We start from the raw sequence: 72,089 nt of genomic DNA, 5'->3' as shown, positions 1-72,089 counted from the left end.
AAGATATGGCATTGATGTATTCCTGTAGCAGTTAGTCACGCTGTGTAATGCACTTGCAAATTAACAGGGCAGCTTACAGTTGTTGACATATGACATTCATTTGGGAAGGTTGGTGGGATAGGGGTGTGGTAACTTGAGGAGGTGGAGGAAGTCCTGCTGTGAAGCACACCAGCAGGAGGTAAGCCTGCCGGGGACAGCAGCAGGTCAGTGAAGGGATGAGAGGGGGTTACCTCCATAGAAGGGACGTGGGTAGAAAAAGCTGTATTCCCTGATTAGTTCAACAACATCATCATCATGTTTATCACGTCCACTTCAATACTGACTATGGCCACTTTGCAGGCAAGCACTGTTACCTGGAAATGTCTTAAAGCACCCACATAATTAGTGGTGTAGCACCCACATAATTAGTGGTGTAGCTTTTGCCAAATTGCTCAAATGCCGTACAATAAGGTAACTAACAAATAATTGGTATCATCAGTGGCGGCCGGTCCATAGGGGCGCTAGGGGCGCCGCCCCACCTCTTCCCATATTAAAAAATAAAAATAAAAATAAAAATAAAAAATATATTTAAAAAAAAAAATATATTTTTATTTTTATTTTTAATGAACAAGGTAAATATTATATAATTGGTATCAGTAAAATGTATAATCTACAATAAAATCTCGTTTAAAATTGTGTTACGATGTCTAAAGTTACTGATAAGTCACATGTTTCCTGCCTGGCCTTGCCCGGGTACCTTCTCTCGTCTGGGCGCTAAGAGAGGAGCCCTCAACCAGTGCAGCAGCAGCCACTAGCAGCTGACTGTTGCTATCTGTAACGTGTAAACTATGCCGCGAAAACATAATTTCAGCCAATCAGCGTCGTCAAATATGATGGTCACAGGGCTCCTACGTGAGCGCCCGGTGCAGTCTGTGAGTTGTTTGGACTCGTATCCAAGGAGACAAAACAGGAAGCTGTCATACACTCTGGAAGCTACCATTAGCAGCTAATGAAAACTCCGTTTTTGACATAAAAATGGAATTATGGATCATCAATCATTTTTCAAAGTGACAGACACATTGGATTAACCTATGGATTAACCTTCAGCTGCGTTTTTCTCGTTTTTGATCAGAATTGTTATTCTGCAAAAGGTGAGCATATCTCCATGTTTTGCTACCGAAAGCTACGTCGTGTGATGTCTGGATTTGCTTCCCCTGTCGCGAGTTCTGATCGCTCAGTGATGATACTTATATTTCTAGAATATGTGGAATCTCAGCTTGTAAGCTTGTTTGTGCATATCCGATAAGTATATCGATTGATTTATACTTAGAGTGCGTTAGCATTATTTCGCTCAGGGCTCATTTAGACGCTTCTTGTGAGACTTGTGTTTTGTTTCGGTAAACATGGTTCATATCATCAGTTAGATGCGTTTCCTCTGAGTAGGACACATGAATAGTTTATTACAGTTTCGTGAGAAAAAAAACGGGGGAAAAAAGCCCCTTAACAGGTTAAATGGGAATTAAATCAGTGTTCCCAAAGCCCCGGTGTTCTGCAGTTTGTGTGGGCCTACTGTACTGTTGCACAGTTTATGCTGTAGAAACTATGTCCAGGACAAGGTGTTTGGAAGTTTTGGAAGATTCATAGCTAACCACACTGAAGTTATGGAGGTATTGATCAGTCTTCTCATATTTTTAAGCCTCAAATTGTCCTTCTCCCCCCCTCTAACATCACCAGAAGTCATGATTTAAGGGGTCTTTTCTCAAAGAAATTTACCGGGGGAGCATCCCCCCGGACCCCTCTAGTATTGTTTGATCACCATTTCCACAGCCCCACCTAAAATATTTTCCACCAGCCGCCACTGCGGTATCATGCACCTAAACCTCACACACCACATACTGTACGACCCAGTGAGTCACCAGCAATGCCAGCACGCACGCACGCACGCACGCACGCACGCACGCACACACACACACACACACACACAAGAAAAGGGAGTTTTATTGGTAGTGACAGATTACTGTTTGCTGTTTGTCCCCTCTGTAGTGATGCCAGATGACATCTGATTGAAAGCAAAAACCAGTGTGCGATTCTCAAAAAGGGAATCAATAGTTTAATATAATTTAGTTTCAGTAAAGCACAACAAAGTGATCACATTTTAGTCAGGAGCAATTATACCAAATCAACCACACCTGTGGGTGCAACGGACTCACTTTATATTTGTCATACAACCACACACCCGTTTTCTATCGTCCCGGTTTGTTGGAGTTCATACCAGTTTGTCCCTTCACAACTTTTGTTTGCAAATGATTGCACTGTCTAGCTTTGGGGCTATTGTTTGACTCTGAAGACTGACAGTCGTCTCTGGTGGTAGTTGTTTGTCTGTCTGCATCTTTCATAGTGAACCGCTTGTCAATGAGTGATCGGTACACTGGAGTTTAGTTCCAACCTGCACTTTCACAGGGGTTTCGGGAAACAGAAAAATGGATGAATCCCATTCTCGTCATCAAGGTTTATGCCGATTGGGTAAGTGTGCAACACAGTGTCCGTCTCCAAAAGGGGTGAGACATAATATTATCTTTATTTTATTGCATTATATGACTTTTTCCCAAACACACCAACTGGTTCCGCTCAAATCTGAATTTGTGGTGCCTCACGGCGATCCCCATATGACTTTTTGCAAGTCATATGGGCCGGCGAATTGGTTCATCATCATGCACTGCCTGTTAACTGTCACTGAAAATATTGCGCGGGTGCTTCACTTGTTCCTCTGCAGCACATCAGTCCTTAAGCTATCTGGATGAGCTGTTTTTTGCTCTATCAAAGCCTGGCAATCAGCCCTGTAGATGCTTTTTTTGGCACACCCAGCTTTCATTAGCCGCGTTCACACCAAGTACTTTCCTGTACTTAGTTCCGGCACTAAGAGCCCTGGCGCTTTTAACCCCAGGGCACTTAGTACAGATCGCGTTCACACCGGAGTACTTTTCCCTGAGGGAAGATTACAAGTACAGTAGGTGGCGGTAAGCACCTTAAAGTTGTTTGCAATCCGCTACAAAACAAGAGAAGAAGAAAAACTTCCCGCGTATACTGTCTGTTGTTTACCTTCCGACCTCAGACATGATGGAGATGGAGTCGACTGGAGTTGTGCTGTTTGTGCTCATGTTATACAGCTTTGTAACTTCGTTATTGCGACCAGAGCCTGAGCCTATTAGGCGTCCGACAAAAATCCGGAGCCGCCACACGTCGAATGCTATAATCGCAAAGTTTCTTCAGCATCAAAGGCAGTTCAAAAGCTTTAGGAAAAGGATTGGCCGACGGAAAGCACACATGACTGCCATGTTTCACCGTAGGATGGCTGATACAGGATCTGTTTAATCGCCATGTCGGTTTTCTTTATTGCACTCTCAAGACATAACATTAAATAGAAATATTTTAAATGTAACTAAAGTGTCAGTTGTACATGTCAGTAAACATTGTCAATATAAAATAAAGTGTCAGTTGTACTATATAATAACAGTAATAATAATATAAAATAAACTGTCCCAGCTGTAGGGAGTCTCAGCAGCAAACCCACCTTTATTATATATCTTCCTGAGACCCACTGCATCCGTCTGCCATAAACACTATGCAAACATACATGTTAGTTTTGGCCCATAGTGGACTCCATGTTGTGTTGTGTGAAATGGGGGGGAATTAAAAGTTTAGGTCAAATAATATTTAAAATGATATAAATTATCATATTTGTGTATGTGCCCCTGCCATTCCCCCACAAGGTTGCAACATTGATGATAAATAAATGACAAATAAAGCTTTGCCAGTTTATAACCGATGAAACATGACGGTATCAGAATAATCACTTACATGTGATGTATAGGATGCTACACAGGTCACAAAAGATAAAGTGTCAGGAGAAATAAGCTTAATCGCCATGTCGGTTTTCTTTATTGCACTCTCAAGACATAACATTAAATAGAACAATTTTAAATGTAAATAAAGTGTCAGTTGTACATGTCAGTAAACATTATATATAAAATAAAGTCATAACAGTAATAACAATATAAAATAAACTGTCCCAGGTGTAGGGATATTCTCAGCAGCATACACACCTTAGTGCAACGTTGTGTGTCGTGTGTCAGTATTTACATTTACAAAAACTATACCAAATAAACTGTTATTAAATGCAGTTTGTCGCTCATCCTGCCGCTGCGCCGACGCTTCCTCATGGCGCAGCGCCCACACTTCATCCTGGTGCTGCTGGCACTCCATCTGCTGCTTGAACACTTCTGCCTGGCGCTCCATCGAGGTGAGCATCTTGTCCTCCGTTTCCTGGGCCTTGGTGAACAGCACCATCTGATCTCCACGCAGCGACTCATTCACCATGGCACGCCGGTCCTCCAACGCCTGGGCGGTGTCAAAGAAATTCGCATCCCGTGTCCGCTTTCCTAAGAGGGGAAAATAAGCAAGATACAAGATACTAGGAATGTTTTTTTTTTGTATTTTCACAAGTAGAATTAAGGTTTCACAAATCTGAAACTGTGTTCTAAAGAATCTTTTGACTCTCTGGGATAATCCAGTCCAGATTTGATGAGTCTAGGTATAGTGGTTTTAGATCAGGACCTGGTCTAATGTGGTCTAATGTGGTCTACATGTAAAAAAAGCACTGAAATCTCCCTTTTTTGTATTTTCACAAATAGAATTAAGGTTTCACAAATCTGAAACTGTGTTATAAAGAATGTTTGGCCTCTCTGGGATAATCCAGTCCAAATAAATCGGCTATGCAGCGATTTAAGAGGTTCAAACACGGAGGATTGTTCCTTTTTGAAGAGTGCTTCATGTATGCTTGAACTTTGTTTAATGTTGTTGAGGCAAGTTAAACATAAAATATGATGAATATTATGAAATAAACATGATTGTGAACATCAGTTCGATGCGTAACGTTCTTTCAAGACAAAGTTACAGTGTGTGTACCTTTGCGTTTGGTTGCTGGTAAGGAGGACGAGCTAGCGCTGTGATCTAGAATGCAAAGCTCGCTTGTTTCCAATCCCGAGAGTTGTCCATCCTCGCCTGAAACACACGATTAGTGCCATGAGTTAGTGAAGCAAATTACAGAAACACTGCACAGTTATTCACAAGTCAAAACGTTTTCAGAGCGGCCGAGAATATCTAGCTAACTAGATGTAGCTAGCTCGGAGCCTAGCATGGCTAGCTTGATCTACTGAGCAAATAAAAGTACATCTGAGACCATTATTGTGCAGATTAAAACCCCAGTGCATGTAGTTGATTTTACCTTCGTCGTGGTAGTCATCGTTGGCCACTGAATCCGCCGTTTGTAGTCCTGAGTTTCTTTATTTTTAGCCGGTGGGGCTGTGCACAATTCCCAGGTTGAGTGAAAGCTACCGAACTGGCTTCAGTAGCATTCCCTGGGTCGCCTCCTCGGCGTAGATCTCCAGAAGCGCCGACACCTCCTCATCATTTCTTGATGCTTGCCATAACTGCTTTCAAAAACAAACACAACGCACGGAGCGTTGTGTTTTTGTAGCGAGGAAAAACAATGGCGTCTCCACACAACATTTTCAGAGTTGTACGGGCGTGGTTTGCAATTCGCCCAGCCAATCAGCACTGGGGCACTTTTGGAGCACTTTTCACCCACAGAAAAGTACGCTCTCTGAGCTGGCTCTAAAAATGGGGGTAAAAGTACCCGAGATTAAGTACGATTGTTGGTGTGAACGCGACATAAGGGGTACTCACGGAACTAAAACGCGAAAAGTACGGTGAAAGTACTCCGGTGTGAACGCGGCTATTGAAGGGCGTTTCAGAGCAATAAAGAACTGTCTGACCCCTGCTATGAAAGGCGACAGTTTTACGAAGGTTAGCGATCATGGAGAGCATACCCTGCTGTTTTCAAACAAAACAATGGTGGTTACATACCAGAGGATTTGTGCTGTCTTTGTGGCAGCCGCAGGGGGTCTGTCTGTGAATTTAGCAAGTTTCAGGTTTGGGGATTGGAGAAAGGGAGGTTTGACTCCAACCAAGCCCAGCTCCAGGCTTCTGGTATTGGAATATTTCTAAATACGAAACTCCTTCGTTGACACTTGTGGACCATATTGAGTCCTTCCCAGACCGACTTATTGTTTCATATGGCGAACAATTATAGGGAAGGCATATTTAAAAGCAGTGTCTGGCGCACTGTGTAGTGGATTGGATCACCATTGCTTTATGTGCAGGTGCAAGTGGATCCTCTACTAAGGGTTGTGGTACACTTTGGACATCCTTGTCAACTTTCACCAGGTTTTATGGGTTGAACCTGGCTGCTTCCGCATTCCCTTTAATTGTTTGATCTGGTAAAATTGCTCTTAACCCATGGACAAGTCACATTTTAGTCATAAAACTGTGTTTACATATATCAGTTTTTGCAAAGCGATTGCTTATTCAGTCCCCTAAAATGCATTCCTCTGCAGATTAAATGTCACTAATCTCTCAATGATGGATGGTATTTATGTTACTCCTCCTAATCCTTTTGTATGTTATGTGTCATATTGTTATTGCCAGTCAATTCTGACTCATCATCATTAACTCACCTGAGCTAAAAAAAAAAAATCAGTTTCTAGCCTCAGGTGCTTGAAGTGAACTGTAGCTGCCTTTTTCAGCAGCTGCTCTGTTGTACTGACTGGTAACTCTACAGTGTCACAGCTGCACGTAAGAAAACATTAAGAGAATGTATGTGTTTGACTGCAGCAGTGTCAAATAAGGACACATCTGAGAAAGATCAGAAAACCCTGAAAAGAAAACATACACATTCTTATATATAATGTATTGCAAACCATTCTTGCGTGTTTCAAAAGACGTACTGCAATTTGGTTTAAAGTATGTTTTGGTAAGGATAGTAATGACGTCAAACAATATGAATAATGCTAATGTTTGAAATTAACACAGAATGGCATCAGTCTGTTGACGTCACTGTTGAAGCCTTGATGTCTACATTTGGTTTAAAGACAACATTTCTTGAGATAAAAATGTAATAAATCCGCCCAGTCTAGATTTCAGAGTGTTTTTGTGACCTGTTCAATTTTGTTTGTGTTCCTTTATGTCCAATAGGCCAAACTAGATCTGTGTTTAACTATCCATGCCTTCTTTAATGCCCTTAGAATTTATAACTTTCAAAACAGACTGGGGCTCATTCATCTTTAGAGAACTTTTATGCTCCATTCATTCCAAAACCACAATGCTACTAAACTGCGTTGACTGAATTTCTTGTGGGCTACCAGAAATCTCTTATAAGTATGGAAATACTTTGAATGATATTAAAGTATAACACACTCCTGCGAAAGGAGAACAAGTAGAAGCCAGCATGTGCAGGTCCATGTGAAACTGTATCTTAATTTGAATTATTCAGTGTCATTCTGTGTTACGCTTTGGTTTAGCAGGGAAGAATATGGAACTTTTTCAGATGTTCAGCATAACATGACTCCAAAATAATTATTTTAAAAGTATGAGAATTACATTTTCCTGTTAGATGCCGTCATATTGGTTGAAATGCTGCAAGACTCCTCCTTTCTGCTCTTCTTCTTACAGTATTTAACTAATATTCTACATTTAATGTGCATCACTTTGTAATAAAGCCATCAAACGGCACATTGAAATGCTTTTGATTGTTTTGGATCCTTGTTTGTCCTGTCTGCTTCGTCAGTCAGACGTGAAAAGATGCAAGCATGCATGCAAACCCCGAGGTCTGGACTTATATCTAAGAATACATATTGAAACATTTTGAGGAATTTGTTTGGGAGGGAACATGTGAGGAGGGCGAGTCTATAAAAAGTGATTTTAATCAATCACTGCTTTCATTCCAGTATCAAAAGAGTTGAACTTTTGACACTGGATCTTATCAATATTTTATAAATGCTTCATTATTTTCACATGACATATTGATGAAAGGTTAAGATTGTAAAGGAAATCATTACTATCAACATTGACGGCGAGTTTGTAAAAGACACATTTTTGTTTAAATAAAAGCTAAAAAACCTCCATCTCTTATCCTTGTTTTCTGTGCTTCCCTGTTTGTCACATTTGTCCACAGTGTTAAGTTTATGTGATAATGTTTTTGTTCCAGATTCAACATGCATTTTGGCAAGGCTAGCAGCTGACCTTTAGATGTAAGACATTGGCTCTAACGACCAGTGAGGTCTGACAGAAAGTTCCTCTATCTGATGTATGGAGCAGCAATTTCAAACCAAAACCAATTTCAAATCAAGATTCAGTTAAATTGCAAAAATGCAGTGAATTCCCATTTTTTTCCCAACAACTTAATATATAAAAAGCTTGTTAAGTTTGCATGTGATATTCATAAGTGCTGCAAAAACATCATCAACATGCTGCAGCTGCAAAGGCCAAAACACACAAACCCAATAGCTTTGCTTTTGTTAGTGTCTTAAAGCCCAACGGCATTTCGGCCTCAGTTCAGTAGTGATACAGACACAGGGTTCATGATTAGTCACATGGCGCTAAACTCAGGGCGTGATGCACCACAAACTTGCTTACCCCTTTCTACGTGTTACTTCCTGTCGAATCTAGTGAAGGATGTTGTCCACTAGCAGCTCTTAATTAATCTCTCTAAAGAACATTCTGCCAATGCTCAGGAGGATCATCATGTGCTTTTTGGCCAACATTAGACAAGTGTGCATGTATTTTTATCAGGGAGCTCAGGGAGATTCTTGCCTTGATACTCTGACATGAATACCAATTTTCCCAAAGGTCCTCTCTGGTTGGAGAATCATAAATACTTAGCTGTAGCCATGGAGATGATCCTGCAAATCCAAGGATAATATTTAATTTGTCTTTACAATATCCCGCTCATCCATAAAATGTATTCTTATGTGTGCAACAGTTCCTGTACTAGACCCCATGCAGTGTATTTTTATACAGTGTTTTATTTTTGTCTTACAAATCAACAGGTACAACAATTAGCATTTGATGTGTGGCTTACTTATTTTGTACGGGATGAAGTCAATCTGATGATGAACGAAGACTGTAAATAAGAAGAGGAGGCAGCCTACGGGACATGATTTTTTACCCAGAAGTTGCACGAGAGAGCGGCGCTAACTACAACCGAATGCCGGACAAGACTTTTATGAAACCAAAATGCTGCAATAAATTTAACTTTTTATGAACTGAAAACACAAACTGTGAAAGGGTCAAAATTCTATGACGAAAAACAGACAAATATCAAACCAGACAACACCATGTTAACGACATGTTATGAAAAACCATACCCTGCTTTTTTGTCTATTTACATTTCAAGGAGGAACCATCATTTACAAAAGTAACATCTCACAGTTTCAAAGATGACTTGAAACCAACGAATGAGAAACATAAAATAATTAGGACAATGTTTACTGAGGTGATAAATCAAGTGAGACGTAGAGTCATTTTCTCCTAGACTTGTATGCAATTAGGTATGAATAAGAATCGCCGTTTTTCTTTGTTTTTTGCTGACAATCTTGGCATTTGTGGACCTACATTTTTTTTTGTCTTGTGCCTTCACTCATTATAGAAGTTGGACATACTGTATATTACGTTCTTGACGTTAGCATCTCCAAGCCAGACAGCCAGATGATGTTCTTATCTACAGTATTCATTACCATTTTTTGTTCCACTTCTGAGAAAGAACAGGTGTCTTTCATGTCATAATACTAAAAAGAGGGAGGTAGCTTTGTTTGCATTTTTTGTCAGTTAGCTTTCAGTATTATCATGTTACCCCTTTGAAATTAGTCAAAAGAAGAGACTGAATAGGGAAGCGGCTTGTTATTCAAGTCTAGATAATATGGCAACACCCATCTAACTCCTTTTGTAGATGCATTTGCAAATAAAGTGCCTCGTGGGACACATTTGGTTTTTGGCAGAAATATTTAATACTTCAAAAGTTTGGACACTATAAAAACAGGCATTCTTGCATTTGGGGTTATTCAACTGTCTTCAAGAACGTTTCAAAGAACAGAAAGGGCAATGATTGTCTTGTAACTTATCGCAAAATGCCTCAAGAGCCTTGTATGGAAGAAAGTGCGAGTGCATATGTCTTCCTGATCCGATATACAGAGATGGCAAAAGTAAACACATCCTTTCCTCAAGTAGAAGTACAGATACTCGTGTTTAAATATACTCTGGTAAAAGTAGAAGTACTGACTAAACTTCTTAAGTAAAAGTAAAGAAGTATGGGCTTTGAAATGTACTTAAGTAAAAAGTACCCATAACTAGCAGCTGTTTTAAAGAGTACCTGGCCTCCCTTTATATTAATAGAACAATAATGTCATTGTTAGCTAATGAATGTTTCCATGCTGAACAACGGCAACATGACAACGTTTTCATTGGTCCCTCTTCTTTAGAGAAGACCAGGAAATGATGGATACACGGATCGTGTTCAAATCAATAGGCACGCAATGACTCTAAATAATAATAATCACGCCACCAAACACACATTCAAACTAAAGGAACCAGCCTGTTTGGGAAATGTAAGAAGTAGAAAGTACAGGTATTTGTGTTCAACATGTAAGAAGTAGAAAGTACAGGTATTTGTGTTCAAAATGTAAGAAGTAGAAAGTTCAGGTATTTGTGTTCAACATGTAAGAAGTAGAAAGTACAGGTATTTGTGTTCAAAATGTAAGAAGTAGAAAGTACAGGTATTTGTGTTCAAAATGTAAGAAGTAGAAAGTACAGGTATTTGTGTTCAAAATGTAAGAAGTAGAAAGTACAGGTATTTGTGTTCAAAATGTAAGAAGTAGAAAGTACAGTTATTTGTGTTCAAAATGTAAGAAGTAGAAAGTACAGGTATTTGTGTTCAAAATGCAAGAAGTCAAAGTAAAAAGTCATCAGAAAAATAAGTAGTGGAGTAAAGTACTGATACCAAAAAAATGTACTTAAGTACAGTAACAAAGCATTTGTACTCCACTACTTCCCACCTCTGGCGATCTACTGAAGATAAGAAAAGCCAGTGGAAAGCATATTGTGTATAACGGTATGGAAGCTTCTGTGTGCTTCTCTTATCCCACTCTTGATTAAATTAACAGCTCAGCAGATGGTTTGATCAACCCTCGTGTGGGGGCGAGGCGCTGACCAATGTTCCCTTCGGAGAGGAGACTGTGGCTGCATGGAAACGGGATCCTCTCCAGAAATAAAAGGCTGATGTTAAGTGATTCATCCTCAAGTAGAGCTGAACAGGCCTGAAAGCAGCATTCAGGAGCCACTGAGTCACACTGTGGAGGGGCTGACCTTAGCTCGGATGACGGGGGCTGAAACAGTCGCGCACTCTCACTCCGCAGCGAGGTGACACCGAACAAGAGCTCTCAAGGCCCCTCTTGTCTCCTTGTCTGGCCGATTCATCCTCACTCCTCCCCCCCCTCCTCCCCTCTTCCTCCCACACAGGTGATCCATCTTCCTCTATCACTGTCCGTCTGTCTCTACAGCGTTTTGTTCGGCTCCCATGCACTTTAAGCATTTCATTCAACGTGGTGACAACTGTAATACGTTTGGGACTTTATTATTCACTTTTATGTTCAGGACTATGAGCTAATGCTGGGCTATGTGTCAGGGATCAATATCCTTGTTTCAAGATTCAAGATTCAAGGCTTTTATTGTCATTTGAACATAGCTACAGTGTAGTTATGTAGATGAAAATCTTAGGTCACAGGCTCCTCCAACAGTGCAACACAGATAAAACAGTGAAAGTAAATATAAATAAAATATAAATAGTGCAATAAGAGTCTATATACAAGTCTGTATTAACGATAAGGTGTTTCCAATATCCATGTGTTCTAAAAGATGAGAAATGAAGTCACAATGTACAGACAGAATAAGTGGTGTCAATGTTGTACGCTTGTTTCCACTGTGAATGAAATACAAACTATTATTTTCTGTACAACTTAAGTTTTTAGGATCATAATGTCACAATACGATTCAACTTAAAGATGATATCACAAAAAAAACTTGCCTTGAGTATCCAAGTACATTGTTTGACCTTAGTATGTGTGGCAGAACATAGGATACAGACTGTGAAATGTGCGAAAAAAGGGTTGGAAAAGCTAGTAAATAGATCTAAAATAAATCATAAATTCCAATTTTGGCAAGACATAAATATTACACAATGATGAGCAAGTTCTAAACTCACATGGAATGACAAACAAAAAAAAGCTATTACATTTCGAAGAAGGCGAACTGTCTGCAGCATATTCTTTCCAGGAAAGTAGGAATATATGATGCAAATAGATCACTACTTTATTATGATATACATGTTCCTTTCACAATGAAAGATGAATGACACCATCAGTGTTTATGTTGGATCCATACATTGTTGGATGGGTTCCTTTTTCTCTTTTACATTTAAAAAACCCAAACACATACCATCTGACTACCAGAGATCATTTTGTTAAGATGCAACTTAACAAAAATAATTGATAATCCAACAAAAAAGCAGATACACACGGTAGAAGCCCCTAATAGGTCATTGACAAAAGAACAAAGAAAAAAAATATTCTAGTGCGCACAAGATAGTATTTTGCGAGAACGTTTCGAGTTTGCAAGAGACAACCTATTTTTATTTAATTTTCCGTACGGAGGTGCTGCAACAACTGGCGTTATATTTCATCTTGAAAACTACTTGCAGAGGTGTGAAGTAGTGGAGTACAAATACTTCGTTACTGTACTTAAGTACATTTTTCTATCAGTACTTTACTCCACTACTTTTTTTTCTGACGACTTTTTACTTTGACTTCTTACATTTTGAACACAAATACCTGAACTTTCTACTATTAAAGTTCACTTTTCATTCAGGAAGTATGACGCTGCGCTGTCAGTACGCTTGTCCATGTTTGAGATTGGTCGAATGCTCCAAATACCACCCCTCTCATGTGAACGCGCACCTAACTAGATAGGACACGGCTGGCTTGAGTGATCCACTTGATAACCGGCGTCGTAGGACCGCTTAGCGAGAGCGCGTATGTTTTGGATTGGGCCAACCGGCTAACTCAAACATATCCAGGTTAGGTTGAATCAGCTTCGTAGTACAGGCCTCTGGTCTTCTCTAAAGAAGAGGGACCAATGAAAACGTTGTCATGTTGCCGTTGTTCAGCATGGAAACATTCATTAGCTAACAATGACATTATTGTTCTATTCATATAAAGGGAGGTCAGGTACTCTTTAAAACAGCTGCTAGTTATGGGTACTTTTTACTGAAGTACATTTCAAAGCCCATACTTCTTTACTTCAACTTGAGTAAATGATGTGTGTACTTTTGCCATCTCTGCCTGCTTGCTAGTGAGCTTAGCTGAGAGAGAAGGAAAAGAAGGGGAGGAAGGAGAGCAATACAAAAAAACTTTCTCAAGTAAGTTGCAAAACCTGTTTACTTATTAACACGACCAGGAGTTTTACGAGGCCTTTATCAAAGCACTGATTGTGGGGTGTGTAGGTTTTAGGATTGTTATGGTTGTTTCTTGCTGCTTGATGCACAGTAACCTTAGCTAGGCTGAGCTAACATAAGCAATTTTGCTATTGCAATATGAATAAGTACTATGAAATTCAACGGATCGAAAAATGTATTTTCAATTTGTTATGTTTTGGAAACAGATGCAGTGTGTCCTGTGTTAATGCTGTTCCTAGTACTCTGTTTCTTTGCAAATTTGCTGACGCCACATGAAGCTCTTGCCAATACAAAGACAAATTAAATACGGCATTGTGCACAGTAATCCGTAGGATTACCACAACAAAATGAGAAATAACATGATCTATGAGTCATAACAAATTAAACACACTCTCACTCAATACACTTTACAACTGAAGGGTGTTTGACTATTGGACTTTTTGACTAAATTTGATGATATTACTGAGTCGGTTTAACAGTTGTCTTGTTGTGCTACTGTTGAAATATGTTTAAGCAGGGACGTGCACAGGTACGGGCTAATGTTGCCCGGGCAACGGCCCGTTTTCCCTTTTTGGCTGACCTGCTCCTCTGGAGAGAGCGAGAGTTTTTTTTTTCTTTCTGTTGTGGTCGAATCAACATGATAAGCCCACAATTAGTATTGTAGTGTCTCGCTGCGGGAAACACACCAGCTTCATTCTTCTTCTACTACTTCTTTTACTTCTTCTTCTTCTCCTTCTTCTTACATGTAATTGCCCGCGAAATTTTGAATGAAGAACTCGTTTCAGTGTGAACCATAGACTGTATATAAAGGGTGTCAACTCATTCCACAGTATGACCACAAAAGTGTTTTAAACCAGGTAGGCCTACATTTTTATTATTTATGTTCTATATCGCTAAGTGTGTGATTACACATGTTACGTATTATAAATATAATATTTATTATAGGCTACTGTATTGGTGCCGGTGCGTTAAGACCACCTCTAGTGTCGGATTTTGGAAAATGGATTTTGAGTTTTCTCATGGCAGGGACTTTACTTCCTCTTGACACCATCGGTTATTTACAAAAAAACACCTACATATGCTTGTTATTGTGCTTCTGTCTTTCTGTGTCTTTTCATCTGCTCCGTAAACTCCTATTACATCCATGGTAAACTCCCTCAACGCGCTGCTCGCTCTCTTTTCTTGATCGCCCTCTCTCAGGAGAACACTTCACTGTCCCGCTTCATTGTAGGATTTCTGCCAGGTCTTTAATTTGACCATCTCTGTTATTAAGTTATGGAATACTAAATAAATAAGTTATTAGATAGCTTACCGTTACTGGGCTCATAAAGAATGATAAGAATAAGAATAATAAGTATTGAACTGGTTTAATTAATTAGTGAGTTTATTTAAGGTAATTATAGAAGCCCTATTGTATCAGTATGTCTGCACAGCAGTTGCAATGGTCAAACTACATTGAATTGTCCCCATTTTTTCTTTAATAGTTAGTAACATTAGATATTTTAATGAGATATGGACCGCAAAACAAAAAATTGCACTGGTTTTCATTTTAAAAATCAAGTCACCGAATGCAAGTAGTTGCCTTAGCTTATTTTGTTATGAGATGATGATGTGAATTACTGTTCAAATTAGTTAATGTAGCCTAATAATCGTTTGGGTCTTATATTTTTTTTCGGGGGGAGGCCCTTTTTCCAGTTTAGAGCAATAGCCCCTCCAAAAGTCTGTGCACGTCCCTGTGTTTAAGCATATCACAAGGCAAGGCAAGGCAAGTTTATTTATATAGTACCTTTCAACACAAGGCAATTCAAAGTGCTTTACAAAAATGAAAGACATTATGAAAATGGCATTTAAAAACAGTCATTCAAAAGCAAAGATAATAGAATAAACATTAAAAGAAAAAAATACACTGATAAAAGTTACAGTGCAGTTTAAGATGTGAATAGTTCAATTAAAAGCAGCGGCAAAAATAAAAGTCTTCAGCCTGGATTTAAAAGTAGTCAGAGTTGCAGCGGACCTGCAGGTTTCTGGGAGTTTGTTCCAGATATTTGGAGCATAATAACTGAACTTCTCCATGTTTAGTTCTGACTCTGGGGACAGAAAGCTGACCAGAAGACCCGAGAGATCTGGATGGTTCATAATTTAGCAGGAGATCAGAAATGTATTTTGGGCCTAAACCATTCAGTGCTTTATAAACCAGCAGCAGTATTTTGAAATCAATTCTTTGACACACAGGAAGCCAGTGTAAAGACTTCAGAACAGGAGTGATGTGATCCACTTTCTTAGTGTTAGTGAGGACCCGAGCAGCGGCGTTCTGAATCAGCTGCAGCTTTCTAATAGATTTTTTAGTGAGACCTGTGAAGACACCATTACAGTAGTCCAGTCTACTGAAGATAAAAGCATGGACAAGTTTTTTCCAAATCCTGCTGTGACATTAGTATTTTAATCCTAGATATATTCTTTAGGTGATAGTAGGCTGATTTAGTAACTGTTTTAATGTGACTGTTGAAACTCAGGTCAGAGTCCATGACTACACCTAGATTTCTGGCTTCATCTGTTGTTTTGAACATTGCAGACTGAAGCTCAGTGCTAACTTTTATACGTTCTGCCTTGGCTCCAAAAACCATTACCTCAGTTTTATCTTTGTTTAATTGGAGAAAGTTCTGACACATCCAGTCATTGATTTGTTCAACGCACTTACTCAGTGTTTGAATTGGAGCATATCTCCTGGTGAAATGGTTACGTACATTTGTGTGTCTTCCGCATAGCTATGGTAAGTTATTTTGTTGTTTTTCATTATCTGAGCCAGTGGTAGCATGTAGATGTTAAAGAGAAGAGGCCCCAAGATGGAGCCTTGAGGAACCCCACATGTCATATTTGTCAACTCAGATGTGTATTTACCTATAGAAACAAAGCTTTTTCTGTCCTGTAGGATTCAAACCAATTTAGAACTGTTGCCGAAAGTCCCACCCAGTTTTCTAGTCAGTCTAGTAATATGTTGTGGTCAACAGTGTCAAACGCAGCACTGAGATCTAATAATACTAACACTGAAGTTCTGCCACTGTCTGTGTTTAAGTGGATGTCATTGAAGACCTTTACAAGAGCAGTCTCAGTGCTGTGGTTTGGACGAAAGCCTGACTGGAACACATCCAAACAGTTATTTAACACTAGAACCGCCAATCGGGTCAATTTGACCCAGAGCTGTTTTTTATTGTGTGTAACTTTTTTTCAATAAAATATTAAAGTCTTCCAGTCCGTGACTTTTCCTGAAAGTGTGTTATGTAGCACCCTATGTTGTTAAAAATTGTCAATATGAAGTCAGATTGAAGAAATCGCCCAAAAAATTGCCATTTATACCTATTTCCGCCAAGCAGGTCATATTGACCCCACCCCTTTTCATATAAACATGACGTGTTGCTATAGCAACGCCTTTTGTCTACTGCGGTTCCTTATAGATTGAGAGATAGATTGAGAGAGAGAGAGATAGATGGATAGATATATTGATAGATAGTTATAGATAGAGAGATAGAGAGAGATAGAGACAGTCTGTAGTGAAGGAGTGCGCTCCCGCTCACTGAAGCAAACAGCTGTGGGGTGAGTTGAAAGTACGTTATGCTGGCCGCGGTGTCTAAATAATGCTTCCGGCCCAGCGGGCCATTTATAATGTCGAGCCCTGAGAGTCCACAGATTATATTGGTATACGTTTCATCCCTGTGCGATCAAAACTCACTGTTCAATAAAAGAACATTTTACCTTGAAAATCAATGCATTCTAATAGCGGGTCAATTTGACCCAGGTGGCGGTTTTAGGTATAAAAAATCTCTGGCGGTTCTAGTGTTAAATGCAAGAAATTACTCAACTGTTGACAACTCAATGATTTTACCTAGAAATGGCAGGTTTGATATGGGCCTGTAATTGTTCATTACTGAAGCATCTAGATTATTCTTTTTTAAGAGCGGTTTAATGACTGCAGTTTTCAGGGCCTGTGGAAAAACACCTGAGTGAAGAGACTTGTTTACTATGTGAAGTAGATCTGAGGCCATTCAATGAAAAACATTTTTGAAAAATCCTGTTGGAATAATATCAAGGCAGCAGGAGGAGGATTTCAGAAGTTGTATAATGTCCTCTAGGTTTTATCATTAATCTGATGGAATTGTGTCATGGTGTTTGAATTGATTTTAAGTGGACAGAGACAAAACATTTGCTGTACCTGATGCAGAGGCACTGACTGCTTGTCTGACTTTCTGAATGTTGTCAGTGAAGAAGGAGGCAAAGTCATTGCACGCCCTGGTGGATAGAAATTCAGAGGCTACTGACACTGGGGGGTTAGTTAGTCTGTCGACGGTAGCAAACAAGGCACGTGCGTTGTTTTTGTTCTTGGTAATGATGTCAGAGAAGAAAGACTGTCGTGCATTTTTCAATTCCAGATTATAAAGGCCAAGTCTCTCTTTATAGATTTCAAAGTGAACCTGGAGATTTGTTTTTCTCCACCTGCGTTCAGCTTTTCGACACTCTCTTTTTTCTGTTCTCACGGTCATGGCCTTTCTCCATGGAGATATTTTCTTGCCAATCACTTCCTTTACCTTAGTTGGAGCAATGGCATCTATAACATTTTTTATTTTTGAATTAAAATGATGTACTAGCTCATTTACTGAGATGTTAGTAGGGGCAAGTGTGGAAAAAAGATTCTGAGTAAACATTTCCCTAGTATTTTCAGTTAAATATCGCTTTGTGGTTACCTCTTTTTTAACATTTTTGTGAACAGAAATAGAGCTCCCAAAGAAAACACAGGAATGATCAGAGAGTGCAACATCAGTCACCTCAACCTCAGAGATATTCAGACCCTTTAAGATAATTAAGTCCAGAGTGTGCCCCTAAAGGCCGCTACACACCCACCTGAGACCAAAGAACGCGTACCGAAGGCGTCCCGACTTTTACGTCAGCTACGTCGCCTGCGTCGGCTACGCCGCCCGCTACGCCGCCCGCCTACGAACACACCGCAAATACTTCAGGCGACGAGTGGCAATAACTGTCCTTACCAGCAGGCAGCGGTAGTGTGAACAGCCAATCAGAGTGATTGCTTGGGCCGACTTTCTCTGACCTCCATGTTGAATCGGCCGCGGGAGGCATCGGGAGGTGTGAAAAGGTGCCGTAAAGAGACAACGGTGCGGGGACACACCAACCTGAGTAGGGCGCCGCGAATGCCCGACGGCCTCTGACGGCCTCTGACTCCCAAAAACGGGTTGGTGTGTAGCCAGCTTACTGTGCGTGGGCTCAGTCACATGCTGAGTCAGTCCATAGTTATCAAGAACACAAAACAGTTCTTTAGCCCCTCTGTCCTGGGGGTTGTCAACATGGATGTTAAAATCACCAACAATGACTAGACGGTCAAAGTCAATACACACTATAGACAGCAGTTCAGTAAAGTCATCCAAAAAGCTTGCACATTATTTGGGTGGTCTATAGATATTTAGGAACAGAGCTCGAAAGGAGCATTTCAGCTGAAGGGCCACATATTCAAAAGAAGCAAAGTTTCCATACGTAGTCTGCTTGCATTGAAGGGAATCATTGAACAAAATAGCAACTCCACCTCCTTTCTTATGCATTATTTCCTGACTCATAAAACTAAAGTTGGGAGGGCTTGATTCGATTAGAACAGCTGCACTGTTACAGATAAATGTTAGAGTAATAAACAAATTGTAAACAAACCTTACCTCACCAGTAAATGCACGTTTTTTGTCTTCTGTTTTTAGTTTTCCACTCGTTCTCGGTTGGGTTGCCTAATGATGATGTGTGAGTGCGGTTGTTCTACATTGGTCACATGTGGTCACAGCTGCTTTTGGTCAGCCAAGGTAATGCATCAATCTATAGTCAAATAAAAATAAAATTGGTACAGATGCATGGTTTACAATCAATTTGCAATGGGCTGTTTTGACAGGGAAACATTTTCATAAAGATTTGTCACAAACTGAGGTTAACATCACTGTCAATCATCATCTTTTCTCTGTCTGGTATAAAAAGTAATTTACAGCTTGTCAAAGAAGATCGCTCCATTTGCAAAATCCTAGATTATAAAACGTGATAAAAAGGGATTTAACCGATGACAGCATACTGCACTATTTCACTTTGTATTGCTTGCAATATACAGTATGCATGCACTGTATATCTGTTGGTCATGAATTGAAACGACTGGATACTGTCAGGTAATATTTTGCTGACTATTTTACTTATGGTAATAATCCAAGGATACCAAAGGTCAGTCCATTATTGAAAGCACAATGTGGAGTATAAAGTGAATTCAGACCACACCAGCAGTAACAGGATTACCTTGTTTTTATTTATAGGCAACAAGTGATGAAACAAATTGCTTTGTTTTTGGCTACAAACTGAAAGTAGTCTGTTAGCTACAAAAAACAAATCAGTGGTGACCGGGTTATGCAAGTGTTTTTGTTTTGTTTTTTGTTAACAGTCAGGAATCATGAGTGCACGTAGCTCATCTCCAGGCTTTGGGACTAACAGACAAATAATTACAGGATTACATCATCAGGATATAAACAATTACCTTTATTCTCTTAAAGGTAGGGTAGGTACATTTGAGAAACCGGCTCGAGATCGCTAGAATTTGAAAATACACAACCGGAGAAAATCTGCCACTTACTTACAGAGCCCCTCCTCCAACACACACGAACGTGCACATGACCAATGAGGGCACGAGATAAGTTTGTGCACAGATGGAAGGCTGACAGGCAGGTAGGCCATCCAGTTATTTTAGCCGGGCCGGCTAAAATGATTGGTCGTGCTTTTTACAGTACTACGGCTTCCACAGATGACATTTTTTTATGGATTTTTTGTCAAAGCACTTAAGATATTCATTGCTATCGGGATGTTAAGAGCATTCCATGGAATATAACAAAAAGTGTATCTCGAGCCGGTTTCTCAAACTTACCTACCCTACCTTTAAAGCTACTTAAAAAAGATGTAATCAGTTTACCTATACATTAAAAACATGGGGATTTCTAGGAAAATACAATGTTGCAATACATTTAAAAATAAAGGCACACATTTACAAGTCTCACAACACCAAGAGAAATCATTCTCAAGTGTGAAGGCTAATCTACCGGTTAAAAATAAACACATCTTATTGATATTTCTTTCGAATATTTGCAGAGCCTTTGATATTAAGGCTTGGAGATAAGGTTACTGATCACATTTGTATTTGTGTTGCTAATTTGTAATTGGAACAGAACACTTTAAAGTAACTGTCCCAACCCTGCTCATCTCTTAGGCTTACTGTCTGTCCCTCTCACTCTCTCCCCCTCCTCCCTCCTAAACTTCTATCTCTACCTGTCTCCTCCTCCTCCTCCTCTTCTTCCTCCTCCTCCTCCTCCTCCTCCTCCTCCTCCTCCTCCTCCTCCTCCTCAGCTCCACTGCTTCTGAGGGGGGCCTTCTCGATTTCCCTCCTGCCCAGAAAAATCAATATTGGGAGGCGGCCTGAAAGCCCTTTCACAGGAGTATTACAGCCCAGCCCGGCGCTCCGATAAGCCTCCTGTTACGATCTCTCGGGACGGGGCTGGCCAGGCCCGCGCTCCCCACCTGGGGGGGAAGCATTCTCCTCTGGCCGCAGGGAAGAGCGCCATAAAGGGCAAGACGTAGATCACAAGTCTATTGGTGTGGGCTATTAGTAACCTTAGAGCCCCTGACCTGTGACTAGGGTCCTGTGCTGATTCCCACACACACACTCATAGACAGAGTGGGAGGGGACACACACAAAAAAAGACAGTTTATGACGATAAAGAGCTTTGTCATGCACTGAAGAGAGTGGAGAATGTGGGGTTTTCTGTTGTTAATGTATGTGCTAACACAGTAGAGCAGTGATCATTCAACTCGCCTGACGCCTTTTCCTGTCTTTACCTTTGATACCTGCCCTTCCTCAAAACAGTAACATATCTGTAAACACTCTCTGACGCACCCGGTAAAAATTCACACCCACAGTTTTCACTAGCGTGATAAACCGTGACACAAATGTGAGAAAAATGTGTACAAACCATACAGCCAAATATTCAAATTATGACACATGCTGACACATGTTGATGCGGTCGCTGAATGAGATTAAAAGTGTTTCAATTACATGTCGGCAGTTATACAAGTCCAATTTACTCATATTATCTTCTGGCATCCAATATTAATTCACCCAAAATAAGCTCAACTTTTACTAAATTACCCTGTTTTAGACTACATTTTAATCAGTGGATTTTGAGCAAGAGGTAATCATGTCAGATACTTTGAATTGTGGTTTCTTATTCAGGAAGAGGACCAATATTTATATGGTTGTGCAGTTCACTTCACAAATCAGCTCAGTACTTTTAACATAGTGAGAAAAAAGACAAAAACACTCTCATGTGAATTAACTCCATCTGCTCTAACTTAAATAGTGTGTTTATAGGTCCATAAGCTGTTAAGAAATAATGCTTTGTATACACTTCATCTCTTTCAGCCAGGTTTAGGTCAAACCAAGCTATTTGCAGGACAAAAAAAATCACAAGTATTGACACATATTGGGCCACATGCCCCAAAGTTTTGTGCAGTTTTTATACAAAACAACTGCTTCATAAGATATTTCTGTTTTATATATGAGTGTTTGGGGAAAAGATACAAAGCCCTACGTGAGCAGTATGACGTTCTCTCATTGTGTTAAGTATCCATTTGCTCATAATGTTGGCAGTGAAAGCCTTCAAGCCGTTGGCTATCACTATTCAGATGCACGCGTTGTTATTTCTGGACATGACGAACAGTTTAATCCCTTTCCACTGACTCCACTTGAACTGCTGTTTGTCAGTCAATTGTTCTTCATTGTTTCTCTGAGCTGTTATCTAAACTAGAACTTGTTGAAGTAACATGAGGCAAAAAAATAATTCTGTCTAAGACAAAGCACAAACACATTTTTAAAAAAAAGAAGAAAAAACAAAACCCCTTTTTGAACACATATCCAAGTAGCATTCATGGGTACATAAGGGACAGATCCATCAAGTGCATTCACACAAAGAGCCAAAACACTGTGGTCCAAGTTCAGTTGGCGCACAGTCACGAAAACAATAAAATGCTAAATGATTTTCCTTCATCAGTCTGTGCAGCTGGGAGCCGTCTGAGGGGAGGAATGGGAAAATAGAAGCTCCTGGCTGTGAGGTATTATCCACATTCCCAAATCCATGGGGTCTTGTCTGCTGTGCTGGAAACCCACAGATCCACAAACTCAGCGAGAAGGGAAAGATCCAGCAGTTCAAGCATTTTCCTGCCATCAATGTTTCTACAACTGCACTGACACACCTTACTAATAAATCATTTGGTCTATTTTGTTTTACATTTTTGTCACATATTCTGCTGATATAATCTGCGGTATTATCACTCAAAGCTGAAGTTGTTTTGATTTTTGCTTCTATGGTTTACTTGCCATTTTCCTCGTTCTGTTTCGTTGCCCTCCTGAACTCCATGAGAATCCGTAATCAGCTTACTCTTATAGCACGAGGGACAAAACTAAAGTCATGAAGCTGCGGTCGCTGCAAGGATGTAATTATTAAAGTGCAATTGAATGACTCATGGTCATGGGAGTGCCCTTTTAACCAATCATTTGTTCTGAGAGAGTCTTTAAACTGGAACGGCATGATGGAGGCGACCTGTGTGACCCTTGGAAACAGCTGATCCACATTTCGTCCTTATACTGTACATGTCGATGGGTGAGGTCAGTCGACTTCATCACGTCACACACGGCACTAAATGCATGCTTCAGTTCACAAAGATGCAATTACACATTCATTGTAACATGTCTATGAACAATGGACCTTTCAGTGCTTTCCTGTTGTTTCCTGATAGCAAAGGCCAAATCATAACATTGGTCAGTTTGACGTATGTCCTCCGCGTCCACTAAACAGTTGATAAACCAATTACATGGAAATCCCACAGCACTTGCAAAGTGATGAGATATATTGTGCCAAATAAGAAATTCTTACAACTTTGCCTTTAGCTGTATAAGAAAAGAAACTGTGGCAGAAATGTTTTCCAAACAAAAACTTGGAGCAATGTATATCAAAATAGTTTGCAAAGTCAATACAGTGGTAATAATAAACAAGTTTATCCTGACCAAAACTGCAATGTTTTTCTAAAGAATGTGAGAGTCACAGGGTTAAGGAATTCAGGATACAAATGCAGTAAAAAGAAGAAGAAAGGGAAACAGGTTTATAACAAAAAGTGAGCTTTATTAAAGCGGATAAACATGAAACTAATGGAAGCAAGTAAGGTGAAGCATAACAGACAACAGCAAAACAAAACGGGGAAAAAAGGGCAAGACGAGTGTGTAATTGTTGCCAAAATGTATGTTTAATTCAACAAAATACATAGGCTCAAGAAGTGAGCCTTGTGGTACACCACACTTTTTGTTGTCAAAGAGATATGTACACTATTTGTACAGTAAGTGAAAAAACACAATAATCAGTCTGGAAATGTCTTTAGAATAGTACAAATAAAAAAACAAAACATTAAAGTGTTTTCAAAATGCTACTTTTCAGGGGAAAAACCCACTTAGAAAGGCCAATCAATAGGCCAATCAGCTCTTTATAAGAGTCCTCTTTAAATTGGCTGCTACCATAAAACTAAGCCGCTTTGTTTATAATCGATGGAACACGGGTATAGCAGAACCAGGAGGGCAGACAAGGAAAATCAAGAATCAGAGACAGGAAAATGATGACAGATGGAATTCTAACCGGGGGAAACATTGACAAACCAACAGAAAACACAACGGTACACATATATGCACACAGGACTAAGCATAGAGACAAGACTCAGCTCCATAACAACCCTATTGCAAGTCTACAACTGTACTGTATTAGCAGGTAGGGTTAGGGTTAGGGTTTGCTATACAGAGGATGTAATTGTTGCGACAATGTATGTTTAATTCAACAAAATACATAGGCTCAAGAACTGAGCCTTGTGGTACACCACACTTTTTGACAATGATGTTAAAGAGAAATGTAACATATTTGAAAGTGAAACACAATAATCAGTCTGGAAATGTCCTTATCATACTTAAAGTGTTTCCAAAATGCTACATTTCAGGGAAAAAAAACAATAAGCATGGTGATTGATGGTCCATCAATAGGCCCATCAGCTCTTTATGAGTCCTATTTAGATTGGCTGCTTCCATAAAACAAAGCCGTTTTCTTTATGACCTCAAACTTTTCGAAGAACAGGGTTAAAACATTTCACTTTCACGACACCTGCAGTGTAGCCTCCCAGAGCCAGACAACTGGCAGAAAGTTCAGAGGGATTGGAAACGTTTTATCAAAACACAAGCTATATTTTCCCCCAAATGCCTGTGAGAGTAAATCTGCGTGAAATGTTTCCCGAGAAGTCTTTATAGCTCAAGATATATATTATAAATAAGCGATAAACCAAGCCATTTGACATTTTTACTTAAAGTTAAATGCAGCTCTTTTAAAGCAACAAATTCCATATTAATAAAGAGATATTGAGGATAGACCGTAAAAGAAACAGGAACCATTATCACAGAAGAAAAATAAAAGATTGATTGTATTGAAATTGGACCGGAACTCACAATCAGAGATCAGAACATTTTAGCACTTTAGAACATGAGGGATGTGTTATTCATTCTTTCATGACAGAAAAAAAGAAATCAGTTAATCAAAACGAAGTAAGGCTTGATACTGAACGTACAAAATGTTGCATGAAGCCAATAACACACTCAACTAAACAGAGAGATATTGGTGTGAATTGGCCATGCCAAGCATTCCCTAATATATTGCTTTATTAAAGGATGGTCCTGAAGGACCTAAAAACACTTACAATGTGTGTTTATACACTTCTTGGAGAGTTGAAACCTTCAGGGTGAGCAGCGAAGGTGAAAGTGATTTATTGATGTGCAGGAGAGGAAATGTTTTCTTCTTTATCTTTGTAACAAAACACAAGATTATATGTCGTTTTTTCAAGCGGACAGAAGACCTTAAAAAGTATATTGTTGAGCATTGACATACCTTTTTCTCGATCCTCTAACTAATGTTATGTGAGTTAAGAAGACATTTTTTTTTATTCTATACTAAATACATATACTGAACAACCCTTTTCTTCCTACAGCACTTTAGATGTATAATGTTATTTAGAAAATTACAAATCCTTTTAATTAAGTCCTACCATTACTACATGTTAAAAAAAAGAACTTCCTTTTGAAATCAGGACAGCACTGGATCAACTAGTTTTGTATTTAAATGGCTACAAACAAGTAGTTGTAAACTTGTAAATCTCTTTCCAAGAGGCATGTCGGGCAGTCAGTACCTTTAGCCATTTTGCCTAAAGAAATGTTTAGTTCATGAAACCGTGTGTGTGCGGTTCTCCGCCAAACAAACATAACAACACAACAATAAATAATAGTTGGATACGTGTACTTTATTCATATCTCATATATGTTTCTTTACATTTATACAAAAATACAGAAAACAGTAGAGTTTTCACCCAGAATACCAACCGGGCAATAATTACATTTTGCTTTTTGGCACCCAGACTAATTTCCTGCCTAAAGCCATTTGATTCCCCCACTGAAGTGGGATGGATTGGATCACTCAAGCCTGAAAGCACTGTTCAGGATGCAGCTCTGCTCACTCTCAGACCACACGACTACCCACACAAGAACAGTATTTAAGGGCAGTCCTTCTCTCAGCTAATGCATGTAATTGCTGTGTTTCTGACTTCCATGCAATAGACATATGGACTATTTGTAGACAGGAAAATGGGAGACCATGTTTTGTTTTTTGTTCACAGCTTAGACCTGTTGCAGCTCATGATATTCATAGACTATGTAAAAAAAGCAACTTTTGACAGACTATACCTTGTTTGTTAGTTTGGTTGTGGCGAGACCAACCTGTGTCTCTGTCAGAATACTGGGGACTGCATGTCATATAAAAGATAATTGTTGTAAAAGCCTCAGGTCTAGACTGCCATACATAAAATGCTTGAATATGGATCAAAAATGCATTTTTGTATAGTTGGATTTGAGATTAAAAAATAAACAGTATTTTACCGCACCACTGATTTGAGTGATTCTTTCTAAAAGTATTGTTTGGAAAGGTATTGTACGAGAACCAATGTGGTGTACTTTTTCTAACACAGAGTTCGATCTAAACTGCCATAGAGAATATGGCACAACAATGCTAATAGACTTTTTTCAAAAATGCATTTTTGAATGAATACAAATGTCTTGCAGTTCAAAATAACAAACAATAGTCTATCACACCAAAGATATCCAGCTATTGATGACGGAAGGTACTGAATTGTATGAACACCAATGTGGTATACTTTTTTTCAAACACAGATTTAATTTTGCACAATATACTCCTCATTCTATAAGACAAATTCCCATCAAATAGTCCCAGAAACAAGCAGAGGTACCAGTTGAACTCTCCTAAAGGTCACAATAGCTCAAATGTAACACAGGGTAGAGAAATGTCACAACCACTGATGTTTACTCTGAGTTTTAACATGCTGCTCTTTCAAAAAAAGTGTTTTCCTTGTTATAACTGGGCACAGGTCAAGCCAACTAAACTGTCATGAGTTTATTTAAAATATAAAGATTGGTGATTATATCTGTTATTGTGGGGAGAGGTTTTTAATCTGCACTGTAATGATCTCTCCACTTTCTGCTACCACACAGAAACATAGACAGGCTTTGGACATGTACACACAGGGTCAATCACACTAATCAAACAAGGCACAAAACCAATGGACAATGGTACAATGTAAGACCATAAACATGATAGAAAAACTAGATATGGAAACAGATGTTTGTGTCCGGCCACTTTGTCATAGTAAGTTATTCGCAGAAGGTCACAGCCAGCGTGCCCTGTTCACACTCCTACCACTTTGCTGATTGTCATTAACAATCTTAATCATTTAATCCATCAATTGACCTACTTTACATCGCGCCGAGCGAGGCTCTGCGTGGACAAACCATGTTGAGATGATTTCAAACTTGTTGCCTTTAACTCCTCTGATAAGATATGTAAGAGCAGACATGGGAAACACCTCAAACTCCCAACTTATCAGATCTGTCTGAAGGAAATCAGGACATTGATTTAATATTGGAATGCACATGAGGGCTTAGGCAATTACTATACAGTAGCTAGCAATTAACAACATCATGCCAACTGATTGGATTTGACTACCAGTTGTTTTCTGCTCAGGGAGAAACAAATCGAATACTCACAAAAGAAAAGTAATACCATTGTGCGACCGTTCAGTATGTGAAGGAGATGACAGTGCACTTCCTTTGACAGTGTATTATAAAGAACTTTAAGGCAAAACTGATTTTTAGGCCTTCATGAAATTCCCATGTGCCGATCTTTGTGGATTGTGGAAATAACTAAGGTGCATGTCTGTACATTTCATAAACAGTGGTATCGTCCTTCAACATTTCATAAGCATTTGAGTCTTGATAAATGCACTAACTAGCTTTGTCAGATTGTCTATAATAGGTTTTATTATGCAAGCACAACACTGATACTGGACAAAGGCAAAGTCAGTAGAACAGATGAAACCATATGAAAGAACATTCTGAGCTAATGGGTTTGATTTGAGAGTATATTTGGTTGAGTTAAGTGAACAGTTGAGAATTTAACAATGTTATATTATATAGCATTTTTATATTCAGTCTTATTATTTTGTTTGTATTAATTAAAGGCATTTTAGAGCAAGTATTTATTATTCGAGGCCCATCGTTGTCTTGCATGCGTCTATCACTACGTTCTAATTTTACCTTTTAAAAAAAAACTAATCTGGAAGTCATCCCTGATACTCATTAGCTTGCAGATGTCAATGGTCTAAATGTAAGTTAGTCAAAGCAGCATATTTTGTACATATGTGTTTTGTTCTCCATGTACACACACAAGCTTAATCACCCAAGTCATATATACCGACAACATCATACAAGGAAATGTAACTTGTTGAAGAATGTGTTGAGTTTACGATGTGTTAGTATATAGATTGTTCTTTAAATGTGACCCATTAGTAGAGGTGCTCTTAACTGATAGCTTGAAACAGTTCAGTTGTATCAACAGCAGCAGCTCACTGCTGCCACCAATAAATAAATACATCATACATCCCCATGGGTACATGCCTAAACCAGACAATGTGACTACACCTTGGAACTACACTTTTTAACATTACAATTCTTTAGGAAAACCCGGACTAGGACGAATGAGTAGAGCTGTTGAAGATGTGGTTAAGTGTGACCGGAGGTAGTAATTCATGCCTCAGTTCTTAGAAGAGATAACCAGTGTCCGTCTCTCTCTGGTTTGCTGTTTGAAGATGAACTGGTGAGCCTTTAAAACACAGGCAGTCTTTAGCAACTTGCTGACGAGGGGGAACGTTTTCCCCAAAGAGTTTATGATGCAGCAGGTTCTGATGGACGATTCGCAGGAACCCGTGGACCCAGTAGGGGTGTGGTCCAGGGGTTTCTCACTGCCAAAATCTCACTGTCTTTTTCAAAAGCATGGGGTAAATGCAGTCTTACAAGAAAGGCAAGCTTATCCACATGGTAGCAGGCATGGTTCATCCAGAAGAATCTTGTTCATTGCAGTTGTTAACCTGCAAGCGATAATCTGGAGAGCAGTCAAAATCCAGCCTTTCACCTTCGAGAACTATCTATGGAATTCAGCTTTGAGTATTTTTTTCATCACCTTTGACACCACGAGGAGAAGATAATAGATTCCTGTGGGAAGAAACAGGTGGGGAGAGGTTTTAGAGCTCAGTGACAGGCAGTAATGAAAACAAAAACGTATTTGACGTGACATGAAGAATCTCACCAATTATGCTGGAGAACATCCAAGAGTAGAAGCGTTACACTATTTCGATGACGTTCAACATGTTTCTGTAATAGGACGGAAAGAACAACATTAGCGAGTAAACTTCACTTCCTATACGGAATCAAATATGTATACATGTTCATTTAATTCATTTCTTGTTTTAAAAGCTACTTGTTAATTGTAACTTAAATTGTATTACACTTGAATCTGTACTGTCCTGATTTTCGCTGGAATAAAGGTCCATCTTATCTTATCTTATCTATATGGCTTTGCGGATATTTAGACTGTATTTTGCCGTGTGCTTTATCTGTCATGGTCAGAAGCTTTCACGAGCCACATTTTGTATGCTTCGTTGTAATGCTTGTGAAGGATTTAAAATAAAAGTTGAGCTTGTCACGATAACATTTAATGTAATAAAGAGTTGAGTTCTATTTCAAGTATTGAGAAGACTACAACAAAACGTCAATTATTATTATTTGAACAGCCAAACCTATTTGCAGATTTAACAGGCAGTAGGTCACATAAAGGGGAATAGTTTCCTTTTGAACCTTTGCACTGTGAATGCGTGTCATATCGGAAAAACTGCTCACTTTTCCGATATTTCAGCATCTAGTGGAGGTGCAGCAGCTTCTGTTCCTGAGAAGAGTCCAACTTCTCCAGGATTCTGTTGAAGACCCTCCACGTTCCTCCGTGATCGGACCTGCATCAGGAAATCATATTTACTACCAACGCTTCAAACTCAGTCCAAGCTGAAAGCAAGTCATATCAACAGTCATCTGCAGAAAGTTAAAATACTGCTGTCATAAAACTCAAGCTACAAAGCGGTACCTCCGGACAATAAAATAGGCCATTAACAAACAGTCCTATCTCTGGAGTGTATCAGGGAGTGAAGCAGCCTAATAGCTGGGGGTCAAAGGTCAGCTCACCTTCCACACAAGCAGGAATACGAAAGCTAGGAGTGGAATGAAGAGTAAGGATAAAAGGCTTTGCTCCAACACTCCAGGCAGGTCGCCATGCTCTGAGAAAAGAGACAAAACAAAACATCACTTTCAACTCTTCACACAGAGACTTTGTTACAGCTGATAAGCCTTGAAGATAAGGGATTTCACCAGAACATTTCAGGTTCAACATTTGGAAGGAATTTGGGGTATGTTGTAACTTCATTCCTTTGTTACTTTCATTGATCACCTAACTTTTATTGTCTGTCTTTCATATTATTAATTCTCTCTGACGTCAGTTTACAATGGGCTTTTAGAGACCATTACTAACGTTTACTATAAATAATGTTTTTTTTTTAAATATCTACTCCTCTCATCTCCATTATTGATACATCCGGTATCTATCTATCTAGGTACAATACTTCCCTTGTCCACTTTATGTGCTCTCAAGGTTTTAAATGTCAACATCACCCTTGTATAAATCTGATTTTGTACCATCATTGGCTTCTAAAATAGTCACAATGGTACATAAGATCAATGTGAAAACAGTGTGTCAAACTCTGCATATGCATCATACAAACATCAAACATAAATAACAATAAGCAGACTGTCCTGTCAAATGACCATTTAGTTGTAATCTGTGTATGCATGACACAAGAGCAGGCCATAAACATGCATTATATAGTTTATCAGTTATTTTCCATTTCACAAATGTTTAGCTGAGCCTTTTTGAACAAATGTTACATAAAACATATTGAAAGGGGTTGAGAAAGATGCATAGTGAAAAGCCGGAGAAGATAAGATATGCGATATACAGTAAGTGATGATGATGAAATAGCCCTGCAGAGAAACGTAAATCAAGTGCTATCAGTTTGTGGGAAATGGGCTGACTTGCTAGAGAATGTGGCAATTATTTAAGCTGGCAAAGGTTTTTGCTTTTACACCCCAGCTGGGCTGATTTAGCAAGCCGATCACACACTTCTCAGAGATACCGACAGTTGCAAACTTACGTGGTCCGCAGCCTGTTTCACACACTGAGGCTTTACTGCTGGATGGTGTTGATTCTGGGGGGGCGAAAAAAGAAGAAGTTGAGTTAGTTAGTTTGGAGTTATCTCAGGAAGAGACAAGCAAACATGAGGGAAGGGGCGAAAAAGGGAAAAAGGTAAAGAGTTAAGGCCGAATGATGAAAACCTTTCATTGTCAGGTGCCAAAAAATTAACTCAACCAAGCTTTTTTTTTTACCCCCTCTACCTCCCTCAAACACACACAAAAGATCTAATCCAACCACTCTGGCAAAGAAAAGCCAATCGCTTGGGAAGATTGGAAGATTGCTCTGTAATCAACACGTACACAATCAGGTTTCGGGCCTTTTCTTCCTTTTCACATGTGCTACCTGGGGACATCTTCCCTCAGTGCTGTGACTCAGCCGGGCCTCAATGGGCCGTCTACGCACTGAGACCGTTTTGAGTTTTTATCTTGCAAAGTTCTTGTGAAGAAATAATGGTTCCTGGATTAAAAGCTTCTCAAAACGGCCACAAGAGATCTGTCCTAAATAGAGCCTGTTCACAATTGTTCAAAGAGGGTGGTGGGGGTTTTACAAGCAAAAGTGAACTTGTGACTGGAATGTAAATCCGGAGAACGGCTCAGAAAATGTGTGTGGGGTGTGCCCTAAATTGTCAATTGCTGTTCTCTACAATTAAACAATTAAAACCCTGAAAGAGCTGGTAAATCCACAACATAGAAACACATGTTTACTCACTTATCACTGGCAGTATAGGACAGTTTGGATTTATTAGCTGAGGTTTTGAGAAATCCACATCTGTCTTGTGACTTACCAGAAACAATGCTCTGGTTGCTAAAGACCTTGATGTAAACAACTTTCATTGGAGGTCTGAACTTTCTCTGAAGCAAACAGTCGTACGTATGCTTGAAATACGTGATGTTTGTCACTCAATGAAAGCTTTACTCTTGCAGCTGCACTGTCAATGTGGAGCTTGTTCTGGTATGGATGCTATAAAATGTTAAGCAAGGATCGTCTAAGGTTTTAAAACCCTCACAAATCACACATAAAATGTCTTGTTGGCAGTCATGTATGTTGTGATCATATCTTTCTCCTGGCAGGATCATTGGCCAGCTTCCATCTGAACTGTCAAGCCGACTGTCAATGGCTCACACACTTAGTAGATGTTCTTAGAAAGTGAGATCATTATAAATGAGAAAAATTGAAGCAGTCTTATCACAAAACGGCGCTGCATCCCATCTGACACTATGTACTGTAAATGCACTTTTCTTGCCAAACAAAATATAGGTGTTGAGTCTCAAATACAAACATTAAGGAGACAAATTCGCACTCAAGAGACTTCTAACTGAACTGACTGTTGGATCCGTTGCCAGTCTTCGAGTTTTATTGTAGTATCGTGTGGTTTAAACATTACACACCAGATGGTATCAACATGAGTGCTCAGCGTCCAGTACATTTTTGGGATGTTGCAACAAAACCAACTTCAAATCAATTGGATAACGCCTGAGATGCGTCCATTCAGACTGTTTACATCAGAGCTTTTATTTTCAACAGGGGGAAATCACAGCTGTATCTTATTTTCGTTTTAACCATAGTATGTCCGATTTACTTTCTGAGTCAATAAACTTGTCTCAGCGCCCTTTGCTCAGAGAAAAGAACATTCTGCTTAGTTTTCCCGCCAATTTGAAGAGAATTGCAACATCTAGAACTCACAGCAGGCAGTTGTAAAATGTGATGTGCTCCAATGTGCGAGTAAATCTCTCATTGAAATAAATAAATGAGTGGAAATAATAGGCCGATCATTATGAAAAAGGCCTCAGACCAAATGCACCTGCAGTTTAAAATGGGACCTGCAACAAACATGCTCTCCAAAGAATGGAATAAGCAACAGTTCTACACTAAAATCAACCAATCCATTGAGCCATAAACATTGCAACATGGCACAAAAGGACTGCAATTAATGGCTTTTTCATTACCTATTTTTCGTGGCAAGTTGCTTACTTTGTCCAAATACTGTTTTTTATCATGGATTTTTAAATCAAAAGAATTTTTTTTTTTGGTATTTGTCCTATATAAACACCAAAAGTGATGGTAATCAGTCTTTTGTTACGCTTTTTTAGTCATTGCAACTTTTTAAAGAGCTTTACAAAACAAGTCATTGACAAATGAAAGGCAGAGCTACCATACAAGGAGCCCCTGGCCCTCATCAGGCAATACATATTCTCACTCACTGAACCCAAATTGCTCCCAATGTGCCATTGATTTGCATTTTGCCTTAGGTATCCTGTAGGTGCTTCAACAACAAATCAATTGTCATAAATGTTAAACCTTAAGTCGTCTTAAACTAATCAATTACTCAACCTAACATTTGAGCACTAAGATACAGTATTATTATCAACCGTGGCTTTTTTTAGGAGATTATCTGAGCTGACTTCATCCTGTACTCTCAACAATTATCTTAAGGATCTTCATCATCATAACCAATAGATAATCATATAATACTTCGCTTTTTTCTTGCTTGACTTTTTACAAAACATTGTCTATCTCACAGCTAGTGGCAAATGGTAAAAAAGCGGATATTTGTCGATAATTGACTAAAACAAATTATAATTATTGATGATTGACTTTATAACCAGATGCAGACCAAGAGTTACTGCAAAATACCATCTCAAGCACATCAATCAGTCCATATATAATAAATGTTCACCTCTATATGTTTCTGTTGTTGTTACTGGGTATGGTGTTGTGGGACAGGGGGGAGGATCACAGTCATCTGAATCTTCTTTATTCTGTGCAGCTATAAGGAAGTCTTTGACAAAGTCAAAGTATCGCACGGTCTGCCACCGCTCTTTCCTGTAATGGCACTCAAAATCATACATGATCAGCTCCTGGAAAAACAAAAAGACACACAGTTTAGATTTATGTTTCTCTTGAGGCAGAGAAGTTGGGAGGATACACTGGGCTTTAAAACTTGAATCTATAACATGAATGCACTCACCACGGACCCCATGTTGAGCCGCAGTTCTTGCAGCATTTGGATGAATATACTAATATCTCTTCTGTTCGATGAAATGTTTCCAAACTTATGTGCTAAATCTTGTAAACTCTCCTCCAAGTAGTAGACGTTTAATTGTACCCAACACATCCCTGCCTAAAAGAAAAGAGCAGAAAAATGGCATTAAATGAGATGTAGTTAGTGTTTTAGTTAACTGAATACTAGTACTGAATGACCAAAAACAACACTACGAAGGTTTTCAATAGATTGTATCCACCAAAGTCTAATAATCCTCCCATTCAGATGGCACTTTCACAGTTAAGACTGCACTTAATACAATATTTACATTGTACAATAGTTATTGGGTCAGCCAAAGTTTGGCATGGAGGTGTAGCAGAGGAAAAGGTATCCAACAGGTTCTTGCTTGTGAGAGCACGTATGTGAACACGTGTTAAAGAGACGTATCAGTTTGAGTAATGGTAGGGACATTGGCTCATTTACAAATTCAAAGACTTCAACTGAAAATGAAAAACCTGTATGTGTAAATATGCAAAATTACACACAACATAGTTTATTAGATCTTGGTAATTACACCCCAATATATTATTCCATATGATTCACTGTTGGAAGAAACCATAATATCTTACCTCTTCTTTTGGAATGTAGTGTACAGGAATTTTGTAATCTTTAGGAATATTTTGTCTCTGTAAATAGAAAAAGTACAAAAACATTATTGCATTCTGATCCTACAAAATATCCACGCAGCACATTTAGAAGCAATAACAGCAAACTCACAAAGACCAATATTGTGCAACAAGTTACTAAATTATTTGCCAATACGTCCAGTTCTTTGTATGTGTTCACATGCTCTAGACAGGTAGATGTTCTGTTTTGGTTGACAAGATGTTTTTTGAGCGAATGCCAGACGAATTGGTGAACTAGGCGGTAGGGTTGGGTGGATTCAAAGGTCCGGCCCAGCCAAGGAAAGAATATAACTTATAACATTATACAGTATATTCTCCCAGACATAGAATGGGTTAAGTAAAGGAATCTGTGATATGATTTCACCATATAATAGTTATTGATTGTATGGTAAAGAGTTGGTCCAAAATATATACAATAAACATTATTAGGCTGAGGTTAGGGTTAGGGTTAGGGTTGGGTTTAAGGGTTATCAAGAAATGTTTAGATTACAGTATAGTCCTTACCAAAATAGAGAGTCTAGAGATGTCATCTGTCACTGGGTTGACGTCAAACCTACTTGAATGTACCCCAAGAGTGATGAACAGCAGTAAATGGACACAGACGCGTATCCAAATCTGAAGGTCAAAAGAGACAAACACAAGACGTTTTGGAAATTAGTTACATCTTCTACATATAGTAACAAAAACAACATGATATTTTTGTTAGATCGATAGATAATCGACGTATTGTTACTGGCAGGTTAACTGAGGACAGTTCCTCTGAACCTGACAATGACGCAGTAAATTACAGACGCATGGTGACAATGCAACTCACTGCTGAAATGATATGCTGAAAGCAGCTCTTTTTGTTCAGCGAGTCAGCAATAAACAATGAGATACTGTGAATCCCAGACATTTTATATTCTGATTTCACAAGGGCTCACACCAGTATTGCAAAGAAGACGGCAAATTATCAGTTTTGTCTAGATTCCAGGTCATATGTGTTTTACATGACTTTATTTAGTCTCACGTTTTAATAGAAAAACTCTAAATGGACCTGATAAACCAATAAGAGGATGCAAGGTAGAGTTTATAATATAAGCAGCATATTCAAAATATAAAAAAACGTACTATTGGCACAAATGCAGCCCACTGAAAGTTCCGTTTTTTTACATGTTTGTGCCTGTTTTAAGTGAATGGATGCCACACATCCTCATTCTCATTCTTGAGGTTGAAACTTTAGACTTCTTGATGCAAAAGTCAGCCAATAGAAGTTTTGAATGTACCAGCGAAGAAGACCCAATAAGCCCTTTTCAAAGCAGACATTTTGACATGTCATAGCAGAAATAAAGTTTTACTTGACAGTGTGACAGTGAGCTAACACGAACAATACAAGACCCTGAAACCAAAGACGCTAACTAGAGTTCATTTTACTTTTTTCACCTCTATCTCTCCTTTGTGTGACAAAGTGCCCGATGTCTTTCTGTAATTTTGTTTGGTTTGTTTGAATAAAGTAGACCTGGGCTAATTTTTAAGTTAGGTATATCAGTAGGATCATTTTACCACTGATCAAATTTGGATACAATGTTGATTATTTAATTCTGTAATGATAAACACATAGCTAGTTCGATATTCCATGCAAACCAATTCCTTTCAGTAATTGTAAAATGTGATATTCTTCCATCAGGCAACATTTATTTTGAAGTTAACATAGTGTCTTTTCATACAGATGACAGAAGTGTAGCAGCTTTCAGTGTATTATAACTGATCGGACCAACATTTTCCAACAACAAGTGAGCTGTCTCTAGTTCCTCATTACACTGCAGAATTACAACTATTTGGGCTTTGAATGTGTCTTCAGTTGCTGTACTGTACCTGGCTCTCGGCCAATATTAAGGCCGTGAGAAAAAGTAGACTTTGTATAACTGACATTTTCAGCAGTTGATGGTGTTGTAACATACAGGTTATCCAAGACTATTCAATATCAAACATATCATCAAGATTAAGATGTCAAGACATGATAATCATGATAAATTTAATGGCACAATCTTTTTGATCAACAGGATTGCTCACTGACAGAATATGAAGAGATCTGTCAACGATTGGATGTCTTAGCAAGTGTGGTAGGTGTGCGAATGATACATCATTTGTCATGTTGGTATTGGCAGGTGTTATAGTCAATAAGCAAATTAGTATTGATAGTCATTTCTTTGTCATTATTTGTTATAAAATTCAAGCCTATGCAAATAACCACCAAACTGACAGTGGCTGTTGTCGTCGCTTTTTTTGACTGTACAGTATTAGCATCGAGCTAAAAACACTTCAACCAAGACCACAAAAAAACCAACGACACACCATAATCCGAACAGAAAACAGCCTTTAGGTAAATAAGTGTGGTACTTCTGATAAGTTGTTTCATTGTTAAACTTTTAGTTAGTTCATGGTGTGTGTTTGCAATCATTAGAGGGGTTCAGGTGTTGCACGTAACAGCTACATATTAGAAAAAGACGCAACAGAATGCAAAAAGTGCTCTCACTGATTTATGTGTCTTGCAGGCAGTTTGGTGCACCATATGTCATCAGGGCCTAATGGAGCTGCATTAGCTTTGGTTTCTGCAACAGTTGCCATTCATTTGGCTGACCTCCGACCTCTTCTCTTTGCAAATCTGTCCATATTACGCAACAGAGCCTCAATTCTCTATGTTATAGAGATTAGGGCCGGAAAAACTATTCAGCACCCGTGATGTCAACCTCCCTTTTGGTAAATAAAGTGTTGCACAAAGAGGGATAAGCATATAATAGTGAGCTGAGCCATGTTTAATCTTCAGGCACTTCAACCAGTATGACAGGAATTTGTTCAGTAGTTTATTTAAGCAAGGGTTTGTTTGATGACCTGCTCTTTTACAACAGCTTGTTGCCTCTTATTCACAGTTACATTCATACTTTTGCCATCTACACTTTCCCTGCCAGTTTGGTCATTAAGATCGTCATTTTTCAAATCTTCAAGGCAGAGTCCACCGCCCACAGTCCTCCTGTTACTATATATTTGTCAAACGGAGCCACAACAGGAAGAGAATGGAACAATGATCCATCAACAGCAGGAAAGGCCAAAGGGAAGCGGCATGTTAAGCACAGATGGGATGTAATTCAATTCAAATCGAATCATCTTTCAATGGCAGACAGGGACAAGCAATGCTTTAGGAGAGATTAGACTTAATCAAATCCTTTACGTCTCAACATCTTCATGTCACACTTGTACAGGATGCAGTAGTGAGGCCCCTGACACAACACCAGTGCAAGTAATCATTTAAAAAGTTGTTCAGCAAGTTAAAACTTGACCCCCGAGAACACGAACAAATCTTAGATTTCACTTCTTTCTTCATCTTCAAAGAAAATGATGCACATAATGCAAAGGTCAGACAAAATAAACAATGTTGTGTTTGTCTTCTCCAGAACATTTGTGGTGCTTTGAGCCGACATATTTATCAAAGAACTTCCAGATGTGACCAGTCACAAACAATCTCAAGGCATATCCCAACTCACTAACAGTCTTTGAGTAGTATAATCTACTGCAATTACTCTTGATATTTTCTCTACGCCAAAGGCACATTTGTGTTTGATACTTGTTTTACTGTAGCACATGCCTCTTCACAACTGTGCTATATCAACAATAGATGCATGAAAGCCTAAAGGACATAATTAATCCATGTGGTTTCTCCATGTGATCTGACTCAAGTTTTTTTTCAGAAATGTCAGATCTGCATTGCTTCATCTATAAGACATGAATGGGAATTTCAATCAACACCTTATCCGGCACTACCCTGTTTCTCGCCTGTGAAGTTTGTTTGAGGAATGGTTCAGTAGGTGTTGGCCACTAATTCCTTAAACAAACATCTGAAAGCAAATGATATGATATTCAGTTTAGAGCGGCTGGAAAATCATAACAAAATCATATCACGCCAATTTGGTTTGGACAGATGTGACGACGCCTGCGTCTTCCCTGTTGGGTGAGTATGTTCCTTTTATGATTTTCCCTTTCTTCGCATCAGCCTTGATTGATCGCAGCAGGTCGCCGGTAGCTGAGGAGTGAAAGGCCCGAGCCAGAGTCTCGCTCGCTCTCTCTGTTGGAGGATTCGTTTGGAGAGCAAAGTTTGGCATTCAACACCTTGCACCACACCATGTTCACACACCCACACCTACACTACTGATTTGACTGACTAACACACCCCATTGTGGTAGCTCTTTTGGTTAAGTTGAGTTTGTTTAATACATATATCCTTATATCGTCTCCTTTCCACGTTCTTTGTTATGGCCAAGAGCCAGGCCACGACACAGAATATAGTGAAGAAAGGTTCCTGTCATCTTGAAACACAGCGGTAAACCAACGAGGAAGAGAGTTGTGAAAACTGCAACTCACTTCATTTACAGCGTGTGCTTGCTCTGACATTAACATGTTAGTCCCACAACGCTAGCCTTCATCTGTCTTCTCTCACTTTGAAGAAAAACGCTCAACGAAACCACATGCAATCTCTTAACAGGAAACCATAGATTGTTCCCTGAACATGTGTTGAGAGTATGTACATTAGAGGAAAGCCAGTAAAGGGAAACATGAACGGAAAACATGCACACTTCATGCTGAGCGTCGAGCAGCTGTGAGTTGCTAGCTGAGCTCATAGTTGCCATTTACTGACATTATTAATTTAAAACTTATGGTCATCCCCGTGGCTTTTTCTTGTGAGAGCAAGTAGGGCCAAGTAAACACAGCAGTATACACAGCAGGATGTGATGTGTGAGTGATGACAGCGATATCGACTGACTTTCCACAGGTTATGAGACAGATTAACAGCCCATTAAACAAGCCAGCTGAACGCAACTAATGTTAGATGAACCGCAAGTTCTGACGTTGAGCGGGAGGTTAACATTTCACTGCTTTTGGTGCTGAAAAGTTATGAAACATAAACAGCTTATCATAAAATGTGGTGGGCAGGTGGAGCTTGGGGAATAGAGCTACTCATTAGATTTGATTCTGGTCCGGATGAAACACTTGTTCCTGCCTTTTTACCTTCACGTCCGGTCTCTGCTAGTGCAGCATTGGTGCAGTTCTACAATATTTAATATTTAATTGTATGTTTATTCAATGTATCAATTAGGCTAGGTTTGGCCATACGAAAAATATCAAACATCACAATACCTTTGAACAAATAACTCAATATTAATACTGCGCCTATGTTGTAGGGTAAATTAATTATGCTTTCTCAAACGTTTTTGAAAAAGGTTTTTGTCGACTAAAGAATAAATGTCTAGTGCATTCAGAAAATTACATCACTAATGTAATGCCGCCTTTAAAACCAGGTAACATATTATTATTATTACGATGGTTTTGGGTAAGGTGGGTTAAACAAAAATCTAATATGATCATAAATAACGTTTTGCGATATCAATTTAATACAGATATATCTTGCCCCAACCTAGCACTTATACACCAAAGCAAATTCCTTGACTTGGCAATAAACTAGATTCTTGTAATGCCCAATTACGAACATATTATATTTAATTGTCTGCTCCAGGGCAAAACTGTCCTCTAGGTTTTATGGAAATCCATTAATTCAACATCTTATTGAAGTTTTTTAAACTAAGGCTTGAAACTATAACTGTTTGATTTGGAAAATTGCATTTCATTATACTTCTCTAGATGTATAATTTCTAACTTTTGTTTGGTGTTACAAACCAGAGAGCAGACATTTACAGATGTTTTTCACACAAAAACATCTGTAGACTCCACACTTCCTGCAGATCTTTGGCTATCACAGTATTGAGCTGTTTCGATGGCTCACTTTGGACTTTGTAAAACGTCCTCCTATCATGTAAAACACCTTGTTGTCATGCTCGCATACCATCATGCCGCACTATTGATGTAAACTAGAGGCGTAAACCTTGGGTGAAAAATGTGCATTCTTGCAAAAGCTGTGTAACTCCCCTTTATGAATCTAGAGGGGAGGAAAGACTGGAGGTAAATCTGGTACGTTTTGAAATATGCAGACTGCAGTTATGTCGAACACCCCTAACCCTAACCCTAAGATAGTATTGGTGCACTGGATGGCTGCCCATAAAAAAGTACTAGAAAAACCGATAGTACTTCAAAATGTGTCTGAACACACCCTCACACGAGAAAACCACTGGGAACGTTTTCTTTAAAGCAGCTATTAACATATTTTCTCCAAGTTCTTATGTAAGTGTTGAATAGAAACATTTTCTAAACCAATATATGTAGATTTTATAAAGTGGTTACAGCCAAACAATATGGGCTAACATTTATTTTATACAAACATAATGGAAAGTCAACATATAAAGGGTAATATAATAAGCTAAAACTGTCAAAATGCAGCTGTCAACTTTTATGTTTGCATGACATGAATCCATTCAGAATATCCCATTAAATTCAATAAAGTGCAACTATGTTTGTAATGTGTGGCTTCTAAAGATATTGCAGGCCGGTGTCTCAGCTGTTTGTCACACACACACAATGTTTGTAAAGCATGTATCTACAGTATTGAGGGAAAACCATATTCCCATGATTCGGACAACAAATTATAACATTACATGATCCATTACTGAACCCAAGGACCAAACAAACACAAAGATGCAAAAAGCAACAATAATTCCTATCTTATCCTTAGCCGTCTTGTTTCAACAAGGGCATGGACGGGAAAACATCTTGCTTAAATAATACCCGTGTAAAAACAAAGTTACCAAATGCTCATGAACTCCCAACACAGCTTGTGCCAAACATATCAATAAACAACACGGCTTCAGTGAGAAAAGATTTCAAGTCATTCATTTGAACGTTTCCCTCATACTCTTTGAGTGACCTTATGAGACTCACAGCTGCACTGACAGGGAAAGAAATGATTTCCCATGCTGTAAAAAGGTCCCCATTTCTATCTTGATCACTGAAAACGATGTTGTTTCTGTGTCCTTTATAAATAAAATTAACCATTGTTAGTCCTATAACAGCACAACCAGCTAATATTAAAGGTCACCTACTGTATTATGCAAAATCCACTTTTTCATATCTCTTCTACATCAACATGTGTCCCCTCTGTGGAAAGAGATTCTGAAAGTTTCAGGAAAAAAGATTCTCTCTTTTTGTCCTGATCCATTTCTATAAAAACCTGTCTGAAAATGTGCTGATCAGATTTTGGGCACTTTATGATGTCATAAAGATTTTTTGGCTTGTGTAACCATTAGCCAATCACCAACCAAGGTAACCCCCCCCCCCCCCCCCACCTTATCACCTGAATCTCCTCCTAGAGCACCATTGAGTTATTTTTAACCAAATATCTCTGAGTGGCGTGGGGAGGGGCTCCTTATTTTCATCTGAAGTAACAGGGCTGAAACAGAGGGGATTATGGTATGCTGCAATGATCTGTTTGGTGTTTGGAGCCAAACACTTCAGAGACATGTTTTGTATATATCTGAGACCTATAATATATTGATGCAAAACAGTATAATAGGGGACCTTTAAACCACAAGAGTTGGACAGCCAGATGCGACCCTCCAAAGTAAAACCTCTTGTCCGTCATTGTCAGGTGCTTTAAGGCTCTCGAGACCTGCCTACTCTCATCATTTAGATGCTGAGGATGATTACCCCCGTCTCATTTTCCACCACCACTTTGAACCCAAGGTATCATTATCTGAACAGGCTCTCAGACCGTTGGCCTCGTGGCTCTCCTAACCACATCATCTCATAAAGTGGAACACAGGGCCTGCATGACATTAGTCCACCATGGCAGCCTGTTTTGTCAGAGATTGTATTCTTATCTTTTGTCCTGATCATTGTTTTGAACTTTGCCATGTGATATTAGTTCCCATGTTTTATAATAAGGATTAAAAGATGTCAGATGATAAAGGCTGTGCAAAGAAAATACCAAGCGGTTGTTGTTGTTGTTGAGATGTTGAGATGAGGGTTTAAAATACTTTATTCAGATGTTTTTCATCACTTTTCTTTATTTTAGTTTTGTGCCGGTAATCCGGTAAAATCAAAGCAATGTGTATTGGAAAATGAACTTTGAATGTTTAACAATCCCACTTGATTCCCAGAAGCGATCTATCAATCTGACAATTTTGAACATTTCTGCACAACACTACAATTTGTTTATTCAGATAAACCTTTCAAAGTCATTTGTCATTTTCTTCCTGAGTTTCTTTTATGATTGCATTTTTGGATTTAATGGTGGGGTAGGTAATTTTGGAGAAACCAGCTCGAGTGCGCTAGAAATTGAAAATACACATCCGGAAAAAATCTGCCACTTCCTTACAGAGCCCCTCCTCCAAAACACACGAACGAGCACATGACCAATGAGGGCACGAGATAAGTCTGTGCACAGATGGAAGGCTGACAGGCAGGTAGGCCATCCAGTTATTTTAGCCGGCCCGGCTAAAATGATTGGTCGTACTTTTTACAGTACTACGGCTTCCACAGATGACATTTCTTTATGGATTTGTTGTCAAAGCACTTAAGATATTCATTGCTATCGGGATGTTAAGAGCATTCCATGGAATATAACAAAAAGTGTATCTCGAGCCGGTTTCTCAAACTTACCTACCCCACCTTTAATAATAGATTGACAAAATGTTTTTCACAATTTGTCTCCTTTTTGCTACATTTCTGCTCTTATTTTACATGTTTAAATTATCTTAATGTGTTTGTATTCATCATTATACACCAGAGAAAGTCTTTGTTTGGGAAAACACACTTTGCAATAAACCAACTTCTGAATTTGATGAATAGTGAATGACCATTTTATATTTATCGTCAGAGAAGCCTCTTTCCAATTCTAAACCTCTGTTCTCCTGTGCAATTCAAGGCAAACATCTTGGATAAAAGCTTATTTTGGAGAAAGAAGGCCAAACAGTAACGACAATAGTTGTGACAAAGGTGTGAATAGCAAATATAGGAAGGTTCAAAGTAGATTATTGGCCTATAATCTTTACTCAATTGCATTAAGTCCAACAAAGCTTGAGTCCAAAACCAATTGCTTCAAAAAAGTGGTATTGAGACCAAGAACCCTGATAGGCTTTAAGGAAGGACGTTATCTATATTCACGTTATAATGTTTGACTCCTTAATGAATGAACACAAAAAAAGCTGCACAGAAAAAGCTTCCTCCATTTACAGAAGGAAGAAGTTGCCTCTTGAATTCAATAAAGATAAGCGACATTTGTTAACAAAAAAATCATTTCTGGTGAACTTGTGAAGAGTCAAACATTAACTTGACAAGACTGCTTGATTACATAATAAAATATGAATTGTTAAATATGAAACGTTACAAAAACGAGCCTTAATAACAAAGCCTTGACACGATACCTGAACACTAGATTGCTGGATTGTCAAGCAACCACAATCCACAGTGTAAATCAAATTAGCATCTGACAACATTTACTGTGCTGCTGTTTGATAATGTGTACTACAGTTGTTAGCATGGACAATATACACTTTAAACTAGTTGTGATATCTGAGGCACACATGTGGTGTGTTTCTTGGTAGTAAAGTTGCACACTGTAGTATCATCTCCAGATGAAGATGGTGAATAATGAGCATGAGAAAAAATAACATGACCTTACCGATTGAATGTCTAATAAAGCTTCTTATTCAGACAAAAGGAGTGTCGGTCAACATTAACCGTAATGCATGGCTCAAGGGTTTTAGGACATTTTTCTTGCAATTCAACTTTGGAGCCACCAGCAAAAGGAGATTCAATAATCTAACTTAATCTAACCTAATATTGCAAATATCAATAACTCTGGGAGGTAAGCTTTCCCCAATTTAAAAACCCTGAATAAAAACTACCTCACTGAAAAACTTGAAATAATGTAGTTTATAGCATAAACAATGACTTTTATAATGACATTAATAAAGATGACGGATATCGATCGGACCATAACACAAACAAGTTAATAAGGTATAACAGCTACCTCACTTATTGGGACTGATAGTGAAGTATTTGGGACCAGGGTTTGCTGCACGATTTAGTCATTGGCCTGCCATGGCTATACGCTTGAAAGGGAGATAAGCAAAAAAAGGGAACAACTTTGATATAATAAATGGACTTGAAAAGGGATATAACATGTAGAAAACATCCATTGGTTGCCTCCATAAAGATTACGTAAGTCTGACGCTGCTACACTATGTTATGTCTGATTTAAGCAAGTTTCTCATTTAATACAACATGAAAACAATTCGTTTTTATGGCCCAACATATGTTTTGGAGAAAAACAGGATGCAAACAAACATTTTCGAATGTCTAATGAGATCCCACCAATGGCTTCAGTGGAAATTATAAGAACCCCTGTTGTGTTGAACAATGCGTTACAGTGTTTATCAAATGTGGGCTGCCTTTTAACCAAAGAAACTGGAGAAGATTAAAGGGTTTTAACGGATAAAACACAAATGAAAGGTGACAAGGGAACAATGGGGATAGAGAGGAAAAACAACTTGGCGAGGCTATTTTAAGGGACGTACACGAGATTCCTATTTCAAACTTGGAACCAGTGACTGTCCGTTGGCGTGTTGAGATCTTGTTATTCCACATTTTGTTGACACTGGTCGTTTGAGATGGCACGGTGGCTTAATTGGATTTCTGTATCTGAGACGTGTCCTTAGAGTCCTGATATGTGATTATGGAAACATCGTAATGTTAACCTATTAGATAGATATTCTCTTATTCACTGTGAAATCACATGTTGACCTGAACTACTGATGCTTTGATTGCAATTTAATCTCCCCGTTGGGGTCAAACAGGAAATCTGATCTCGCTACTTGGGGAGTAAATCTGAAAGGGGGAGGATGAAGATAAAATGCATTTGATGACTGTATGCTCTCTGCTGTTTTCCTTGGAAGGGAAAAGTGATATTTTATGATCCCCTTACAGTCCCTTTATATAGCCAAATCACTTACTATGTCAACAAATAACAGCAAGGACGTATCAGGGTATTATGAACTAACTGCAGGAGGGGAATTTGGCTTGGACAACAAGGAAGAAAGTTGAGTTATACAATAGTGCTTTTGTATCAGCTTCACTTACGGATGTCCTGCCAATTTTTTTTAACCTTCACAACTTCTCACCCACTGATCAGCAAGATCCCGACTGCTCTCTGTTTTACTCATAGTCAATAAACTGCTTAACCAAACAAATAAATCATTGGAGTTTTGATCTTGTGAGTCATTCCCGGATATGCATGACTGTGGTCAGTAATGGCTGATTTTAACCAGCTCATTGTGGACCAGTTATTCAAATACAAAAGTATATTATGCCGTGTGCTTTGATCACACGAGGCGCATCATCGGTCCTACTGATCAGCAACATATGCATGACACAGTTTTTGAGGAAGTAAAGGTTTTGTTTTGCTTCTGGTAATGAATTCAACCACGACTGAAATGTGGGTTAAGTCAAACGGAAATGAATGTGCCACCCACTTAAAAAGTAACAAACCTATCTTCTTCCTTCCAGTAAAAATTATCAAGCAATAAGATCTAGCCTTAAATTCGTCCTCAAGTTTAAACGTGTCTTTCTTTTTATACGAGACTCTCTGATTTCAATCCCAACATTTCCCAAAATGACTGCTTGTTCCTAGATAGAATTTAAGTACTTTCACACTTATTTGTTTAAAAAAGCGGTTAAGGCTGAGAGCTAATCGAGTCTTGAAAAGAAAAAAAAAACAAGATGAGCAGTAGATTGATACAAGATAAACATTCACAAGCCCAGGCATGCTAAACCAGATCTTTGACACAAACTGTTAACAATAAAACATGTCAAACTAAGAGCAATGGGTTCACGAAAAAAACCACGTGCACCCATGTGAACAGCAGAGATGATTAATACAGTCTCTAACTTCTGTATCATTTGTCCTTTGTGGCCTCTCATCTTAGCTCGAGGAAGAACTGATCATGTGGAAATGACAATTGCCTCGCAAACAGATGAAGATTTCTGCACACATGAGACGAATAAAGCCCATCTAAATGCCCCCAGGAACAGATGCTCTGACACACTGGGATGGTTCATTCTTAAGATGACTTCACATATCCCAAATGCCATTCACAAAGACCTGAGGCCTTTATAAGAGCACGCATAGAACAACCACGGTACGATGAATCTCCTAATTAAGTTGGACGTTTCTTTACAGAAAGGATGAAGTCATCCACTAATCATGTCACAACTTCAAATGTCATCCACTTGACAGCAGACTGCTGCACAAAGTGAACATTAAATAACATTTGATCATATTTACGTGTTTTTAACCTTAGACGTCAATGTCGATTGCACAAAGTAGCGCCTATAGAATATTAAAACAATTGAAATTTTGATTCCATTAAGGCCTTGCTTTAATATACATTTCTGTCTGCCTCCAGGTATGATCTTTGGGGGATATTAAGGCTCCATTACCAGCATGTGTATTGCGCAACCAGAGTTGACAAGTCAAAGCATCTGTCGGGGATGCCTAAGTAGGGCTGAAAAGTTGTCTGTTTCCACTTTAAGTTGATATCCTTAAGCCTCTAGGGGGATATTACATTCTGAAAGGGTGTGACTGCGGGTCAAATCCACAGCTCCTTAAAAATACTTTGAAAGATGTGGTTACGCTGCGAAATCCCTAAAAACCCTCAATGTCAACCATCCAAGGACCAACAAAAACAGAATTTTTTTGGATTTGCTTGACTACCATCGATTTGATAGTTTATCCAGTGCATTTAAATACATTATCACAACCCCATAAGAGTGCAAATAGCCCTCATTTTTAAATGTGGGTTGATGTTTTTCGGAATGATCAAATGACGGAGAGGTGAAGGGAAAGAGGTTTATGATAAATAAGCACTGTGGGACCAAAGCTTCCCACTGTGCCCTTGTGTTTTTTGGACAAAGAATAGACCACAAAATACAACGTTGTCATATTCTGTTTCATTTCACACGAGAATACAGCAGAGGAGAGTATTTAAATGAACCCTTCATGGACCCACTTGAAGGGGGTGCCAGATTTAAACATAACTGGCTGCACTCTCCTTCAAGGGATGCACTTGTTTTTATTCAAAGAAACTGAAAATAAGGTAAATGTATCACATAAAAACTGAGAAGAGTTAGAAAACCTTGAAGAAGAGGGTGAATTGATGCCATACTGGAGCAGCACAAAAAATATAATTATTGAATTACGCTCTCCATCAACTGATTAATGGTTTCTTCTTTAAAATGTAAGAAAATTGTGGGAAATACCCATTGCAATTTCCTATATCCCACATTCTAAAAACACAAACTAAAGCCCATTGCTATTACATTTAAAATTACACAAAAAAGAGAAAACCAGAAAAACACGGTGGTTGGATTTTTTACATTTTGGTTATAATAAATTGTCAAAGTTGTTCGTGTCTTCCTTGCTCAGTATTTACTACATACAGCAATATTACTGTCAAAAATGAAATAATAAAGAGATTTTAAGACGTTCATGAATCACAAAAGTCCCCAAGAAGAGAAAGAATCCTGATTTGATCCAAATGTAACGTTACATAATCATAATAAGTAGCAAATGGGGAAATGTTTGACACTTGGAGTTCAGAGGAGACCAAATGTGCGGTAGTGCTGTTAATTGCCTCTGATAAATGTATCGCTGTGATTTCTGCTTCACACTTGCCTTCAGCCCACAGAACAGACCCATCATCCTGGCTCCGGTCGAGTTCTGCGTCTTTGTGACAGTGATTTCCCCCACTAATGTTCGCATTCACATGATAGCCCGAGCATAATAAATCCTTGAACCGATCCAACAGTTAATTCCAAGCTTGCACGTCAGGATGAAAAGGCCCCGAATACTTTCACTCAAAAACGAGGTTAGACTGGGCGTGGGCACAATGACTGCAGACTGTCTTTTCCCCTGGATCTGCAACTGTGAAAATCTACTCCCTGCAAAACATGAAGTGCTCAGGGCACGAGGTCTGGGCTGTGTGACAGGAACAAAAATCCTTTAAACCCAATGTTCCCTTTGTTGGTTTTGTGGATACTGCATGCTTTACCGGTCTTAAAAGAAAGTCTGTGCAAAGACAAACCTTTACTGCAAAATACTGTCAACGAAAGACATTGGGAAAGACTGTATTTTGAAACAAAATGTAGCTTTAAATTGAGTATTTATCAACTCCTTGAACACTCCTGAGAATTAGTCCTCTTCTTTAATATCTACACTGATTTTGAAGAAGTACATTTTGTTAGGACTTACATCATTTTTTTTCAATTTCATAAAACACAATGCTCCACAACTGTGGGTTTGGCAGTTTGCAGTGGCCCGAAAAAAGGCTTGCTTTCTTCCAAGTATTGAGTTTCTCCTGTTTGGACCTGGATGGTGCCGGTAAAGCCAGAGAGAATCAGATTTGAGTGCAAAGGACAGGAGCCTCTTAATTCTGTGCAGGCTTTGAATCTAAAACATCGCCATTGGCTTATTCCATTAGTGATGAAACCTTGTTTTTTTAATGTATTTCGTCTTGTTTTTATTGCTGTTGGAGGTTTAGTATTTTGTTGAGACTCTGAGCTACCACCTGTACAACATCAAATGAATATGTGAGCTAATACTTCATGTATTCAGCCTTCCAAGAACGCATTATCTCAAAACCAAACCAAATGAGTTTAGTTTTACCAATGACATGTGACTGGTGATCAATATTACTGAACTTCAACAACCCCAACACAACCTTTGTTATACTGTACCGCAGCATTTCTGATGAGCAGATAAATGAGTACATTGTTCAAACTTGCAGAACATTAAGTGGACATTTGAATTACAGGACAGCTAGAGGTTTAATTGGTCTAGCGCAGGGGTCGGCAACCTTTTTGATATGAAGTGCCATTCTAAAAAAAAAAGATTATCAGCGTGCCGACGATCGTGAATTATCAACGGGGGGGGGGGGGGGGGGGGGGGGGGGTGTTGAAGAGCTCGACGAAAACACTCGTGAAAAGTGATGTTTAAAACTCAGTTAATGGGGCTCATTCACTGGAGCCTCCACAAACAACAACCAACATAATTGTTACATTCAAATGAAGTACATTATTCAAGTTTACATTAACTTTGGATAACACGGGAGAAATGAGCGGAAGCCTCTCTTTTCCTCTCTCCCCCCCCCCCCTCTCCCCCTCTCTCTCTCTCCTGACAGCCTGTCAGTATCTCATGCAGCTCACTGATCCAGTAATGAGTGACAGTGAAGAATAAATATATTTATAACTAGTTCCAAAGGTAGATCAAATAGCTAAGTGTGTTAGGTCTAACTCTTAATGTGTGTTCTGCTCCGCTCACCGGTCCGTCACAGCGGGTGGAGCTGCAGAATTTCTGCTTCACACACGTTGCATACCGCTATTTTATTGTCTTTTTCGGACACCTTAAAATACTGCCAGACCGGTGAAGCGATTTTGGCGAGCTTGTTTTGCCGCACACAGAGAAAAGTGTCATGTATGTTACGTCTCGCGATCGGCCTTTTTGAGTGGGGCTGCGTGCATGGCTTCCTTCTGCAGGTAACGGGGAGACGCGCTCTGGCGGCGGTCTCGTTCAGGATCCGAAAATAAAATAAATATTTTGTACACTTATTCCACTTATTCCTAGTGTGCCACTGGTTACGGTGCCGCGTGCCATTGGTGGCACGCGTGCCAGGGGTTGCCGACCCCTGGTCTAGCGGAAGAACAGAGTCATCCATTAGTGTTTTAATTTAATGATACGGCCATAAAAACACCAACATGCACATAACATCACCTGAATGTGAACAAAAACGTTTAAGAGGAATCTCTAGGAAAGTTTTGGGGCAGTGTTAAATCTAATTTAACGAGAAAGATGTGCAGCCAGACGTGATCTTGTGACTAAAACATGAGTCATAGGGTCCATTTGATATGCAGCAGCGACAAAAGAGCATTAATCACCGAGGCGAGCTACTCATATATCTGCATAAAAAGTGAGACAGTGATTAATAACTGATCACAGGGAAATGCACCTAATGCAAAGAGACATAAACTATTTTTTCATGTGGCTTTTTAAATAGTATATCCTATTTAGAGGAAGCTTTCCTGCAGCTGATCACTTTAAACTACTAAAAAACATCATTATCCTGAGGCTGGATTTGCAGATTTAAGGCTTTTCAAGGAGAATATATTGATAATATGAGAATAGATATATATATATGTTTATTTTCCTCGTTTACAGTAAAGCAAAAGTACATTTTCTGAACTCCATCTGTTGTATTATTTGGCTTTTGCCACTTACTCATTATAATCACATTGCTGATGATCATCTACCAAAATGATCATTCTTTTAATACCTTTTGAGAGCATCAATAGTCAACCCGACAATGTTGTGGCAACAATTTTATTAAGATATTTGGATAACAAATGCTTGAATTTGATTATTATCCCCATATGTCCCACCCCTCAGTCAATTTATAAATATGTTTTTCTTTTTCTGGTCCAATTTGGGATGTATTTGAAAGAGAAAAGTGGTACCGAGGCCGAAATGTAACCTGTGATGTTGCGACTGGACCAAGGTAATCAATATCTTCTTTGTCTATACATTTTTTTATATTTAACATGTTTATTCTCAATAGTCGTAGGATGATACAACAGCAAGATGTACACTTGAAATTGGGTTAATTTTGGACTGATTCATGCAGGTGTGATTACTGGAAGTGATCGACTCGCTCCTTGCCACAACGCCCACCTCCTGTTTGAGACATATGCATGCTTTGCCTTATGCTCTTCTCCTACTTGCATCTTTTACATTTGAAACAATGAAGGTTTCCTGGAGAGATCTAGTTTACTCCTGGGGATTCTCATGTTGCATGCAAGGTAATAGACCACGACGATAAAGCAGAAGCAAAACGAGCCTACATTAAAAGTTGGCTTGTAGATTTACAGCCTGTGTTAGAGGTTGGCTCCTCTGGATGGACCGTGTGTAACTCATCCTGGTACTTTAGCTGCCTTTCACCTGCCGTGTGTCACTGTTCCTGGATGAACCAACGAGCTATATATCATCTGAGAGATCAGCGGCAACATACTTTCACATATCGTTGTCCCTGTTTAGGAGGAGGAGGCCACAGACACGATGGCTGCTGACAAAAAAAACGACCCCAGCAGAGACCTGATTGACTGGTCTTTCCACACTGAACAGGCTTTAGAAAACCAGCGCTCCCTACTGGTGTCAAATGTTCTGTGAAGGTGTGAAGGTCTAGACATACTTCCCACTTTCTCTCCCCCCCCCCCTCCCCCCACACACTCTCTCTCTCTCTCTCACACACACTCTCTCTCTCTCTCTCTCACACTCACACACACACACACACACACACACACACACACACACACACACACACACACACACACACACACACACATACACACACACACACACACACATCAAATAACCCCTTCCTCTCCCTCTTCCAACACACACACACACACACACACACACACACACACACACACACACACACACACACACACACACACACACACGCACACACACACACACACTCTAACCTCGTGTGCCACAGCTTGTTTCAGTTTGCAGATTCTCGTGAACAATCAGGGTTTTCATCTAACGACAAATGACATTCTCCCTCAATCTCGTTGTTCTCGTTTGGTCTATAAAATGTCAGAAAAAAGTGAAAGTTTTGTTTCCAAAAGCTTAACATTTTCTCCTCAAATATCTTGTTTTGCCCACAATTTAAAGACCTTCATTATACTGCGTAAGGAAACCAGAAAGCCTCACATTTAAGAAACAAGAATCAGAGAATTTGGACTTTCCTCAAAAATGTACAGCTTTAAAATGATCTTAATTAGAGCAGATCTAAACATTTTAAAAACCTGTTTACACCTTATTACAAATAACAGAGATATTCACATCATCTTATCACCATAAACAGACTGTTTTACTCTCTGTGCCACTATGGATTTACTAAATAAATCAGTACAAGTTCCCTATGCATTTTCCACACGTGAATCCATGACAGTGACAGTGTGGCACAGACAGCAACTGAAAGATGAAAGGTGTCAGTTAATGGAGCCTGCAGGCGCTACTCACGCTATAATTTCATTATGAAAGCATAAAGGAAAGTCTGCTCGGAGGATGATTAACACCGGCAGGGATGCAGAAATGCCCACCCTTCCTCCAGGAAACATCAAAGACTTCCATTCCCACATGCACACACACACACACACACACACACACATACACACACACACACACACACACACACACACACACACACACACACACACACACACACACCCTGTCAAATCAGTATTAATATGTTTCATGCCCATATATTTTTTCATCCGATTAAGTCATTTCAAGGATCTTAAATTGTCATTCAGAGTGAGGCAGGGATTAGGCAGAAACCTGCAGGGTTTGGTCAAACAGCCCGGGGGATGAAATGCAGGTTAAACCGGCCTAAATTTAGTTGGCACACATTAAAGCCTACATGTACAATGTTGCTTTAATAAAGAAAAGTCTGTTTTCACTGAAAATCTGTTTTTTTTTCCCACCAGTATAAATCGGCTGTCCTTAATTTAAAGTGACCACTCGGCTGGTAGGGATTAAGGATCAAACCTTCCGTGTGTACCTACGCCAAAAATCACAGCTGCTGTCAGGTAGAATTGTTGTAAAGTAAAGTCTTTAGTGTTCAATGTGTACAGTGTAAGGACAGCCAGGTCAGAGGACAGAGATTATGGAGTCACAGCTTGCAGTCAGAGCCTAGTCTGACCCTTCAGAGGCTCTTACACTCAGACAGAGCTCCCAAATGCAGAGGACAGAACCGGAGGATGATGATCTATTCAAGGATAAATACCAGTTCCACCAATACAAACAGAAATATATTAAGACAGACAAAAAAAACGGACACCCTGACCTCATATTATAGCTAGCTTAATATACAAATGATAGTTTGTGCCAGCCTGGAAATGCGCATGAATTATGTCTTCTTGGAGATGTCCATATTGATGCTCAGCAGGTAAAAAGCTGAAAATCTTCCTGTCTCACGATTATAAAATGCAATCATCTGAAGAATAAATACAGTTACGCAAGTTGCAACCGGCTCTCAGACTGGCGTCGTTAATACACACTGACTTATTGATCGGGGAGGCATTAGGAGCTTCCAACGAAAACAAGAAGACGTGGAGTGGGCACGCTGAATAAACTCCGGACAGGTGGCTTGTTTTGGGAAAACTCTAAAATATATAGTGGGAAAGCATGCTTAACAATTTGGCTCGGCAATTAAGCAACGCCGAGAGAAAAGGGAAGATCCTGCTGTCCCTTGATTGCAGATATTTAAACCAAACGGTGACTTATTAAAGTGCACGATATGAATTAAAGAAAAACTAAAACAGGTGAAGTTTAAGTACTCGTTTGTCTGGTTGAGTTTGACGACTCGCAGCAACGTGTCCGTGCGTCATGCCTCAGCGCGAGCCATTTATTTCCTCAAAGTAAAGAAAACAACAAAGAGTAAACAATCACTTACTTTTGGCTTCTTCATATGGAACGACAGGAGTAAATCCAGTGTGTGCGAAAGCCTATTTTATTTTACTTCTACGGGGAGGAAAGGGGTTGTCATCATCCTGTGTGCACATATCCAATGCCGAAGTCAGTGGTATCCAAGCAGAGGAGAAAAAAGCCCCAAGAAGAAGTAGAAGAAGAAGAAGAAGAAAAAGAAGAAAAATGGAGGAATCAAACTCTGAGCCTTTGCAACCTCTAGCTGACTGGTGTGTGGCATCCAGCCCATCTATCTACAGCTTAGATCCAGACACTGAGGGCTCGCAGCGGCGGAGGGAGGGCACTAAGCCTTTATAACGATGCGTGAAACCGTCAAAGAGCCGCCCTCTGACGAGCAGAGTGTGAAGAAGAGGTTCACCCCAAAACCACTTCTGCCAGTGTAAACAGATCCGGATAAAAACAAGACCCTGTGTGCATCGAGTGTGACTGTATTCCACGTTATAGAAGAAGTGATTTCAATAGACATGCTGCAACTCATAACGTTTACTATTTAACTTTAAAGGAGCTCTTGTTCTGTTCAGCCCCCCCCCTCTCTCTCACACTCTCTCTTACTCTCTCTCTTCTCTCACACACACACACACACACACACACACACACACATCAAATAACCCCTTCCTCTCCCTCTTCACACACACACACACACACACACACACACACACACACACACACACACACACACACACACACACACACACACACACACACACACACACACACATTCATTATTCTATTGTATGTGTTTTTTATTTATTTTTTATTCAATTTTCATTTTTATTTTATTATATTCTTTAGTTCATTAGTAATGCATGATAACATGCCACTGTAACAAACAAATAAACAACCCAATTTAGGATATATAAAATACATTTTATTTGTATTTTTTATTGTAGACGATATATCTCAGTGTTTAGTGTAATGTAAATTGTTCGACTCAAAGTGTATTGCAAATTAATCTGACAGTTTATATTTAAAATAAAACAATTAAATGTGTTTATAGGATTTTAATTTGCACGGTTACACTAGCTATTCATAAAAGGAGTTAACATGAAAAACCTTTGAACTGTAAAATTGCACCCTTTCCTATTTGTAGCATTAGTGAATGAGTGACTCAGTGAAGGGATGAGTCACAGTGAGTAACAGCATCTATAAAACCTTACATTTTCACAATAACATGTCACAAGTCTGCACAAAGGGAGACATTAAAAACATAGAAATCTTCCACGGCATGCACGGTTTCATTCAGTTTGAACAGCATGTCCTTAAATGTAACCTTAGTAAACACACATGGTTTGATAAAGGATGAACACAATGATCTAATCTGTCTGTTAAATGATCATCGACAATGTGTTCTGTGCAGGGAACACTATCGCCTCTGCTACAGAGAGAGTGAGAGTTAAAAAGCTATAAGGGGAAATGTGAGGTTTAATTATCTCGTTATATGTAATGTTTTTTTAACAAGAGACCACTGCTTGAACTATAAGTGCCCAATGATGGGATGTAATGGGCTTCTGTGTTATCTTTGCTTAATGCCGATTTCTGAAGTGACCTAATTGTATTTAAAAGACATTTCCTGTTCCTCAGGGGTTATTTGTTTGATAATTTAAACCCGTGGTATCATTCTTATGTTGCATGTGACATTCCTTTCCTGGGAAGTCACACTAGTGAGGAACTCAGAGCAGTGTACAGTATCTCCATGTGCAGTGCTTAAAAAGATAAATTTCTTCTGTCTTTTTATGGCTTGAAACAATAAAAAGGACAAATGACAATTCGTTCAGTTCCATGAGACCTGAATATATCGTCTTTAAATCGCTTTCTTCAGACAAAGACGAATGTTTCTCCTCTCAGGGACAGGAAACATGGAAGCTCGATTAGAACCGAGGCAAAAGGAACACATATATTTCAACCATTTGTTTAAACTGCTGAGCAAATGATCATTATTTTAGCACCGCATGATTTAAAATATTTGAATCAGGTGTCAAAGGTCCATGTCATAAATGTGTGCCTTTTTTACAAACTTCCTCCTCTATACTTTTATCTAATCTCCTACTAATTTAATCTGTATCGGACTAGCTTGCCGCTACAATAAATGTTTTATATGATTCACTTTGTATTCAAGTTTATTGCCATATTGGCATATGGCATTTCACTGAATTATTTTATTTGAATGCAAAACTGAAATGTCATATGATAACAGGTGGATGAAAACAAACCTAATGTATACACAACCTTAACCAAGTGTTTAACATAAACAATTATTTTTGTAATGTATTCCATCTATAACTAAAGATTGAAAGATTACAAATAATAATAATTCTTTTTTAAAAGCACACATTTTTCTAATGTAAAATAAGACAAATCATTGGAAGTATCTTTAGTCAGCTAAATGGGATGTAACTGCTGACATGGAGAACACATCGATCAGGCCAACCACTTTAAACCTTGTGATAATCAAAGACAGAAGTGACAGATTAAATAACTAAATACTGTGCTTCAGCTGTTATTTTAATCCTTAAAACAGGCCTATAGCAAGACTATTTTACCCATTGCATCAAACAAAAATAAATAAGCCAATATATTACATAAAATTAAGTCATTTACTCAGATCATATTTGTTGCATCATACAATATTGCCTTAACGTAAGGTAACTTACAGAAACACAAGTCATTTGATCACCTATGTGACGGCCACAGCCACACAAGGTAAAACAATCACACTGAACACTCACTCACCTTCAGTAGTTTTGCTTGTGTTTAGCTGCAGTAAAACATGCCAATTATTAACACCACACATTCGATTTACATGGTTAATTCGTTATTTGCCTCTGCCATCATCCACAATAACAACATGCCTGGAGGAGATAAAGGTATGGATGAAGCACAACTTCCTTCAGTTAAACAGCTCCAAGACTGAAGCCATTCTAGTTGGCACTCCACATCAGGTCCGTTCATCCTCCATCACCAGCATCACCTTCTCTGGTCAGAACATTCCACTCTCATCAACTGTTAACAATCTGGGTGTTAAAATGGATCCTCACCTGACCTTTGAGGCCCACATCAAACAAACATGCAAGACCTCCTTCTACCACCTCAGAAATATCGCTAAACTCCGCCCCACACTCCGTCTGCCAGATGCTGAAAACAGGGGCGGACTGGGACTACAAATCAGCCCGGGACTCCCGACCGGCCCACTTCGGTACCGCCGGCCCACCTCTGTAAATTATCAACGGGGGCGGGTGGTGCTAGTGACTTATCCGACCGGCCCACATCGTCCGACCGGCCCACTTCAGTCCGATGGCCAGTCCGCCCCTGGCTGAAAAGCTTGTCCACGCCTTTGTCTCCTCCAGGCTGGACTACTGTCACGCATTTCTCATTGGGATTCCTAGCAAGAACATCCAGAAGCTGCAATACATACAGAACAGCGCTGCTAGGATCCTGATGAGAGTGCGGAAGTATGAACACATCACACCCATCCTCAAATCACTGCACTCACTCAGGATTGACTACAAAATCACACTCACTTATCGGTGCATACATGGAAATGCTCCCTCCTACATCAAAGAACTGCTCACCCCACAAACCTCCACGAGGAACCTGCCATCTGAAAAGTCAAACCTCCTCCTTTCCCCCAGGACCAAACTGAAAACCATGGGAGACCGAGCCTTCTGCTCCGCTGCTCTGAGACTGTGGAATGCCCTCCCAAACCAGCTGAGGACACCACAGACTGTTGATACTTTAAAAAAAGGCCTGAAAATGCATCTTTTTAGAATAGCCTTTTACTAGATTTTTAAAACCCCCACATTTTGCCATGCCGGCATAAATGTCACTGCTTTTATTCTGTTGTTTTAATTGTTTTTGTTGTTTTGTTTCACCCTTTTTACTCTGTCGCACTTTGAGTTGTGTTTACTCGAATGAAAAGTGCGCTTATAAATAAAATGTATTATTATTATTATTTGCTTGTAATCTGAAATTACTTTATTTTCAAACATGTTGGCACAGCTAACACTTTGTTTGTTTGTATTAATCACTTTCTTTGTCTCTTGAGTTACCGTGGCCAATGTGTTTATCCTACACTGTACAGGTAAAAGCACCAGGAGTGCCTGAGGAAAAGGAAGGAATTCTAACACCACATTTCGAAAAACACTTCAGTGCCCTGAAGGGGAGAGAAACTGGTTTTGTGGAAAGTACTACTTTGTAGCATGTACCATGACAGCTTGAAGCTCACAACTGTCAGCACCTGCTCATCAGAGGAGAAGGACTCTTGCTGATTGCAGATGATTTGCACACATTGTGTTCAGCTTTGAAAATAATTTTGTGGTGTGGGTGCAGGATTTGTACTGATTTCCGAGAAATAATAGGATTAGCAATCAGAGGCCTAATTGTTTAGCGAAGCCCAGCCCACCTTCCTCTGACCTAGAGCTGCTGTCTGAGAGGCATTGTTACATAATGTGCTTATTTAGCTAAATCTGTCTGTAAAATACTACGGCTCCCCTGATATTAATCAATGAGTGTAAACCAGACTAGACAAGATTGTCTGTACTAAAAGTCCCCCAAGGAATGTCTGGAGAATCAGACCACCGTATAAGCATTAGCGGCATTAATTGATTTTTGGCCACCAGAGCCCAGAACAAAGCTCACAGGGTGGCAGATTATCATCTTTTTGAGCATGTATGACTTATTTCTTAGCAAACACTAGCTCACTTACTTAAAACTTGTATATTAAGTACATTTAGCAATACTACATTGTAAAAATACTCTGTTACAAGTAAAAGTCCTTCCATCAAAATTGTACTCGAGTAAAAGTACAAAACTTTTTAGATCAAAATATACTTAACAGAAGTACTCATATTGCAGTACGGCCCGTTCCCGAATAATTTGTATATTAAATGACTGTATTATAATTATTGATGGATTAATGTTTATCACTTTAACGTTGCAATTGGTAAAGGTTGAGTTTATTAAAATTACTTAATACCCTGCTTGGTATTTCAACCTTTAAAATTAAGAAATACTTTATAAATTGATTTACATTTAGTGTTTAGAATCTAAATGTGCAAAGTACCTAGCAACTTAAGCTGTTAAATACATGGAGTGGAGTAACAAATTAAACTTTAAAATATAGTTGAGTATAAGTTCTATGTAGCATGATGTGAACATACTCAAGTGAAGTACAAGGCTGGTACAGGAGGAAGTAAGGCAGCAGTGGAGGAGGATAGGACCAGCAGAGCCGTCATTCTGAGGCAATTTTAGTGCTGATATTAAAGGTCACTTATTATGCAAAATCCACTTTTTCATTTTTACATAAACATGTGTCCCCTCTGTGTAAAGAGATTCTGGAAGTTTCAGGAAAAAAGATTTGTTCACCTTTTGGCCTGATCCATATATATAAAAACCTGATGTCATAACGATTTTTTGGCTTGTGTAACTATTAGCCAATCACCAACCAAGTTAACCCCCCCCCACCCCCCCTTATCACCTGAATCTCCTCCTAGAGCACCATTGTGTTCTTTGTAACCAAATATCTCTCAGAGGGGTGTGGGGAGTGGCTCCTTATTTTCATCTAAAGGCCCGGACACACCAAGCTGACACCAAAGAACTGACACAGACGGACCCCCGACTGTTGTGTCGCCTCTCGTCTCTGCGTCTTGGCCATGTGTCGCACTGGAACACACCGCAAAGACTTCAGCCGACGGCCAAGAAGCACGTACGAACTGCGCATGCGTGAGTGGCAATAACTCTCCTTACCAGCAGGCGGCGGTAGTGTGTATTCGTCATTCAAAAGAGGCAACAACCGGAAGACAGACTGCGTGATAACCGAGAGAAGAAGAACAGACTGCGTGATATAAACAAACAACAAATAGCGTGTGTGTTCCATTTTCACTCTACAGCGAGAAGCTCATGGGGCTTTCCCGAACCTGAGTCGAGAGCTGGAGTTAACCTGTTAAAGGGCCCATGTCATGGCCATTTCCACTGATCATAATTACATTGTTGAGGTATACTAAAATAGATTTATACTGTGCAATTTTCCAAACTCACATTGGTTTCGCATACAGCATCTCTGTCAAGCATGTGTATTCAGCAGTATTCACTTTCTCCACTAAACGACTCGTTGGAGCTCTTGCCCCCCCCTCCCTGTGAGCCTAGTGTGCTCCGATTGGTCAGCTCGGCCACTCGTTCTGATTAGTCAACCACCAGAGAGGCTGCGCCCATGTCTAACAGTGCTTTTCCCGGCTGCTCTCAGCGTAACATCAGTCTTATCATGGCGTCGGTACAGCGGTATATTTTATATACATATATATTTTTAACTGTTGTTATAGAAGAGTGTGACGGCCCCAGGGCCTTTGTCTTACGATGGGGTGGAGCTGAAGAGGCTAATCAGCACGATCACGGACACCTCCGGACACTACGGCCCCAGTCTCTCTCCAAAGCGGCTGCAGGAAGACTAACTCTGCGATCCTCTCAACCACCTATCTTTGCATTTACCACAATAAATGTGCCGTGGTTTTGTAAACTCGTGTATGTCTCCTTGTCTTTCCGTTGTGGCCTACGAGCTACTCTCATAACAAAGAGTAAGTTATTTTTACCCGTTATAAACTACTACTGTTTGATGAGAAATCAAATCATGGTTTGCTATATATGAATTCAGGGAAGAAAGGATAGGCCTACTAAGTATTTCCATTAAACTTTATTTTTAGAAATGTACAAAATGAACATAAATATACATATATACACGGTATATCATCCATTCCTCCTCCTCTTGCCTGCGCACAGCCGGTGCGGTGCGGTGCCTTTTAGCACGAGGCCTCAGTAGTAGTAGAATCCCTTCCCCGTCATGGATTGTCCGCCAGGATCTGGCTGGACGAAATCAAATGCAAATCACAAAATATTAGAGAAACTTAGTTGTTTTAGATTCGTTAGTAGTAGTTGTGTAATGAACAGCTTGCCTGCTAATATGCTAACCTAGCTTTGTTTACCTTGGTAGCTAACACGATATGAACGTTAGCTTGGAGGAAAGGCAACTATAATGCAGTGTAATAAAACTACTATGAACAAAAGCTAGTGGTTCATATTAGGCTAGCAATAACGTGTTTATAATTGCAATCGTATACGGGTATTCTGCTACCATACAATGTAACTTGCATGAATACATTGTTTTGCGCTAGCATACAGCTAGCCTCGTTAGCTACATGCAGTATATGTACGGTAAACCGGAGTATACTGTATGAGTATTCCGTGTGTGTGACTGCAGACATTCTCCTGCCATGACAAACATGTAAGGCCATCTGCTGACATTGTAGTTGATATATTTAAACGCTAGCAACGTAGCATCACAAAAATGTTTTTCTGACCAAAACTAGCTCTAGCTCCGTGTGTTAGATCGCTACGCCAGCTATAATGTAATTACGTTTCGCAACTGACCGGCAAATCACCCGCAGTATACTGTCAATAGGTATTTTGTGTGTGAATGCAGACATTCTCCTGCTATGAGATACATGTATGCAAGGCCATCTGCTGATATTAGAGTTGATATATGGAAACTCTAGCAACTTAGTTAGCACAGTTAGCACTGTGTCAATGGCTTAGCAGTCCAACACAGTTTACACATTTAAACAGTCTTGTTTGATAAATACACAAATAACAATGCAAACTTACAGGTTGTATACCCAGATCTTCCCCTGCTCCAAACGGTCCAAACAAGCTGTGCATATCCGGCCTCAAACTGGGCAATGTTTTGGAAGCTTTCGTCTGTGAAATGCCGGTTCTTCGAACCTCTGGAGGAGGAACACGCCGCTGCTGGTGTGGCCATAGCTCTTCGGGATTGGTCCATTTCGTTCCGGGTACCGCATGACATCAGGCGGTACCCGGAACTAAATGGAAGACTCAAATGGGCAGTGACGTATCTCCAACGAGGCGTTTTGGGGAGGTATTTTCTGTGTTAGAGTTTTACTCGCTACAGGGTGTACTTTGAGGGTTTTGACTCTGCACACCGTTTACATGCATAAAAACCTTCATAACACACAAGGGGACGGGTAATAACCGGAAAAGCATGACATGGGAGCTTTAAGCACCAAGCCTGTTTTTCATGTTTCAGGCTCAAAATGACATGCCCAAAACAAATGACTACAACTTAACTTCTAAAAGGGTTATATGAATAATTTCTTTTATCAAAGCAAGGTTACATCTGTGAGTTGGATGTAGAAGTGTCAGAATAAATATAGATGTTTTTTATTTTAAAGAAAATTCAGATTTTACATAGTAAAAAACTGTAAATAATAGTGTCCGTTCAAATATTCTTTTTTACTTATAGTGAAAACTACCCTTGGATGATGGGTTAGTAGACTAAAAGCTTTAGGAATCCAAAGTACAACATATAATAAGTACCCTGTATCAAGATTGATGCAAAACAAGTGACATTTGACCTTTTTAGAGAGGTTTAGCCAAAACCACCCCACCTCTGAGGTGATTTGGGCCCCCCTTGGTCGATTTTGATGGTTGACACCTCTTTCTGACCGTTAGAGCCAATAGAATTGAAGGGGGAGGCCCCCACACACACTCGTTGTGAAAACAAACGGTGGGGGCTTCACGCATGTAATTTTGCAGCAGAGTGGACCGATCTCTCGCTCTGACATTTGGAAACGAAAAAGCAGTTTTATTGCTTATGGATTATCAGAAATCATTTCAAAGAGGACACAGACACATAGGATTAACCTATGGATTAACTGCAGCATCGTTTTTTTATCGTTTTAATGCCATTGAAGACCAGTTTTGACCAAGGTAAGCCATGTTCGCGTTTCTAGCTACCTAGCTCCACATGTTATGATGTACGCTTTCGTTTATAGCGTCGCAAATGTTTATCACTGAGTGTTGAGGTGGGCACCCCCAGATTCTGTGTCTCCAGGAGATGCACAACGAGGGGTTGGCTGTGCATCTAGGATAAGTAATAAGGGAGTGAGTTTAGGTGCAGTTTTAAGTTACATTTTTTCGCTCGTGGCTAATTCAGAGGCTGAGTGTTAGCATTGTGTTTTTTTTTTGGAAAACAAAATTAAAAAGATCAGTTAGCTGAGTTTCTTCCCGTTACATGGATATAAAACATTCATAGTTTATTAAATATTAAGATTCCTTAGACGTTGTTTCCTGCAAATGACGCGTTTATCCGCCCGGTACCGGGGGGGGCGGTGCGTAACAGGTTAAATGAAATCTCAGATTTGCCTTCTTAATAGTTTGTTTGGGTCCCTCACTTCTGTTTCGCTTCTCATGCACTGATTCGCTAGCTGAACAGCCAATCAGAGTGATTTCTTTTGCAGACAGCCTTTGGCCGACTGCCCACCTATTCGACATGTTGAATCGGTGGGTTTTCGGCCGAAAAGGTGTCGGCACGGCTGAAAAGACACGACGGTGCAGGACACACCAATATGAGTAGGGCGTGTCGACGCTCATCGTCGGCCTGACGCCCATCGACGGCCAAAATCGGCTTGGTGTGTCCGGGCCTTAAAGTAACAGACAGAGAATCAGCATTTTTTAAACAGGGCTGAAACAGAGGGGATTATGGGATGCTGCAATGATCTGTTTGGTGTTTGGAGCCAAACACTTCAGAGACATGTTTTTTATATATCTGAGACCTATAATATATTGATGAAAAACAGTATAATAGGGGACCTTTAATGCCACTTTTACGCACTATGCGCCTCAACACTCCCCCCCCGGCTCTGTAACTTTATGTGGTCTGCAACTTCGTGGCTGAGTTGCTGTGGTTCCTAAACGTTTCCACTTTGTAATAATACCACTTACAGTTGATCGTGGAATATCTAGGAGAGAAGACATTTCACGAACTGACTTGTTGCAACGGTGGCATCCTATTACAGTACCACGTTCGAATTCAGTGAACTCTTTAGAACGACCCAGTATTTCACAAATGTTTGTAAAGGCAGACTGCATGGCTAGGTGCTTGAGTTTATACACCTGTGGCAATGAGACTGAATGAAACACCTGAATTCAATGATTAATAGCAGTGTCCCAATACTTTTGTTTATATAGTGTATATCTCACACTTATGTACTAATGTTCATTCTCCTATTAGCTCTATATTAACCCCCCACCATCTCAATTAATTAGTATCCAGGTAGCATATACATATACCTGTATAAATGAATATCCATCCTGAAAGGGACCTGTTACGTTGAGTAACTTTTATATTGGAGTCTGTTCCACTGCCAATACTTTTATAATTAGTTTTGGATTTTCACAGCAAGAATTCTTTGAACTGTAGCAAATGTTTCCAACCAACTCCTCAATCAGTTTGTAATCCAATACTAAAGTTAAACAATGTCAGTGTTTGAACTTTGAGGAATATATTGGCCCTCAAGGTGTGCACTTTCTTTCAAATGATATGCTTGAAAACATAACATTTAAAATGTCAGCATGAATATCGAGCTTCAGTGCACAGCGGCTCAAAAGCTTCATGAACACACCTGCACTACAGTATTGATCTCTTAAGTGACACCTTGCACACCGCCAGCCTTAGTAAGAGTTACTCTAAAAAATGTATCTGTTACATGCTCTAGTTACCTGTAAAAAATGTAGTCAGTAATCCAATATGAGTATCACAATGTGAAAGTAATTTACTGTAACCTGATCACTTTCTGTTACTTTTGGATTACCTCAATATAAAATGCAATTAAAATAAAGGCAAGATAAAATAAATATCAATAAGCTGTATTTACTTATGTGTATTATGTAAGACAACAGAACAATGTAACCTTAGTATAAAAAATGTTTTTTTAAATTATAGGCTAGCCTGCAGAATAGTATAGTTTGCAAATGCTGTTTTAGTTAAATACATGAATGACAGAAAACACAGTATTATTGTTTAATGAATCAGGTGTCCACCTACTGCGTTAAAATATAATGAAAAACTAAAAGAGAAGTCAGGCAGTATATCTATTTATAATGAATCAATCTTTATTTTTAAAATGTATTGTAACATCGTAATCCTGCGAGTAATCCCCATTTTAAAAATACACCAGTAATCCTGTTATTTTTTATGTAACTAAGGGAATATGTAAGGGTTACCTTTTTATATATCCTGGTTAACATTATCGTGTTACATTGAATCCGTTACCCCATCAAACCTGTACACAGCAACATTCTTTATCTTATTGTTTCCTGAAATTCTTATTTTCTCACATAGAGAATCAGGTGTTTTTGCGTGGTTCTCATTCAGTCGGCTGCCTCAAAGTTCTTGACAAAGTCATATTTTTTGGGGGAAAACGCTAACTGCACTAATGGATGTTGTAACCAATGCACCATTGGATGTTTTCAGCACATTTTATTACATCCACATTGAAGACATGTTTGAGATTTAACTATTGCTTTCGGCTGTTCAAAGACACTGTGACGTTTAAAAAAAAATTATAATCTGAATTTATTACACCCAAAGGCAGATAAGAGACCGCAGTCAATGCCAGCAAGTGATGTCTTTTTACATAAAGATCCTTATCTGTTCCTTTGTAGGTCATTAGGTCTCGTAGGCGCCCTGCTCCCGCACTAAGAGCACCAGACACACAAAATCACAAATAGGATCACAGACAGTCTCTGATAAAAACACATCTGCAGGATTAAGCAAGATTATCTGGATAGAAACTGAATATCCCTATTCATTAGAGGGGTTTCCTCAATGCATATCTTAGTCTCCACTCCGCCAGCATGTTGGCTTGTAAAATAAAAAATCCTCACATGACATCTTACATAAAATGAATCCCATTGTGGAGGTTGGTCTCTGATTTAAGGAGTTTATGTAATCTTTCAATAAGGTACTACAAATTGACCATAATTAATAGAATCGAGAGATGTAATAAAACAAAGTACGTAGGGAAAATGTTGAGATACTTAGCTTGATCAAGTCAATATACAAGTGAAATCGATCTCCCATGCAGGAACAGAGCAACTTCATCCTCAGAGAATGAAGAAGTTCTGCTTTTTCTCCAATTCAAACACTGAGTAAGTGCATTGAACAAATCAATGACTGGATGTGTCAGAACTTTTTCCAATTAAACAAAGATAAAACTGAGGTAATGGTTTTTGGAGCCAAGGTAGAACGTATAAAAGTTAGCGCTGAGCTTTAGTCTGCAATGTTCAAAACAACAGATGAAGCCAGAAATGTAGGTGTAGTCATGGACTCTGACCTGAGTTTCAACAGTCACATTAAAACAGTTACTAAATCAGCCTACTATCTCCTAAAGAACATATCTAGGATTAAAGGACTAATGTCACAGCAGGATTTGGAAAAACTTGTCCATGCTTTTATCTTCAGTAGACTCGACTACTGTAATGGTGTCTTTACAGGTCTCACTAAAAAATCTATTAGAAAGCTGCAGCTAATTCAGAACGCCGCTGCTCGAGTCCTCACTGACACTAAGAAAGTGGATCACATCACTCCTGCTCTGATGTCTTTACACTGGCTTCCTGTGTGTCAAAGAATAGATTTAAAAAATATACTGCTGCTGGTTTATAAAGCTTTGAATGGTTTAGGCCCAAAATACATTTCTGATCTCCTGCTAAATTATGAACCATCCAGATCTCTCAGGTCTTCAGGGACTGGTCAGCTTTCTGTCCCCAGAGTCAGAACTAAACATGGTAAAGCAGCATTCAGTTATTATGCTCCAAATATCTGGAACAAACTCCCAGAAACCTGCAGGTCCGCTGCAACTCTTACTACTTTTAAATCCAGGCTGAAGACTTTTCTTTTTGTCGCTGCTTTTAATTGAACTATTCACATCTTAAACTGCACTGTAACTTTTATCCATGAATTTTTTCTTTTAATGTTTATTCTATTATCTTTGCGTTTTAATGACTGTTTGTTTGAATGGCTGGACAGAGGAATCACACCAACGGAAAGCCTCGCTAGTGGCCACGACCTTGGCTGGACAACCTGGAAGTCACTTAATAGACTGCGTGTGGAACAGGGGAGGTGCAAAGCACTGATGAAAGTGTGGAACTACACCACAGAAGACACGTGGTGGCGAAGTCGATAGGGACTTGGCTTGGCTTGGCAACTGGAAGGTCACCAGTTCGAGTCCCGGCAAGACCAAGTGCTACCGAGGTGTCCCTGAGCAAGGCACCGTTCCCTACACTGCTCCCCGGGCGCCGTCCACAGCAGCACACTGCTCCTAACACTAGGATGGGTCAAATGCAGAGGAACAATTTCGTTACATAGTACCTGTACTGTGAAATGACAATAAGAGCAATTTATTATTTATTATTTACGTGCAGCTGTGGATCAGTGCAGACAATGTCCCACTATACTGGAATGTGCCGATGCCCCCCGGTGCAGTCCAGAAGACCTGGCAGAACCTACCCCATCAGCTGTGGCCTGTGCCCGATACTGGCAGAACGACATCTGAGATTGCTACGGACTCGAAGAAGAAGAATGACTGTTTTTAAATGCCATTTTCTTAATGTCTTTCATTTTTTGTAAAGCACTTTGAATTGCCTTGTGTTGAAAGGTGCTATATAAATAAACTTGCCTTGCTTACAGACACACTATATATTCATGAAAAGAAAACAACTGGTCCTACATCCCATCATTAAACCATAACACCCCCTCGTCCTTAACCATTTGCAAATCCACCTTTTACTTCCTTTTGCCCTCCTGAAATGTAAATCATTAACATTTGTCTCTGTTAAACACATACAAGACTAAAGGCCCGGACACGCCCGATTTTGGGAGTCAGAGGCCATCAGAGGCCATCAGAGGCCGTCAGAGGCAGTCGGGCATTCGCGGCGCCCTACTCAGGTTTGTGTGTCCCGCACCGTCGTCTCTTTACGGCACCTTTTCACACCTCCCGACGCCTATTCAACATGTTGAATCGGCCGCGGGAGGTCAGAGAAAGTCGGCCCAAGCAATCACTCTGATTGGCTGTTCACACTACCGCTGCCTGCTGGTAAGGACAGTTATTGCCACTCGTCGACTGAAGTATTTGCGGTGTGTTCGTAGGCGGGCGGCGTAGCGGGCGACGTAGCCGACGCAGCCGACGAAGCTGATGTAAAAGTCGGGACGCCTTCGGTGCGCGTTCTTTGGTCTCAGGTGGGTGTGTAGCGGCCTTAACAATACAATTTAACAGAGTAAAAGGCAATCAGTGTATAAGATGTTGACTATGTGAGGCAAATATTGTACTTTTACATTTATCTGACAACATTGGTTCCTATTTACTGTGCAGTTTCAGATTATTTATACAATATATAAATCACCGCATGAAGGGCGTTGTACTAAGTATATAATGTAGTTTAAATCAGCTCCACCAATAGCTGTTTCAACCTTAATGAACAAATAATAGAAGTAAAGTCATAGACAATAAATGCATCAACAATTATAATCCATTGATAATATATTTAATTTGGAGATATGGGCCATTCTGCATGAGGAGTACTTTAACTTTTGGTAATTATTTCAAGCTAATATTGTGACTATGAGATAGTGTTCCAATCATAAGGTCAGGTGGTTTGATGTTAGCCTTTGAATACCATTTACATGCACTAAAACTTATATAACAGAATGCAGGAAAGAGAAAGCCCCAAAAAGCATAATAAGGCCCACTAAAGTAAAATATTTGACAACTTCTTCCTTCTTCACACCGAAGTACTTTTCCCAGGAATAGTTCCGATAGTTCCTGGGATTTTGCGTTCACACCAAAAATATCTGGAACTAGAACTTAGTTTTCGGGAACCTTTTCACCCCTTTTTAGTCCCTGCTAGAGAGGTGGAACTTTCCTGAGGAGGAAAAGGTTCCACTTTCTGATTGGCTGGGCGAATTGCAAACCACGGCCCGTAAAACTTTTTGTGAAGCCGCCATTTTATTTGCTGGCATTAGCATTATTAGCATTAGCCCAGCGCACCAACGGAGAGAGACTAACTTATGGCAACACAAAATAAAACGTGGGAGCGGTGGAGTGATGAGGAGGTGTCGGCGCTTCTGGCGATTTACCCGGGACTTCGGGGGGTGATTTACTGCCACCCGAGGACTCTGGGACTTCGGGTGGCAGTATACGCCGTGAAGTTGTTTGCGGCCTGCCAGTAAACCCAAAGCAGAAGAAGAAGAAGTGACGTCAGTGGCTTCATTTGCGTAATCCTCCCTCAGGGACTTATTCCGGTGTGAACGTGATCTACTAGATCAGGGGTCTCCAACACGTCGATCGAGAGTCGATATATGTAACAGTAAGACAGAGAATAAGTGTGTACCCACATGCAGTATTTTTGTTTTTATAGGCTGTTGTAAATACTCCTGTTGTCTGCTGTGTTCAGACTCAAGTCATGGTTGTAATGCCACATTCAGGACATTCAGTCTCCTTTTTTTAACAGAAGACCGTTGCTAGAAGCTGCAGCTAGACTGCAGAAGTATTCCTTTTTTGTTTTTGAGGATGGAACAATTTCACACACAGATATAGGGAGGCTAGACCTATACAATTGATTTATTATGGTTTATAATTTCATGTCAAGACGAAGAAAAAGAAGAAGATGGCTAAACTGTTCAGTGTCAACCCTGTGGAGATGGAGATGGAGGTTATAAATCTCCAAAATCATGTTCAGCTTAAAGGGGACCTATCATGCAAAATGCACTTTTGTACGTCTTTTATATATGAATATGTGTCCCTGGTGTTCCAGGGAACTCACCAAGTGTCAGAAAACACAACCCTCTCTATTTTCCTCCATACCCAAATCTCTAAAAAAGGGGCTGCAACGAATCTGATAAAAATTGATCCAGATTTGAACACTGTCCTGACGTCAGGACAGTAGCGCTACGGCTATTGGGCCAACTCCACCAATCAGGAGGAGACAGCCATTGGCCATTGCCATTCGAAAGCGCTGGAGACGCTGTAGTACATATGCCAGGCCTGTAGGCGGTTCTCACTGAATCTGCCCTTGCAAAAACAGGGGTAAAAAAGTGAAATGAGGCATGGCTAAAATGCATGATCTGTTTGGTAATTTGAAAAAAAAAAAGTATAAATATGCCTTATATAGGTATGGTCCTACACTATATTATTATAATATAGTATGATAGGTCCACTTTAAGTCTCGGCAAAACTCACAACATTTCTGGAGCCTTGTAGACCCAGAAAACTATAAGAACATCACCAAGCAGCACTGAACATGTCTGCATTATTTGGCTCTACATACCTTTGTGAAGCAGCTTTTTCTGACATGAATGTCATGAACTCTAAATACAGAACAAGACTGACTGATGAACATTTAATGACTCTATTAGAGTGAACCTAAGTGGGTACACTCCAGCATACACCTCTGGTGGACTCCATGCAGTGCCAGTCATCTCACTAACTGTAAAAAAGAGTGAATGCACTTATTTTACAAATGTGCCATTAGATGCTTGTCAGGTGGTGATTAAGGCGATGTATTTACTATGAGGGCCATAATAAGAAGTGAAAAATGTTTATTTTTTTCTTGGACATTTATGTGAATGTTCAGTTACTATGAGGGCCATAATAAGAAGTGATAAATTGTCGTTTTCTTGGACCTTGATGTGAAGTTAAGATTTTTGATAAACTTTGGGTATTGCAATTTCACACGTGTACAAAAGTAGCTTAATTCAACTGATGAGGGCTATGTGAATAAATGTAAGCGATGTGATGCAAGTAGCTCTTGGCCACTTTCGTTTTTTCAAAGTAGCTCTCAGATGAAGAAAGGTTGGAGACCCCTGTGCTAGATAGTTCGGGAATTAAAGAGTTCTGGGGAACTAAGTTCCGGGATATTCCTTGGAAAAGTACTTGGTGTGAAAGCGCCTAATGCCCCTAGCAATATCCCACGGGCAGTTTAACAAGCTAACATAGAAGTACAAACTCATGTCAAACACTTTTTATCTGTATTCAGCTCCTCTGTGACAGTAGTTGGGAATATGATACACATATGAACACAGCTACATGATGCTTCAGGCAAAAAAAAGTCTAAAGCCAGGAAATATCAGAGAGGCCAACTCAGGACGTTTTTAAACACCCGCTAAAGACACATCTTTTTAGATTAGCTCTATTATTAGCAACCCCCCACCTTAAATGTTCTTTTAGTCTTCATTATTTACCTACCTTTTATATTGTTTTATTTATTTTATAGGTCTTAATGGATTTTATCTTATTTTATTGATGCTTCAATAGCAATATTTATTTTCACGTTGCTCTTTTTTTATTTCTTAATCGTTTAACCTTTATTAGAATTATGGCATTTTTATTACTATTATCTTTGTATTTTTATTTCTGTTGTACCTATATGTTTACTTTGTTTTATGGGGTTTTATATTTTATATTGTTGCATCGACTCAGGTGTCTTGTGTCTTATCTGTCGGAGAGAAACCATTATTTATTTGTATTATTATACCTTTTACCTCCTTGTGTCTATTAACCTGATAAAATGTTATATTTTGCTGCATGTACCTGTAAAGTTCTTAACAAATAATCTGAGGGGAAGTTATTTTTAACGTGTGATGTGTCATTTTGTAAAGCACTTTGAGCTGCATGTGTTGTATGAAAAGTTGTTTTATAAATAAAGCTTTATTATTATTATTATTATTAAAGAAAACCCTCACAACTCTCCAACACTGAAGTTCAGCCTCAGTTTTAAGCCTCGTGGTGGATTGCAAAAATGCACAAAATTGAAAGTGACCCAACTATTT

The 72,089-nt window shown here is 39.3% G+C and overlaps 1 protein-coding gene across 1 annotated transcript; it reads right to left on the bottom strand.

Annotated features, from left to right (window-relative positions):
- Window positions 1-25,804: 25,804 nt before the first annotated feature.
- Window positions 25,805-54,680, bottom strand: kitlga (kit ligand a). The gene is made up of 10 exons (XM_034149168.1): window positions 54,390-54,680; window positions 35,398-35,508; window positions 34,837-34,893; window positions 34,193-34,345; window positions 33,902-34,082; window positions 31,184-31,237; window positions 30,162-30,253; window positions 29,826-29,935; window positions 29,236-29,300; window positions 25,805-29,141 (listed from the first exon to the last, which is right to left on the bottom strand). Exons 1-9 carry the CDS (start codon window positions 54,402-54,404, stop codon window positions 29,270-29,272), a joined length of 804 nt encoding a protein of 267 aa, XP_034005059.1. The 5' UTR covers window positions 54,405-54,680; the 3' UTR covers window positions 25,805-29,141; window positions 29,236-29,269.
- Between the last annotated feature and the right edge of the window lie 17,409 nt (window positions 54,681-72,089).

Source organism: Trematomus bernacchii, unplaced genomic scaffold (genome assembly GCF_902827165.1).
Source record: "Trematomus bernacchii unplaced genomic scaffold, fTreBer1.1, whole genome shotgun sequence".
NCBI classification, from domain to species: Eukaryota; Metazoa; Chordata; class Actinopteri; order Perciformes; family Nototheniidae; genus Trematomus; species Trematomus bernacchii.
Note: the sequence above shows the minus strand (reverse complement) of the source record. Positions and strands in the feature narration are given on the sequence as shown.

Coding starts and splice junctions, on each gene's coding strand:
- kitlga (XM_034149168.1), bottom strand. Junction 30,254..31,183: donor TGAAACAGGCTGCGGACCAC/GTAAGTTTGCAA, acceptor CTCTTTTCTCAG/AGCATGGCGACCTGCCTGGA. Junction 29,936..30,161: donor TATTCCTGCTTGTGTGGAAG/GTGAGCTGACCT, acceptor TTCCTGATGCAG/GTCCGATCACGGAGGAACGT.